General features: G+C 42.4%; 1 protein-coding gene and 2 long non-coding RNA genes across 5 annotated transcripts; 2 read left to right on the top strand and 1 right to left on the bottom strand.

Moving 5' to 3' along the window:
• Positions 1-39,861: 39,861 nt before the first annotated feature.
• Positions 39,862-46,530, bottom strand: LOC135290958 (uncharacterized). The gene is made up of 4 exons (XR_010353789.1): positions 46,386-46,530; positions 44,832-44,856; positions 43,959-44,050; positions 39,862-41,731 (listed from the first exon to the last, which is right to left on the bottom strand). It is a non-coding gene; the product is annotated as an uncharacterized LOC135290958 (long non-coding RNA).
• An 81-nt stretch (positions 46,531-46,611) lies between these two features.
• Positions 46,612-51,077, top strand: LOC135290912 (uncharacterized). Of its 3 annotated transcripts, none has more exons than XR_010353743.1 (6): positions 46,612-46,743; positions 48,245-48,367; positions 48,724-48,792; positions 48,893-49,054; positions 49,195-49,292; positions 50,815-51,077. It is a non-coding gene; the product is annotated as an uncharacterized LOC135290912 (long non-coding RNA). The 3 variants fall into 3 exon arrangements; XR_010353742.1 differs by lacking the exon at positions 50,815-51,077 and adding an exon at positions 49,928-50,806; XR_010353744.1 differs by lacking the exons at positions 48,724-48,792; positions 48,893-49,054; positions 50,815-51,077 and adding an exon at positions 49,928-50,806.
• A 14,228-nt stretch (positions 51,078-65,305) lies between these two features.
• Positions 65,306-70,885, top strand: TMEM271 (transmembrane protein 271). The gene has a single exon (XM_064403144.1). It carries the CDS (start codon positions 65,469-65,471, stop codon positions 66,561-66,563), a length of 1,095 nt encoding a protein of 364 aa, XP_064259214.1. The 5' UTR covers positions 65,306-65,468; the 3' UTR covers positions 66,564-70,885.
• The last annotated feature ends 1,204 nt before the right edge of the window (positions 70,886-72,089 follow it).

Raw genomic sequence — 72,089 nt, 5'->3', positions numbered from 1 at the left:
TTCTGACACTTCATATGATGGGATCCAGCTGACAAGACCCAGACAGGGTCAGATAACTATCCTACCTTGCCCCTGCCTTCTTGGATACTCAAGCCCACATGCAGACTGTGGAACTGTCATGGTGACAAACTCCCACACCATGACAGAAAAGTGTTGCTCCTCTGTCAGTTTGGTTACATCTTGCCAAGGACAGATATTACTGGGCTGCACCTATTATTTTGGTGGTTACCCATTTTTGGCAGGACAAAAACCTGACCTGTTCTGCACCCCTGCACCTCTGCACATCAGTTAGAGGAAAGTGAGGGCAGCTCTCCTTCACTGCAGGTTACCTGCCTCACCCTCCCAGGGCCTGCTAACAATTATTCACTGACCTCTTAAGAAATGTGCAGTGGAAGGATATCTTATTTCTTTCCTTTTCTCTCTCTCAGAAAAGCATGCTCTTTCAAGATTTTCTGATTACAGACTTTCTCACATTTAATTGCTCTTTCTTCCTCCTGTGGACTCTCCAGTTTGTTTCTAATTTCCTAAAGAAGACCTCATCAGTGCTGAGTACAGGACAATAATTGCCTTCTCTGCTGCAGAGAACCGATCTGCTGTTAACTGCTCTAAGTACTGCTGGCATACTAGGAGGAGGAATGCTGTGCTTTGCCACCAGCTTCATTCTCATCAATTGTGAGCCCACAGAGATGGAGTCAGAGGAGAAACGTGACAGACAATAAAAAGGGTAGCTATAGAGAAAGGGTGAAGAGCTCTGGGAGGTGATTAAAAGGGACTGACTGTGTAAAAATGAGAGACAGGCAAGTTCAGCTCCTGAAAAGGTATTCCTGCCAGAGTAGAAGGCAGTGGGAAGCTGGCCTGCTTAGTGTACCAAAGTGGCAGAAAGGAAAAGACAGATAAAACCACACTCCCCTATGTTAAGTAGTTCTCCATTTATCAGGATGTCACACCTGCCTACTTTGGTGCTTGTGGCTGGAAGTTTGGAAGCTTTTGTTTAACATTCTTCTAGCCACTTATTTGGACATCATACTGCTGCCACCCATAATATCCATACAGAATAGGACAAATTCCAGTAGGAGATCTCTGGAATTCCATTTTGTTCATGTTGCATTTGACAATACAAGAACATATCAGAAAGAAAAAAGAAAATGCCTTCCTTCATGAAGTGATACTTACACAGAAACAGAATATAAAGTGGCTGATTCAAATTAGATAGGCAGGAGACAGAGTTATCAGCAAAATAAAGTTAAATCTATGTTAAATATTGTTTGAAGTTAAATCTATGCCAAAAGAGGGTGGAGAGAGGGGTGAAAGTCCCATGAACATTCAGAAAAAGAAAGGAAGAGTCCAACAAGACAAAGAAAGAATCAGCTTGAGGCACAGGTATTCATGAAAGAAAAGTCCCAAGCACTACCAGACAACAGAAATCTCAGCAAAGATGGGAAGTTACAGGCACTGAGCACATGTGGGTACTTGGGCAATTCTGCTGTGTGTCTACTTGAAAGATTAATTTCTGTGATTCTCTGGACATTTAAATGTCAAACCATAAATTCCTCACTCCCAAAAGCAAAAGACCCTTAGTATGGAGAAGCTGTTGCTCATGTAATTAGCCTATGTCAAAAAAACCCCAAAATATTTCTTTTCCTTGGAGATGTAATCTGTAAGCAGAAAGGCTGAGGAGAGTTTAACTGAGTCCTACCTGTGAATCTCTTATACTCTTGGTTTGTGTGGGAGTCTTAAAATCACGTCAGCTCCATTTTTAGGGTTTCTATATCTTGTGCATGTCATGCTGTTGCTCAATAATTGTCAGTGTGCAGTTTTGTCAGGAAATAATACTGTTTATTCTCTGAGAGACTTTGAATGTTGTTCTTCATATTTTATAAGCCACTCTGAATCACTAGTACCTTAGGGACAAAGGCAAAAGGAATAGCATAAGGAAAAATAAAGGCAGTTGCTTGACATTACATTTACTTAGCAAAAGGAATTATTCTTGGAAATTTAAAGCTATACTCTTTATTTTGTGAACCCAGTAAAAACTTTTCTTCAGGGCTGTTGAGAAAGACATAAAATATTTTCAAATGTATAACTAAATTCGCTTCTGTGACAGGGTGTGGTTCAATGCTGAATGGAAACAACAGAGCAAGTGCTGGAGAAGCATTGTAAAGTCTTGAAAATATTTATATGCACTTAATGATACTAGGCCATAAACCTTCAGCTATAAACACTTGTGCAGCATGACAAGTGTAATGTGAGGACAAGGACTGAACAGCTTCTGTGGTATTTCAGATAAGGCTTCCCATAGTCCTGCTTTTCATAATGTTCAGACATGGGCAAGTAGGCAAAAATCTTTCTTTGCACACCAGGTGGGAGTGAAGCCCTCCTAGGAGGCTGATACACCCAAATCTTGAGGTGCATCTTTGAGCGTTAGTGAATGTCACATGCCAAATGTATGACTGAGCAAAGGTAGCATAGCCAAATATCCCTGCTCAACCTTGACGTATGCAGACTGTAGTTTTGCCTCATATGGCATAGCATCTCTTTCAGACCTACTTCTGACTGGGACTTCTTAATGATACCATTTCTTACATGCTTCACTGGACAATGAGCTTCTCTTTAGTTACCACACTTAAGATTAAACATGGTCAGATATTGTATCAAGATCTCCTGTGGAACTCAAGTTGTTTAATATTTCATGCTAACTTCCTGCTGAGTCCCCAAATTCTTTTGGCTCTTAGCATTTCTCGAGAAAGGTCTCCCACCTTTGCTGAGAGACAGTTCAAGAGAGATACCAATTCTTATATGGCTTTGTTCCAACATGGTTAAAAACACATATTCCTCTCTTTCAGCCAAAATTCTGATCTGACATTTAACTATTAGTTCCCTGTTACTTTATTTTCTACACCCAGAGTTTTCCTCTGGTACTTCTGCTTTAATGGCTGTAGACATTAGAGGGAGGGACCACATGGAGGTGGGGAACAAATGAAATGTCTTTGATGCTTTCCAAGTTTATCTCTACAGGGGCTATTGGACAAGATTATCTGAATTAATTCTTAAATTTATGTTCCTTTTGGAAATGATCAGACAGAGAGAAAGACACTTCAGTTAAGTTTTGCTTTCTTTTCTAGGGGAATGAACTATTTTATGATGAAGTACAGTCATATTTTCTGAATGAGGACTGGTTAAAAACAAGCCACCTGAGTTTAGTTTTTCAAAAATTTGGATTTGCAGCTAATCCAAAAACATTCCCTTATCACCACAAAGTAAAGGTCCAATTTCCACATCTCGAGATAGTTTTTGCCTCTCTCTTCCCAACCCCCAATTCCCTCACCATTTTGTCTTTCCTGAAATATTTTCTGTGGTCATGGACAAATGCTGTATTCCAATATTGAATTTTCAACATGGGTTTTCTAGACTTCATTTCTCAATTGCATATATCTCCAAAGGCAACATTACATCCACCTGCTGTGGCAACAACTGTGTTTAAATATTTCAGTAGTTTTATCCATTTTGATCCCCAAACTATTTTCCAGGCTGTAATCCCACACCCTGCAGGTAAGGCCACCATTCCCTATCCACACTTGCACAGTCTTACCCCGAACAGTAACATTTTTCTTTAAATGCCCTGCTGAATAATCCTGATTGCTCCTTTTGTACAGCAGTTTTTTGCAGATGGTTTTGCAGACATTTTGTCTGACATAGTGTCAGCTGTACTTTTCAGGCAGTTGTATTCTCCTTCAGGTATTAGGAAAGATACCAAATAGACTCAATAAAAAATTTTTTAGAACTTGCTGTAAAAACCCATATTTATCATAAATTCCTTTAAAAACTACTTATGTCTGCTAGCCAATTCTTAGTGCCTGCACATTTCAGTGTCAAATAGCATGTGTTTCTATACCAAAAAGGCAGTGATAAAAGATTAATATCATTACAGAAAATCATATACTTCCACAGCTGCCTTCATCAATGAGACCTATTACCTGAAAGAATAAAATAAGTTCTATTTGACAAGATATATTTGGCATAAAGCTATGTTGAGTGGCATTAATTATATTCCTACACTTTTTTTCTCTACCAATTGTACCTATATAAATTTTTCCATAATTTTCATCAGGAGCGATATTAAATCAACTGGTCTACACCTTCTTGTGTCATCTTGTTCACCTACTAATAGTCAACTTCTAGTCTCCAGATATTTAATCAGTTTTCCAATTATTTTAATAATTTTTTATAAATTACCGGTAAAATATTTGCTTTTTCAGTGGCAGAGGGAAAGTTGCATCTTTCTTTTTCTTTTGAGATCATGAAAGCAAATCGCTTATACTACTGATTGAAAGTCTCTGTTGATTTACTTTGTTTTCATCAGTTAGACAGCATTCCATGTTTCTTCTTCCAAGTGCAGGAAAAACTGGAATACTTTTACTACTCCTGCTCATTAACATCTTCACCACCCTTATGTCAGATCTTGTTTGCCTTATATGCTCCAAACTGTCTTAGTCTGTCTGAGCATGAAATTTCTTCTGTCGACCCTGCCCTTCCTTAAAAACTCCTTCCCCACTTAAAACAACCCATAACACAGTTTTGCACATCTTCCTCCCTCTCCCGTAAATTTTGCATTTTCTATTTTGTCTTTATCTGCAGCCTCACTCACTGCCATTAGGAAAGACACTTACACAACACATTCTGGATTCACAGCTTTGAGGGCCAGCAAATAACTTCTTCTGAGATCACAACACACTGACTACGAGCCTTGTCCCCAGTCTTGTGTGAACTCCTGTTCTGGATGCTTCTTAAGTTTGCTTTGCTCTTTCCTGTCTTACTGATTAGCAGGAATATACTTTCTATGCAGAATGATTGCATGTGCTTTTCTCTGTTTTTCTCCCCTCACTCTACAAAAATCTGCACTCTCCCTTGACACATGCACAGCACCCTCTCCTTTACATCTGTTTTGACAGTGCCCTGCTATGTCTTTCTTTCCATTCCCAGACTCAGTGTCAGCCCTACACACAATTCCAGTCTCTTGCTCACACTCTCTGTTATTTCATTCACACTCTCTGCTGCCCCACAGAGATGCTGTGGTACAGGGAGACATTATTTCTACATGCAACAGATCCCAAGCACAGTGTGCCACTCTTCTCTTCTCACAGAAAACAATAAGGCTGGGAACCTACAGTCCTTGCAAATGCTTCACAGCTGATGTGAAAAAGCTATTCCAAAATTGCCTTTGAGGAGGCTCAGTTTCAGGATGGCTCAATTTCATTTTACTGGCATTGATGTTATTGCTATGAGAAATGAATGAAAATTATTTTAGGAGCTTTCCATGTTTTCCCAAAGTTTAAAAATGAGGTGTGGATATTGCTGTTTCAGAAAGAGGAGGTTTGGGAGACACTGTGCAAGAACTTGACAAATGGCACCTAAAGATAGCCTGTGAAGATATAAATAACCCATTTGGAGGTTTTCGCTTTAAAAGATTCCCAACATTGACTTAAAGACACATCTCCCAAGGCTTTGACTGCTGCTGTGGAGACACATTTTGGTGATGAAACTAATATAAAATATGTATGTATAATTTTGAAATCTAGATTCTAAACTCTTCAGTATAGAAAATCCATGTTCTCAGGGGATTGCGCATTGAGCCCTATGACTCACCTGAACTCTTGGATGGCTTTGAGTTCAGCTCTCAGTTTTACAAGGTCTATGGACACCTTTCATGAAAGTTCATGCCCAACTACATAACGAAAGGGCAGGATACCGTCACATCAGGTGATGTGAGAGACCATGTAAATAATTAAAAATAAAAAAATATTTATTTCTTATTTTCTTGGAAATTACACGCTTTTCAAAAGCTTTTGTTCACCTCTAAAATTCACACTTCCAAGATCCTGTTTCTAGCAAGTGGTTTTTACTAATTTTTTATTCCTAGACCTTGTAATCTCTGCATACACTAGCCTGCCTAGTTCTGGTAATAGCCAACAGTGGTTAATCTCAGTGCAGCTCTTACAGACTCTGCATGGTAAAGGGATCTTCCTGGTAGGAAAAGGCAATACTTCTACCTCCAACAGGAAAATATAAACACCAGAGACATTCAGGGTAGTCACTAAAGATCAATACCACATCTCTCTTACAGGTCTGTATCAGAAAACAGCAGGGACCATAGCTTGTAGCAAGAACCCCAGAAACTTTCACCTGAGACTACCAGAGCATGTAGAGCTGGAACATGGATGAGAGTGAAATGGTAACCCTGGCAGAGACTTGCAAATGCACACTGTATTTAATCCTATGATGTTGCAGGTGGAGCTTGTCCTAAAAGATGACATTCATCTCCATACAAACCACCTTCCCAGAGGGTACAGGGAACTTGCAGGTCCCCCTGCTCACCTGATGGTGATGCCTTGAGATGGAGTACTAATACGGCTGATCCAGCCGGGATATGCCCGGTGGGCTGCAATGATCCGGACAGTGCAGTGCTGCTCAGCACAGGTTGTCCGAGTTCCCAAGCAGCTGCTAGCCACAGGCAACCTTAGCAAACTCAAGTGATATCAGCTCTTGATGATTATCAGCTCATTTGTGATTTCAGCTCTTTAGCTTGCTAAGTGCCAGGCAGACACTGGGAGAGAGAGGGGAAGAGCGTGTGAGGTTCCAAAGAATTCTTTATTGGTGTCTTCTAGGAAGGTTCTCAGTCACAGCTCTTCTGCTGAAGTGGGCAGAAGTCAGGGTTTATATACCTTACAGGGGTTTTGGAAATTGTCCACTAAGGGTAAGGGTCAAGGGAAAGTGACCTATAGGCTTACAGAGAGATAAGCAGGGTCCAAAGGTGGAAGAGAGGGGCTTCTAATCGTCATGACTCGGCATTTCCTAGATCAGGCTTCTGGCATCCAAGGAGGCCTTGCCGGCTCTGGGCCTGCTACAGAGCAACAACTGACCTGCTTGGGCTGAGCCAGCTGCAGAAACAGGCACAAATGTGGCTGTGCCAGTGACCCCTTGCCCTAAAGAGACCTCAGCGAATCTAGTTATCCTGTGTGTCTGATGTGCCAGTGCAAGCACTTTTCTTCCAGAGGCCAAGGGTTCTCCCACCCCACACAGGAACAACGAGCATGCCGTCTGACTTTGAAGATCTGCAGTACAACCTTTGAAGTGCGAGGTAGTGCTGCATAGTCCTTGCTTCACCTGGAGGGTTTCAGAAGAGAGCAAGGCATGTGAAGAGCCAGAGTAACAGGTGCTGTTCAACAAAGACCCCTGGCAGATGGTACTTTGGACTGCCTTGCAGCAGCTCAGGGAGGCACATCCTCATCTGAAATGTACGGAAGAAATTCCAAAGACCCTGGTTAAGTGTTTGTAAGAGGAAATACCAATACCAAAAGGCTCTGGGTCTGCTGCAGAACAAACAATGAAATCCACTTCTGCCGCAGGAGAAACCACACCCAGCACCTCAGGCACATCTGCAGAGTTCAGCCTGTGTGGGGACTTCTACAGAATCTCAGACCTCTTTGTCTCTGATTAGAACAACCTCTTCAGCAAGAATCTCTCAGGTCATTTGTCAAATATATTTAATTCTAGTTAGATCCTGTGGCAGAACTGAGTGAAAAAGGCAACCCCATCCCTAGCAGATCTCAGCTTCATTTTAGCTGAGAAGCTGTTACATCTCAGCCTCTCTCACAGGCTAGCTGCTATTTCTAACCTGTCCAGTGCTGCATTATGTCAAAGGTCATTATTTATTCAGAAGAACTAGAGGGTGAGATAGCATCCCAGTTCTGTAACAGGGATCAATAGGTGCTTTTTCTATAATGAGAGCAATTTTTTTTTTCTTTTTGAGGCCTAATTTCTGAGCACTTAGAGAATCATTTCTAATGCCGAACCATTAGGGATTGTTAAAAACATCAAAGCAGCACTAAATGATCTATTAAAAAATACTATTGTTGCAACTGCTATTATGCTAATCTAAGTATGATCTTGTTATTCTACACAGAAACAAATCCCTAAAGCTAAAGAAAGGTAGCAGCATTAGGACTAGCAAAACAGATTTTCATGGAAAATTAGTTACCTGTTAGTATAGACAATTTTAATTTCTTTATCTTAACTTTGCAAGCCAAAGTCTTCTTCCTCTTAATTGTCTGGAAAATAAGAAAATTAAATGTGACATAATCACTTACACAATGCTGCAGATCTCATTTTCCTCTCAAAAAGAGCACCATGAAAATCTGTCACCTTGACTGGCAAGTAAAGTAATAAATCTACTACTATTACTAGTAGAAGTAGTAGTATTCTGCAGCAGCAGCAGCTAAAAAAATTACCTTGTATTGGTGGAAAGAGGCAAGAGAGGGAAAAGTAGAGTTTATTCTGGAAAGAGAAAATAAACCAAACTCCAGAAAAAAGTCCAAAGGGAGAGGGACAAATCTTGCATTTTTTTGGAACTTGCTGCAAAACTGTTTGACAACCCTGGGGAAACTGAATCATCCTTGGATCTCCCTGGATATCATAAGGATTCTTAAAAATAAGTGAACAGGATCAGAGGTCAGACCAGCATCAGAAACACAAAAGTATGTGTATACTTTTACTATCCTTTCTTTACAGAGAATATCAAAGACAGCAATTAAAGAAAAAATTGCATCAGATTAGATTCTGTATCTAACGGAGAGAAGTGATGGCCACAACAAAGGGAGCAAGTATATACTCTTAATTAATTCAATATTTTCTATTTCCTAGGTATTTTCCAGTAGAATATATATTAAAAAGCCCTATAAAACTGCACAATGATAATGATGATTTTCTTAGTGCCATGGGTTTTTCTTAGTGCCCAGAGGAAGCTCAGATGTCCCTTAGACAGACTACTATGTATACTCACAAGACAGAGAGACTGACAATAAGTAATGTGAAGGCAGAAAATCCAGAGAGCAAAATTTCTCTTTTACCAGGCAGAGCTGGCAGCAGAACTCAGGAATAAGGCAGCAAATAGAAGCTGAGGCGGTTGTGTGCTTTTTTTGGGTCTGTGAAAGGATTCTGCATATAACTGAGAGTGAATCAAAGCTGTCCAGTCATTATTGCTCCCTTCAGCACGCAAACTTGCAAGCTAAGGATGGTAAGACTGGTTTTGTCTCCAATACATTACAAAAATAAGAAGAGACTCAAATGTGAACATGCATGAGATAGCACTTTGAAGGAGTGCAAGGAGGAGGAGGAGGAGGAGGAGAGAAATACACACTGATTTGCAATAGAAAGCTGCCTGTGGCATTGCTTGAGCACTGAGAAGATTGTCTCCCTTGGGAACTCCATTGAGAAGAGGCCAGCATGGAGGGGCAGTATTCTACACCATGCAACAGCAACATAAACTAGAACTGCTCTCAGGAGAGAAAGAACAAAGCCAGGGCTGCTCTCAAGAAAACAAATAAACACACAAAATCGCAGATTCTTCCAGAACTGCAAACCTTTCCAGATTAAAAAGGATCAATACCTATCTCAGGGGAATCTGTATGCAGATGCCCAGGAAGCAAGACCACACACCCACAGCAGGGTGCAGAATAGCCAGGCTTTGTGGGCAGTAACTCAGAGCAAGGCTGCTGCTGTGAGATATGTTGTCCTTGTGTAGGCAGACATGCAAGGCTGCTGCCTGGCCTTCCACAACAACTCGTAGGGAGTGGTGGCTGTCCCCAACAGAGGGACACAACCTGAGGTTACCTGCAGCCACAAAGCCAGCCTAAACAGATAGCTCAGATCCTGCATAGTGTTGTAGTCAAGAACAGGTGAAAGTAACCCTATGTCTGAATTCTCCCTGCTGCACCCATAGACCTCTTCGTCTATGTAAAGGACAGCAAGGACAAATAGATCGACTACTTTCCTCTCGGCCCTAGAATGGCAGCCTGGTCCTGGTCTACTCAGTCTGGGATTAAGCCTGCAAAAAGACACTTAAATCAGGAATTCAAAGCTGAGATTGTTATCACTATTACCTGGGATGCAACTTAAGATTCATTAACTAAAGGAAGAGTTACTCTCAGGGTGATGGTCATTACAGCTCAGACTTCAACTTTGCATTATCTGTTTCTCAACACTTAGCAATAACTTTGAATTCGTGTATTTTTTTATTTGCTGCAGAATTTATTTTATTTCTTTACTAATTCTACTATTTTTTAATTTATCTTACAATGGAATGCAATAATTTTCTATAATATTCCTCCCACTACTTAACCTACTTAACAAATTTCAACTCCCTGCAACATAATGCATATAAAATTGATTTTAATTTCAAAAGCAGTGGAAGATTTTTATTGCAGACATTTTAAATACTTTTCACATACTGTAAATCCATAATGCATGGTGCGAGATCAAATACAAAGTTACAATCCACCCAGACTGAGCAGTTTTGCGTTTAAATTCTTAAAATCATTATGCATTATCAACAGAGATAATAATTTTAAAAATATCTATATATACACACAGAGAGGCTTTTATTTCTAATGTAATATTTGATCCAAATTATCCTTTAAAAATAAATTGGCAAGGTGCTTTACATATTCTCAAGCATTAATCAGCCAAACGTTAGTGATTTCTAATGTTAAAGAATACCTACTACACCTGCAATACACAGGTTTAAAAAAATTGCGGGGAAAAAAAAAATTGAAGTGCTTTGCTTACTACAGCTGAGGATAAATGCTGCAGTACTCTGTAGCTGAAATGCCAACACTGGAATTCTAATAGCATGTAGTACTTTGAAAATTATCTACCTTGATAGATGAAATGTGGGCTCACACATTTCTGCAACAAATATATGGACCATACAAAAGGTGGGAAGAAAAACAAATGAAGTATTTAAGAACACAGGCTGACTAGCAGTAAAGTCAGGTAAAATGTTTAAGTTGCTGAAGACCCTGATCCGTATACAGTCTACTTAATATACTATTTATCTATAAAATATGTGTGTTCCTGTATGGAACCAGGCTGGGGTACAAAGGAAGAGTCAGGAAATTAATTTTTCACTATTGTTCTTCATATCTCTCAGCTCATCACTTGCGCATTTTCTATGCACGGTTGCTCTTAGCATAAGTGCTTAGTCCAGCCCTCCTCCTGGTTCTTTTCCAATTTGAATGAAACCAACATTCTAAAAAAGAGCAAGGTGTGCATCCTTGTTCCCATCGTCAAATAAGGAAGGGCATGCAACCTCCAGTCACAAGTGTGGAAAACACCCAACTGATACATTTTTCTAAAAACAACTACCAGCTTTTAGCCTCAGGTAATAATTTAGCCTCACACTCTCAGGTATATATAACCAGCTCAGAAAAATGTCTGGACTGCTGGTGGATTTTTGAACTGACCTGACATTTCATATTGTGGAGACTGCCTCCAAAAACAACAGAGCAGAACCACTCAACATTTTCCTTTTGCTGGACATACTGTTTTTAAATTTAAAGACAGCCTCACAAAAAAAATTCTGCATCTGCACTTGGGAATATTTTCAGAAAATTATGCTTGTTTGACTAGCACAATTCTTCAGACAAATTAGTTAAGTGAATGATTTATGATTTTTTTGCCCACCTTTCTTCTACTTGCACATATGCCTTGTTTACTGCTAAAGGTTCAGATTCCTGCCTTGCCTTCCATGGAAAGGAGCCCCTCAATGGGAAAAGACATTTAACTGTCCCAGGGGAACAAGGTGGGCACAGAGCATATTGTTTGCCACATGGGGAACTCACTTTTGGTAGCCTGACCTGATAGTTTACGTGGACTTCCAAGCCCAGGTGGATGTCCCCTCAGAGTTGCCTTCAAGGGGCCTTATTACTGGGGTCTTCCTCACATTCAGAAATTAATATTAATTAGTGTTCATCCAGGAATATGTATTTTTGTCTTCAGTTTCACAACCTGACTGGGGAAGAAAAGTCAGGGTAACAAAATCTTCTACTCTAAACCTGATCATCCCAGTTCCATCACAGACAATGGGACTTTTCAAATTGCAGCCTCACAGAAAGTGGAAGTTTTCAGCAGTCACTGCAGAGTCATTGGAGAGTCACTGTGTGCACTCTGGGGTCTGGCTAGGCAGGGCCTGCTCTCTCCCCGCTGATAAGGGAGAAAATCCCTGTTCAGAATCATGCCTCTTCTTCTGGTACATGCCATTTGCTGAACAGCAAGCATCAGAAATCTCACAAAAACAGCCAGCAGGTTAAGCCTAGGAGGAAGATAAAGTTTTGGAAGCTGTAGGGTCTGGTGCATCAGGTTCTTTGGATGGACCACCTGAAGATGCACTTGCTCATTGATGACTGAAACTGCAGCCTGAAGTATTGGGAATCCTTGTAACAGCACCCCATAAACCCTAACCAAGAGCAGTAACACGAGGACATTGCCTGCTGTGCAGGACACCAGAGTATTGCATCCCAGACCCTTATCCCTGTAAGATCACTGTCCTCCCTGAGGGTTTGGCAGTGCCCTCAGCGGCACCAGTGCGGGTAAGAGGACACTTCCAGGGCTTTATGTTAAAGCAAAGGGAGGAAACCAGAGAAGTGTGAGTGCCCAGGAGAGAAATCCTCTTTCCCTCCATTTCCAAGCCCACACCTTTGTTTAACAAAGTCTTAGAAATCACAATAGACATAGCCATGATTTTTCAGAATAAGAATATGTAACTAATTAATAACTTTCTTCTCACCCAGTCTCAAATAGGGAACCAAACACCTGAGTAAGTGATTACTGAGTTATTAGAATATTTTTCTATATTTATTAGAATTTTTTTCTATTTTTTATTTATTTTATTAGAATATTTTTCTACTGCTTTCTCATAATTTTTCAACATTTCCATTTTTTGCTCATGGCTTCGTATATTTTATTTGGCATAACATAAAAAATTATTCTCTTTCACCAAAAGCAAACAATAATGTGCTTCTAGCAAAGACAATTCACCAATTCTTTATGCAGCCACATTCAAAAGTTTTAGCAAGATGAAGATAATACGATCTTTTGTATTCTTTTTATAAATCCTTACCTTGATCCTAATTTTTTTTCCCCTCAACAGTCTTGTAATTAGCTATGTGTTTGACTTCCTATGGCAAAATCATAAAGACTACAATTTGAAAAGTAATTACCATAGGCTGATTTTAAGAAACTATGTCTTTATTGGGACCAATTAAGTCCTTTCACTTAATCATTAAGCGAGTGCCTTAGTGAGCTGGAGAAAATATCCCCCAAAAAGATTATAAAACAATTTCTGTGCAAAAGATCGGAGGGATTTCATTTTTAACTGTGTCTAGGTTTTTGTAGAACAAACAAAGAAATTAATCCTATGAAACATCTTATTAGTGCATTGAACTTTTTTCCAACAAATTATGTAGCTTCTGCAAGTTTATTGTGTGCAGTGTTTGATAAAATCTAGGCTTTGGTGAGTAATACAGTCATTGCAGATTTTTTTTCATAATATATTTCAGAAAGCTAGCAGCTGTGTGAAAACAAAGCCCATATAATTAGAAGTGTTCGTATAACAGCAGTTCCTTTCCCGTGTTCCTGAGCCACACACTGGCAGTAAAAGAGAAACTGCATTTCCCCTGAAAGGCTTTACAGTCGCTGATACCCGAGGGGCCCATCCCCAGCGTGCAGCCCCCCCAGGCTCCACAAGGCACTCTGTGGCAGGCAGGAGCTTGTGTCCCAGTGCCACAAGGACCTGGAGCACAGCCCGAGCCAGGCTCACCCTCCGTCTGCAGGGAGGCAGCCGCACCACCCCTCCCTCACCGGTTCCATCCCACATGGGAGAGACGCCAGCCCCTTGCCCCTCCCGCATTCCTCCTCCCATCCACCCACCCTCTGGAATGACTCACATCTGAATAGCTCAGGCGGGATCATTAATACAGTTAGCTGAAAAATGGTTTTGGGTGGGAATCTACAGCTTGCAGTTTAACAGTGTTCACGATGTGCTCTTTTTAAAAAAACATTCCAAATCTTAGAAAACAGCAAATTTCAGTAGAAACCATTCTTGCAAAGGGCTTCATTTTTCACTAGATATTTTTAATCCCAAATACTGGAATATATTTAATTTTTAATTATTTTTTTAACCAAAACTGCTTGCCCAACATTGGAAGAGACTTCTGCTTTATAAGAAATAAGGAAACCATGGCAACCATAGCAGTTGTTTGCATTTGGCTAGGAAACCAATTTTCCATTGAACAAAGCAATCCTGGTAGAGGGCTTTCACCTAATTTTGAAAAGAAAAAGCCTTCCTTCCTAGGGCCACATGAAGCATATTGCACACTTAATCATGTAGGGGTCAGCCAACTAAATGGACAAATCACCTTTGTAAGTAGAGAACAGCAAAACTTACACAAAAATAAGTGCGGGATTTCTTTGCCCTCTGGATATTGGAGGATGAAAGATTAAGGTGCCTACTAAACTACAGCTGTTACTCAGCCTTTTCTCTAACCAGCCTCTTCTCCAACCTTGTCATGTTTTTTACTATGAATGGAAAATAATAAAATAGGGTTTGCTGTATGCAACTGCTGGGTGGTATTTATTTATAGCTCTGCTGTGGATAGTGTGACTGGCTGGGCAATGCAGTATTAATCATCTTTCCAGTGAAAAGCTGGAAAGTGTTCTCAGAATAAGATTAGACATTAAGAACTGTATATTTTTGGGAAAATCGTGTGCTGGCCAGAGTGGAGCTGAGGGAGGACTGTGCCCAGCACGTCCTAGAGAGAGCATGTGCTGCAGAGGATGGCACACTCCTCAGCTAACTATCTCTGCTGGGTGCTGCAGCAGGCACAGCAGCGCAGGAAGAACTCAGCATTGCTTTCTTCCTCTGCCCTGCCTTTCTCTTTTGGAGGGAAGACCTTTACTGGAAACAGCCTTGGACCAAGGGCAAAGCAGCATCCTTCCTCTCCAGGCTACTGAAGGGAACACTGCTCTGTGGGAAGGCCGGATGTGGTGTTGGCTGAAGCACTGGTGTTGCACGGTGACTTGGGGATGGAACAGAGACCTTACAGGTACAAAAAGTATTAATAACCCTGAGAAAATGTCTCTCGAAATACAAAGAGATAAGCAGCACATACAGCTGAAACTGAGAGGAGCTGGACAGAGAAAAGCAGTAGCTCCAACTGCAACCTGAGAATTCCAGTGCTTTGCAAACACAAAGCCCAGAGACAGAACAAAACAGAGCAGTGCAGCAGTGATGACTGAAACCAGCAGCAGAAAGCAGTGACAACCAGAAGGTGATGTACAGATAGAGCAGGGAGAGAAAAAGGTCCTAGCTCCCACCAGGAAACCTGGCCCCTCCTGAAAGCAGGAATGCTGGATGGAGGGAGTAAGTATTCCTGCAGCACTTGCCTGTGCTACAGGATGTCTGTTAACAGTGCAAGAATGCCCTTATTAGCACTACAGGCTGTGAGGTTTGAAGGAAGGTGTTAAAACAATGCCCAGTCACTTCAGGCTCCTGACACACTTGGGTTCCCTCTGAGAGCTGCAATCCAGGTAACTTACTGACAAAAATAGAAGACAAGGATCAAGTCTACCTGGTCAGGCCTCTAATTGTATGAGGGTCCAACTCTCTTTTCTAAACTTGATATTTAATCTTGACCAGCATATTTTAGGGCACACTTGTATCAAGCCTTCAGATACTGCAGATCTTTACTGATTTGCATGTGTACACATGGCAATCCTCCTAGGGGAGATCCCTCCCCAGGAACCACAGCAGCATGTCTACAGAAAATTCAGAGTCAATGTGAAGCCCCAAATCCCCCCGTCAATCCCTCGCTTCATTTACAGGTGTTGGCCTACCTGAGCTCCCTCCCTGTACTTGTCTGCAGTATAAGCATATCCCCAGCACCCATCATTGCCCTTGAAAGCTAGCATCCCCACAGATCATGCCCCCTGTGCACAGCTGGAAAGTCAGGCAAACTCTTCTCTCACCCCAGACACCAAAGCACAACGTCTGCTAGGAGCCTAAAACACGGCTCAATATTTCAAGGCAAATTAAGGGATGTTGTACCTGCAAGGCCATGTAAAGCCTGCCCTCTGAGATTGTGATGTGGGCTGGAGGATCTCAGGTGTCCCCTAGACTGCTTCTGAAGATCTTCCTTTTGGTTAATGAACCCCAGCAAATAAACAGACCCCAAATGATAGGCTTGATTGGCAAGTAAGTGTGAAATGAGCGGAAAGGGAGAGCCAACGGAAGGATACAAGCAATAGGAGTATAATTATGCAGTGATTCATCTTGGGCATGCTTGCAGACTGGGAAGAGGGGGGAAAGAAAATAGGGGGAACCAAGACATTTCTTTATTTTATTTTTTTTGGACAGTAGTGGAAATCCACAGAAGATAATCTGTAGGAGTGATTTAAAAGAGAGATAGGTGGATATACTGCAAGGATCAAGGAAAGTGAACCAACCCTTTGATTCTACATGAGCAATACAGAACTGTGCTTCTACAGTGCACAGTGAACGCTTTACTGAGATCACAGATTCAGGGGCTTAGAAGGCATTTACAATGCTATCCTCTCTCTTTGTAGCTTAACCTTTGTGAAACACAGAAGCTTTCACCAACCTTAAGGAAAAACTGTGGGATGAGAATTTTCATAGGCAGCCCACCAGTAGTCTATAAATATATCTGAGTAGTGGCAGAGGCAGATTTCAAGCACATACAAAAGATTGCTTTTGGGAGATCTTTAAAGCATTGCAGAGCAGGTGTACTGCTTTGAAACCTGGAATTGTCATTTTGAATTAAATGCTCATATCTATTGTATTTATCAAGTCAAATTACTTGCCAGTTGTTACTGGCAGCTGGGGAGAGTGATACAGAGCCTACTCCCTGTGAGCTGTGTGTGATCAGCCCAGTGGGCTGTGAGTGATCAGAGCTCAGGAGCAGTTATTCTACAAGTCCATCACTCAGCCCCAGCAACAGGGCTGCCAACTGGCAAAGCAGCAGGTTTGCTTTTTGTCAAGAGCCAAAGTTCACTTCCGTGGCCATCCTCCTCTCACAACCTCCTGCTTTACCCAGTATGCATCACCCTCAAGAGATTGCAAGGACACACATGCCCTTAGAGCAGTAGTTTTCCTCTTCGTTTCCCTAACACGTACTGGTGGAAGTCACGCCAACTTTGGCAGCTCTGCACAAGCACTCACCAGTATGGCTGGAGGGGCTTACATTCCAGGTGGAGTGGAGGTGTGTACAGGTGGACAAAGAATACTCCCCATTTTGGGTAAATGCAGGTAAAATTGACAGCCAGATCTTACAGCAACCTGTGAGAATCACATGCGTGTTGGCCTGTTGCCTAGTGCATGGCTCTTCTACTTTTAAGCTTTCTAAAAAAAATCACAGTGAATAGACGGTAAATGAATAAAGGTTGATTTTTTATGCGTGAGCCAAATTAATTATAAATGAGCAGCAAAATAAATCCAAAAGGCTATCATCCCATCTACCAATCAATAAGTTGAAAATATAAATAAGCTAGAATGATATAAAGTGTCTGTGGCACACACACAGACCTAGTGAGCTAAAAAAGGAAGGAAAACATTTCCAGTCTTCATCTGGAGAGATGCCACAGATTTCATCAGGCTAAGATGAAGGGGAAGAGTTTTTGTAAGTACATGATTTTTATAGACTGAACCTCCTCTCAGCAATCTACCTAGGGGGGAAGTATTTTCTCATAGCCACTAAGCATAATTGCTAGTCCTGTGCATGCACACACATGCATCAAAACTAATGACCCAAACAATCTTAATGATTTCAGCAAGGGCAGAAGGCTTATCTTCAAAGAGATAGGAAAATGTTTGCTTGGATAAGGGCCTAACTTAACAGAGACAGGCAAACCCAAAGACAAGGCGTTGCATACGTCAGTTTACAGCAAAATCCTAGTGAAAGGTGCTTAAAATGTGTTGTGCAGAAAGAGACAACCAGATAAACATCTTCTGCACAGTGATACAGTGATAGCTGTAGTCTGCAAACAAATTTGGTGTCTCATAATCCTTTCCAAGAAGTATTTGAGAGGTGTGAAAGAAAAGGACCCAAGATAGCAACACTATTCCTGCTCAGTGCCAAACTACCACACTTTTCTCTTGGTAGAAAAGAATGACAGTTCAGGAACAATTTCCAGCTGTTGCAGAAGCAATCCCTGTGGCACCCTGAGTTGACTTTCCTCCCTCTGAAATGACTGGTCAGGTGTTCAGTGTACTCCTACATGCAGGTGAGCACAGCTGCTGGACTCCCCAGAGTCCACATTGCTCAGGCTGGGCTCATTGAGATCCAGTGGCTGGCAGCTCCTCATAGAATCTTCTGAAAAATTTACCACCAGTCTTGTTTCCCATATGGAAACAACCAGCAAAGATTTCATATTGTGCCTGCATTTGCTAATCAGCTGTACATATTAAGCAGACACACAACATCATCCACTGCAATCATTGCAAAACACAAGGCTTGAGGATGTTTTCAATAGTCCCAGAAGGCTCAGTTTCTCTCTGTGCTAAATTTTTGCCTGTCTATTCTATATGCCACCTCCAAGGAGCTCTCTTTATTTATGGATCAGCTTTCTCTTCTGAAAGCCCAGCGGGGCTTTAGCAGACCAAGTGTGAACACACATTTTAGTGTTCTCCATAATCAATGCTGAAAATTCATGAGCTGAAAGCTGTCTGTGGTAAAGCTGAAGTCTGTAGCTCAGATATAGCCTCTGCCACCTTTGTCTTGAAGACAAACTAGCTGCAATCACACACGCACTTAGCCAGGCCCTCAGCATTCATAATTTAATTAACCAGCGCTCACAGACCCTCATCACTAGGCTGTTATGTCCAGCCTCCTAATAGGTTTTCAGAATTTTTCTCCAAGCCCTGAATGCAACAGCTGAACTGGAGTAGGTACAGACAATGCCTACTTTATCCTCGTTCCAAGACAAAGTGCTTCGGGTCAGGCAGTGCAAGAAATACAGTATAATGATTGATAATTCAGCATTGGCAATGGTGCCTTGGCCACTTCTCCAGCTCCATGCTTCCCACATTGTTCTCACCCACTGAGAACAAGTGTGTTCCATTTCAGATTACTTTATATTTTCCCTTTTTCAATGTCACTGTAAATTTTTGCTCCTTCCACAGCTCTACTCCTGCCAAAATTTTGCAATATTTACATGATGCTATTTCCCTGTCCCCATTACTCTTTACATTTGAGATTTAGAGTGAATCAGCTGCATTATCCACATAAAGAGCTGTGCTTCATTTCTAGGTAAGGACACAAGCATCAGCTGTTAAACACATGAGGCAGCATCATATGGGTGTACTCAAACTGCTCATTTAAGAGGCACAGGCTGACCAATGCCATTTCAAATATAATAGCATTTGCAAAGCCACCTTCCTTCCTTCCTTCCTTCCTTCCTTCCTTCCTTCCTTCCTTCCTTCCTTCCTTCCTTCCTTCCTTCCTTCCTTCCTTCCTTCCTTCCTTCCTTCCTTCCTTCCTTCCTTCCTTCCTTCCTTCCTTCCTTCCTTCCTTCCTTCCTTCCTTCCTTCCTTCCTTCCTTCCTTCCTTCCTTCCTTCCTTCCTTCCTTCCTTCCTTCCTTCCTTCCTTCCTTCCTTCCTTCCTTCCTTCCTTCCTTCCTTCCTTCCTTCCTTCCTTCCTTCCGCCACTTCCTTCCTTCCGCCACTTCCTTCCTTCCTTCCGCCACTTCCTTCCTTCCTTCCTTCCTTCCTTCCTTCCTTCCTTCCTTCCTTCCTTCCTTCCTTCCTTCCTTCCTTCCTTCCTTCCTTCCTTCCTTCCTTCCTTCCTTCCTTCCTTCCTTCCTTCCTTCCTTCCTTCCTTCCTTCCTTCCTTCCTTCCTTCCTTCCTTCCTTCCTTCCTTCCTTCCTTCCTTCCTTCCTTCCTTCCTTCCTTCCTTCCTTCCTTCCGCCACTTCCTTCCGCCACTTCCTTCCTTCCTTCCTTCCTTCCTTCCTTCCTTCCTTCCGCCACTTCCTTCCTTCCTTCCGCCACTTCCTTCCTTCCTTCCTTCCTTCCTTCCTTCCTTCCTTCCTTCCTTCCTTCCTTCCTTCCTTCCTTCCTTCCTTCCTTCCTTCCTTCCTTCCTTCCTTCCTTCCTTCCTTCCTTCCTTCCTTCCTTCCTTCCTTCCTTCCTTCCTTCCTTCCTTCCTTCCTTCCTTCCTTCCTTCCTTCCTTCCTTCCTTCCTTCCGCCACTTCCTTCCTTCCGCCACTTCCTTCCTTCCTTCCGCCACTTCCTTCCTTCCGCCACTTCCTTCCTTCCGCCACTTCCTTCCTTCCTTCCGCCACTTCCTTCCGCCACTTCCTTCCGCCACTTCCTTCCGCCACTTCCTTCCTTCCTTCCGCCACTTCCTTCCTTCCTTCCTTCCTTCCTTCCTTCCTTCCTTCCTTCCTTCCTTCCTTCCTTCCTTCCTTCCTTCCTTCCTTCCTTCCTTCCTTCCTTCCTTCCTTCCTTCCTTCCTTCCTTCCTTCCTTCCTTCCTTCCTTCCTTCCTTCCTTCCTTCCTTCCTTCCTTCCTTCCTTCCGCCACTTCCTTCCTTCCTTCCTTCCTTCCTTCCTTCCTTCCTTCCTTCCTTCCTTCCTTCCTTCCTTCCTTCCTTCCTTCCTTCCTTCCTTCCTTCCTTCCTTCCTTCCTTCCTTCCTTCCTTCCTTCCTTCCTTCCTTCCTTCCTTCCTTCCTTCCTTCCTTCCTTCCTTCCTTCCGCCACTTCCTTCCTTCCTTCCGCCACTTCCTTCCTTCCTTCCGCCACTTCCTTCCTTCCTTCCGCCACTTCCTTCCTTCCTTCCTTCCTTCCTTCCTTCCTTCCTTCCTTCCTTCCTTCCTTCCTTCCTTCCTTCCTTCCTTCCTTCCTTCCTTCCTTCCTTCCTTCCTTCCTTCCGCCACTTCCTTCCTTCCGCCACTTCCTTCCTTCCTTCCGCCACTTCCTTCCTTCCTTCCTTCCTTCCTTCCTTCCTTCCTTCCTTCCTTCCTTCCTTCCTTCCTTCCTTCCTTCCTTCCTTCCTTCCTTCCTTCCTTCCTTCCTTCCTTCCTTCCTTCCTTCCTTCCTTCCTTCCTTCCTTCCTTCCTTCCTTCCTTCCTTCCTTCCTTCCTTCCTTCCCCCCTTCCCTCTCTGCTGTCCACACTGTATTTTTAAGTCTTGCTTCATACACCATTGCATTGTTTCTAGGGACCTACTTGTACTTCCCTTCCTACCACAACCCAGACCTCATTTGTTACATTTCTGTCACCTGTGTCAGCCAATTCATACATCCCAGAAACAGGGTTTTCTTCTCAGTGCCACCAAAAAATATGTAAGTAACAGACCAGAGCTTCCCCTGCTGCAGTGCAGCACAGAAGTCCTTTAACTTCACTGGAGCTCTGTGATTCCTTGTCACTCCACAGTGACCACCTGGATCAACTTCCCTGACAGACTGCTACCAGCACACAACCAGCTGATCACACCAATTAACCTGTGTTCATCTTAGTGGGTCAGAAATTCCAAACAGGCACACTTGCTTTGTGATTCTTTGTAGGCTGTAGCCCAGCCACACCAGCCACCTTCTTCAGCACCTCTGTGAAGGACGGACACTGGAGGCGGCTGGGGCCTTGTGGAAAGAAAATATGACCACTACATAACTGTAACATTAAAAAGCAAAAGCAACAGTTGAAGAATACGCTATTGTGTACAACATTTATGTTGGATGTGTGCACACACATAAATGCAATGTGTAATTTCTTACAGAGTCCCTGGAGTTTAAAATGGAAGCTGTTTTGCCCAAGAAAGGCACCCAGCAAGATTAATTTCATAAAAATTTAATTTCCTGTGGTATTGTGGAGCTGAACACAGGGTGAAAGCACACTGCATAGGTTACCTAGGCTACTTTCATTTGGCATAATTAATAGTAACACCTTAGCTGGGGCAAGGCAGAGTAAAGCACCTTTATTAGCCGGAGAAGGTGGTGGAACAGACATGTCTAGATCACAGCTGGCAGCAAATTGTATGGAACAATCAATATAGCATTGCCTTGACTATCCTACTGTACCTATGGGAAAGGGATCAGTGACACAGGGCTGGGGACTTGTCATTTTGGGAGGATGGGGGACAAAAATTGAACAAGTGTTTCAGACCAGGTATAAACAGAAGGGTTTTGCTTCATGGACTGGGTTGCAAAGAAGAGATGCAGTCTCAATCTTCAGAGTTTTTCAAGACCTGACTGGACAAAGGCTGAATTCATTTCACACTGAAGCATCTTTCAGTCCTTTGGATTCCTAAAGATCCAAAGTCATGTATACAAAGAAATCTAGAGCCTGGTTACAGGAAGGTTCAAGACATGGATGCCTGCAGGGCCAGTGGTGTCCTAGCCCCTCTGCTGCTGAGAGTGGACTCCAAAAGCAAGCACCCTGACAAATCTTGTTCACTGTACCTCTTCTCCTATTACAATACTGAGTATCCCACCCTGGATCTTTAGGCTGGGATGGCTTTGCAAATGCCTTTTCTGTGTCCTGAGAGCCTAGGCACTGTTTTCACTATGCTACACCATGAACAAGACTTGCTTGAAATCTTTTCAACACTGCAGACCCCTTCTTGAATTCAGGAAGAAAGTGCTGTGTTTCTTCATGCCCTAATTAAGCCATGGTCATTTGCATTGTCTGGTAATCATCGGAAATTGTAGTTACTGACCTGAAAGCCGAGAACAGTGGGTGATAATGTCAATTTCCAGGCAAGAGACCTCATTGCGTACATGAACAAAAAAGTTGCCCTTGCTTTTACAGCCTGTTCATTCACTGTGGGCAATAGTAGGTGATTTAAAATAATAGCTGTGTTCCAAGCACTCTCAGTATTTGAGAGAGTGAATACACCTGGAACGAGAAAATAACAGTCAAGAGAAAAACAGGAATACAGCAAGCACCTGCAAACACAAAGGAACAGTGGCTGGGTGCAAACCTGATGGCTTCCAACAGTCAAAATGTTTTCTTACAGCATCATAATCATGTAAGCCCATTTAAGCACTCTGCCCTTGCTTCAAAACTTTCAAATTTTTTTCCCTTTTAATATAGCTACTATTTTACAACTGAAGTGGCTTTGCATAGATAATAGAGAGTTCCAAAGAAGCTGCTTTAGTAAAACCTTGCTGCCTCCTAACACTGGGGCATCTCAAAAATCTAGGGATCACTCACATAGATGTAAAACATTAGAATAACATGAAGTACTTTTGTTCCACCTTGGAACCTTTGGGAAGGCTTCAAAAGCTCTCTGCAAGGCTTTTTTCCAGGTAAAAAACACTGCTCTGAAGTTCAGGCGAACTTTTATTCTCAAACCACAGAGCAACCTTGGCTAAATTCCTTGGGATTGTAGTGTCTACCTGCATGCTGCAGGCTGTCTTCCATTACACATCACAAGCTGGGTCTAGGACTCCAATTTCTACCCATAATTATCTTTGGAGAATAGGAATTTCATCTCATTTGGAAAGCAAACCTGTGAAAACTAAGCTTGGTCAGAATGTTAATGCTTCCTACTAATTCCTCATCCTATGGAGTTGAAGTAACTATGGAGGATTTATCCAGGTTCTGTTCAGCTGAGCTATCATCTGAAGCATTCTTAATTAAGTACAAGTTGCAAGGTTAATCCCAGTGGATGTAACTGCAAAACACAGGAAACCTGTACATGAAATTTAACACTCAGGGTCTTTCATAGCAAAATGACATGCAAAACTGAATCATGGTTAGACTTGAATATCCTACCTTCCATTTGACTAGCTCAGCAGAGCACTTTCTGTTTGCTATCTAAGCTCATTTCGTCTGTCGCTGCAGTCAGATCACTCTTCATCTTTCTCCCCAAATTTTTCCCTAATTATAAAGGTTGCCTATATTTTAGAAAATCCTTTGTGCCCTAACACAATCTGTTGCAGAGTTTCCTCATTATCTGGATTAACATGAACCATGTTTAGAACAATGGAAGACAAGTAAAGCCTAAGAAGTACATGAACTGGATCTCTGTAAAATTAGGGTGAATCAAAGACCGTGGCAGTTCTGTACCATTGTCAAGCTGGCTGCAACATTGCAACTCTCTTCAGTGGCAAGATCCCAGAATGAGGTTGGGAGGCACCTCTAGGATACCTCCAAAGACACCTAGACCTAGCTCCCTGCTCAGAGCATGATTGCTTACATCAAGTTACTCAGGATATTGAATAGTCAGATTGTGAATGTGTTGGAGGATGGAGACTGCATGGTCTTTCTGTCCAATTTCTATCAGTGTTCACCCACTGTCACAGTGAAACAAACAAAAACAAACCCACAATCCAAAGTGTCCTTTGCTCCCATTGTCACTTGTCTTTTCATTGGGCGCCTCTGAAAAGATTTTGGCTCCATCATCTTTGTTCCTCCCCAACAGATACTCATACACAAAGGTGAGATTCACCCAATTCACCCAATTCTTCTGTTCTGAAGAATAAGAAATCACAGCTGTCTCAGCCTCTCCTCCTGTGTCACATGATCCAACTTCTCTATCTTTTTTGTGCGCCTTTGCTGGAGTATTTTCCAATATGTTCATGCCTCTCTTACACTGAAGAGGCCAGAGCTGGAGTTAGAACTATAGATACATCTCAGCAGTGCTGAGCTGAATGGAAGGACCTCATCCCTTGATCTGTTTACAGCACCATTCCTAATTCAGCCAAAGATGCTGTTGACCTACTTTGCCACAAGAGCACATTGCTCACGGATGACAGGGGACTAGAGCTCCATTTGCCACTTCTTCCAACTTTGTGCCAGTGTTGACTCCAGTGATTTGAATGAAACTACAGCAGCCTAATGAATTCTGGAGTAAATTTACTTCAGTTAAGTTTAGCTTTACAATGCAGATGGTCCCTATACTTAAAACTTTATGTAGACTGTTGGAAAAGGAGCACTTGAGATGAGAATGTATCCTGACTTCACTAGTGGATTTCTACACTTGTGGCCAAGAAGCCATAAACCAGGACAGTTCAATCAGTGCCTGTGCATGCTTGCAAGCATCACGGACCTGGCCTTCAGCACCACACCAAGGAGCAGAACTCGCTTCTTAACTCTTTCTCAGCTTCCTGGATTGTGGCAGAGTATCGTAGCAAAGTGATCAGTGCTTAATACTTTCATTAAGGAAGTCTGTCAGATCAGGCTTCTTTCATAGAAAAAAGCTTCAACAACTTTTACTAGTCATTAGCTCCTGGGAGGATATCCCTATTCCATTGTACGATATTTTTCCATTGAGCTAAACCAATCCACCTAATCTAAATCAGTTTAAATTCACTGTTTGAAAAACAGGGCACTTACACTGAACAGATAAATCCTTCTTTAGTGGTATACACGGTCCTTTGTAGGAAGGAAATAGTGGTCTCTCATTGTGTGTTGTTTGAGTGTTGCCTTACATTTCTGTGCTGAGGTAGAGTATGAGGCTTCTGAAGTGTAAGAGTAGCAGCAGTGATCGCTCTCAGAGTCACCAGGATAAGTGCTGGTGCAGGAGAAGATCCCTTCTTTTGACAGCTTCCCACTGCAGCAGTAGATGCACCTGCTTTTCTCTCTTCAAACAAGTGTAAATCAGAGCTGTGCCAGATGTTTTTGTTGAATAGGCTGCAAGAGCTATACAGAGTCAGCACTCCCAGTACACCACACCAAAATTTCTCTGAAAGTTTTAGCTGGATGCTCAGCAATAAAATACATGTAGCCACTTAACAGGAAGAAGAATAGGTCATTAGGGATTTGGCTTGCCTTCTGTTCCTTTTGTTGAACATGCTTTTCCACTTTCTTCCACAAAAAGCTACAAAGAATTTCTCCAAGATTGCCCCCCTATGACACGCCTATGACTTATGTAGTAACGAGACAATCACTTTAACTCACTTCTGATCTAAGGCTACCTTCAGTACCTCTCTTGCACACAGCTGCTATCAAGAATTAGACCTATCCACTCACAGGGCTATGGCATTATCTGTAGACCCTCCTTAGCAAGCAGGTGAGCAGCCACATTCAGCATGCAGGAGTCAGGAGTCATTGCATGCTCAGTAGTGCAAAAGCACATCATTCCTGAATTTATTGGATGGGAAGCAATGTTTTTGGCACTGTCTCACGTAACATTGCTACTGTCTCACATAGGTAAACTCAGGAAATGTGGGTTAAATGAACAGACAGTGAGCTGGACCAAGAACTGGCTGAAATAGCAAAGCTATGATGACATTCTACAAAAAGCTCAGATGCTTGTGACCAGCACAGCAGAATCCAATTGAAGGCTTATAGTTATAGTGGTGGCACTCCCCAGGGATCAATACTGGGTCCAGTCTTACTCAGCTTGTTTATCAACAACTTGGATGAAGGGATAGAAAATGACCCTAAGCCAGTTTGCAGATGGTACAAAAGTGGGGGGAGTGGCTGACACACCTGAAGGCTTTGCTGCCACTCAGAGGGACCTTCATGGGCTGGAGAGTTGGGCAGAGGGAAAGCTAATGGGGTTCAACAAGGGCAAGTTCGGGGTCCTGTACCTGGGCAGGAACAACCCCAGGCAGCAGCACAGGCTGGGGGTGACCTGCTGGGGAGCAGCTCTGTGCAGAAGGAGCTGGGGGTCTTGGTGGACAGCAGGTCCCTGGTGAGCCAGCGGTGCCCTTGCAGCCAGGAGGGCCAGTGGGATCCTGGGGACATCAGGAAGAGTGAGGCCAGCAGGTCGAGGGAGGTGATTGTCCCCCTCTACTCCACTTCAGTGAGGCACATCTGGAGTGTTGTTTCCAGTTCCAGGCTCCTCAGTGCAAGAAAGACAAGGAGCTACTGGAGAGGGTCTGGTTCAGACCACAGAGAAGACTGGAGAAGACTAAGAGAGGATCACATGATACACACAAGGCATGTGCCCAGAGGATGGTGCCAGACTCTTTTCTATAGTGCCCATTCCACCTCAACATGAGGTAGAACTTCTTTACATTGAGGGTGTCATGACACTGGAACAGGTTGCCCTGGGAGGTCATGAGGTGTCCCTCTGTGAAGACTTTCAAAACCCACCTGGACATGTTACTGTGTACCTGCTCAGGGTGACCCTGCCTTGGCAGGGGGGCTGGACTGGATGATCTTCTGAGATCTCTCCTGGTCCTAAGGACTCTGTCATCCTGTGATTGTGTGAAGGTCCTGCCATTCTCTGTCTTGCACAACACACTGAGAGTCAGCCATTGCCTTGAAGCTCCAGCCAAAATAAGCAGAAGAAAGGACATATCTTTGTCTTCTATAACTACACAAAAGAAGCCAAACTCCATCCAAAGCCATACAGGCAATCTACAACAAAGCCAGGAATAAGAGCCAGACATTTTCAGTTCAATTGTAGTTCTTCAGTCACTGGAGCTTTACTGATTTAATTTATGTGAGACCATTCAGAAGAGCAGGGCACTGTCTGCCTCTGCATTCCAGCCACAGTGGGTGGCCCATGGTAGTGCAGCAGTCTGCCTTGTAATAGCACAGAGAGGACCTAATCTGTACTCCTTGGAGTCTTATGAACAGAAAAATGGGACATTAATTCAAGGTTCTGTTGTGTGTGTTTTTCTACATCCAATACATATATCCAACTGAGTATGATCAGCAACTTGTGTGGTTTAAATTGGTATATTGCAAGAATTCAGACAGTATTCCTTTTGAGACAGCAAGGAGAAAACCTCCTGCAGACTGGTCTCATACCCATGAAAAAGCAGTTTCTGCATGACTACTCAGTAGCTTCAAGTATCCTACCTGATCTATTGCTCAGTCTGATACTGCCAACACCTAAATGGACACTGATCTATTCTGTTGGCTCTTAAAATTGTATCCTTCAGAACTGGCTTCTGCAAAGGCTGTGACATCCAGCAAGAAAGCAAAGGAAGAGCAAATACTACATCGCTAGATGAAAATGTCTGGTTAGAAATAAAATGCCCTGAAAAAGCTAACAAGTAATAATATTTCACACTTCCTACTACCTCATCAGGAACACTTCTCACATACTGTTATCATTAAATGTCAATAAATCAAGATGTTTGTAAATCAATTGTCTGCAAACCTGTACCAACTATAGAAAGTAAATGCCTTAAATTTGCAAGCATGTATGTCTTCCAGACAAATTCTATTTTCTATTATGGAGTTACACATTCTCACTTTGGTAAGCTTTTTCTTTAAGAGCCTTGATTTACTGCCTTTAATAACATTTGTATCACTGAAAGTCTTCTGCTTCTTAATAAGAATATTTATTTTGAGGAAATGCAAATTCAGTAAAAAATTATTTTAGCTGGTGGAGGAAAAGCTGTTACGTTTCAACAATGATGACATTCTGCAAAATGCAGTTCTGCTATCTTACTGACAAGATATTCAACCTGTCCCTTAACCCTGGCCATGGGAAAATGTCGATGTTGCCAATTGTCACTGCAGAAGGTGTTTTGGGGAGAGATGGATTTTTTTAGTACGTCATGATTTGCCAAGGCTAAAGTCAGAGCAATCATCTATTATTTTTTCTTTTTTTTCCACTAACAAAAAAACCACAAACAGGCCAAAAATAAATTTAAAACAACAAAAACCCTTTACATTTCCTGAATAAAAGATTCTTCCCCCATTCCCTTATAATGAAATTGTTGTCAAAGTGACTCTTAAAAGACTGACATGTCCTGAGAGACTAGCAAATGTAATGAACTTTTTGTGTTTTTAAACCCAAATGCATTTCTAATGACATCTTAAAATCTAGCATGGCCACATTATCCTGGTATGCTGATGTCCTTCTTCTGCAGAAAATATTTCTGCACTCAACCAACTTCAACAACACTGGACAGCAATCAAAAATTGTAAATATCAAGAAATTTTAGAAATATAAGAAAATATAAGATACAGATCCTAGCAGTACTTCACCAAAGATGAAAATAAAATAAAAGCTTGATCCTTGTTAAGATCAATCCAGACAAAAGACTATAATCCACCAGCCACCACAGTGTACTCACTTCTCTCAATTTCCTTTCGCAATGCAGATTCTATGGCAGCAAACAAGGCAGAATGGGAAGATCACCTTTTCATCAGGGCCTACCAAAATCATCCTTCCACCTGTGACTTTCCCCCTCTGAAATAAGGAGTGAGACTGAGATGATACTCAGTATGATTTAGAATTTTTTAAAAGGCCAACTGATCACCCACCTGTGGTGAACCCCATTAAGCACTTGTTATTGACTTGAACACTTGTACTTATTTTTCTCTTAAAAAAAAGAAGTCCTATTAGATGACTTCACAAATGTGTTGTAAACATGGTCTAACAGTCCATCTAAAGAGGATGAGTCGATCTAAATCAACCCTACAATCATCCCAATATAAAGTAGCAGGGATCCAGGAAGTCAGAGACACACCTGTGAAGGAGAGAGGACATTTCACTTAGATATTCTGGACCACAGCTTTATGACTTATTCGACAAATGAGGTCTCTAGGGAACTGGAAGAAAAATAGAAGTACTTTCTGCAGTGCAAATGCATTGTCCATTACAGTGAATATACACTACACAATATGTCCATTTCTTCAAGGCTTTGTGGATACATCTTGTCCTCCAGGCTTCTAAGACTGAGGTGACCCTAATGCTCATTAGATGCTATCTGGGACTCCGAAGATTAAAATTTTGCAGCAGAGAGTGTATGTGAGGCAGAATGTTTGGAGGTTCACAAGAACAATACTGTACGGAATGAATGCAGTGGCAGTTATTCATATTAACATGAGGACAACAGCCTGATATACTATTTATGGACAAAATGGCCAGGACAACATAACTTTCTCCTAATACTCCCTCCCAAGCTTGTCCTGATCTGTCATATACCAGTGGCTGTGAACTTAAGGCAGCCAGTGGAACCCTCAGTGCGCAGACATACAAACACAGGAGACAATGCCGAAGTAGTTAAGCACTAGCAAAAAGCAAATACCTGAAAAAAATTTTTAAACAAAAGCAAAAACAAAACAAACAAACAGAAATAAAATCAAACAACAAACAAACAAACAAACAAACCAGAGCCACTGTGTGGCTGCAGCTGGGAAGTCCCTCTGCAGACCCTCTAACCCAAACCTCCCTTTCCAAGCAGAGATCATGAGAGCAGGTTTTCTCGAGACTGCATACAGTTGGACTCCCTCTAGATAGTTTGCAGATTGGTGATGATGCCCTTCATCCCTCAGCCAAGGCATTCACAGAGATTCAGAAAAGCATTAAACCCAGCATCCATCCTGGGATGTTGTAAATGGTTATGGACTTTGTGCCACCAACCACAAAATGGTTTGGGCTGGAAAGGACACTTAAAGGTCTTCTAGTTCAAGCCCCCTGCAATGGGAAAAGGACACCTTCCAATAAATCATGTTGCCCAGAGTCCTCTACAGTGTGATATTGAATATTTCCAGGGATGGGGCATCTACAGCCTCTCTGGGCAACTTGTGCTACCATTTTATCCACCCCAGCACAAAAAAAATTTTCTTTATTCCTAGTCTGAATCTATCATTGTTGAGTGGAGAACCATCAACCCATGTCCTATCAGTATAGCCCCGACTAAAAAGTCTGGCCCCCTCGTTCTTATAAGCCCATTTAAGTACTGAACACTATAATAAAGCTATGCTGGGGCCTTCACTTTCCCCAAGACAGCCCTAACTCTCCCAGTCTTTCCTGTAGGATCTGCTTCATCCCTGTGCTACTGCTCCTCCTCTGAACCTACTCCAACAGCTCCATGTCCTCCCTGTGCTGGGACCCCAGAGCTGGGTGCAGGGTTCCAGGTGGGCTCTCAGCAGAGCAGAGCAGAGGGGCAGAATCCCCTCCCCCCCCTGCTGCCCAAGCTGCTTTGGATGCAGCCCAGGACACGTTTGGCTTTCTGGGCTGGGAGTGCCCATGGCTGGGTCATGTCCAGCTTTCTATCCAGCAGTACTTACGAGTCCTTTTCCCTTACAATATTTGAACCTGGGAGTCAGTTGCAGCAAAGGGGAAAGGAAAGGGGGTTTCTGTTTGTTGGTTTGGTTTTTTGTTTTGAAGTTTTGTTTGGTTTGTGGTTTTCATTTTGATTTTCTTCCTGTAGGCAGATACAAGCCAATGGCTTTTTTATTGCTTGTGCAAGTAACTGGCACAGTTGTGCTTATGTAGCAACTGCAAACAGCTTCACCTACTGCACTGACTACAGATTTTCCCTCCAAAATTTCAACACATTCCTTGTGTTGTTCTATCTACCCTGGCTGATGGTGCTCCCTTCCACAGTGTATTTACATGTCTTCTTTCCCCATGTTTCTGAGGAAGAGATCTGCCAGCTTCCTGATTAAATTCCAGGAGACTCTAAAACCATGGAGATCATTCTTACTTCATGGGCCACATTAGCCCAAACAGCACTGTTTCATTTTGGCTGGCAGTGACCACCTGTGGGGGTGGCATACTGGTCTGCTAAGGTGATGTGGCAGGTTACAGTGGCTCAGGAGCCCTTTAAGTGCAAGAAAATGCCCAAGTGGTAGGTGCTGGTGAGTGGTGGAAGGGGAGCTGGATTTGGCTTTTGCAATCCAGCCTCATGACTTTTGGGGATCTGGCTCTGAAGCTCTTTGGCTACAGATGTAAGGATACACAGCAGGCAATAAATCCAGGCAGAAAGCAGATTCAGTGACACTGTCTCACTCAGGGAGGTTGTATCTTCTAACCATCAGTTATCATGGAGAAAAAACAGTTTAAAGGAACAAAGCACCTGCACACAAAAAGGTTCCTCATTAAAAAGTCCAGCACTGTGCACAGGCCAAGAAAGTGCAGGATGAGTTTTTGAGTATTTCAGGCTATTTCAATGGAAATTTTATTCCTTCTGAACCTAATGAAGTTTTATTACCTCCTGACATTGCTGTGCTGACTGACTTGAGTTGTGAAAAGTCCCTCCACAGGCATGCAAACTGTCACGAACCGATTATCTTGGCTCATGAGAGCTTTCAGATGATCTGACTGAAAGTCCCACCACACCAGTGCATCCAGAAAGAGCATGCAGTCATGAGGAGAGCTGTGCCAAAGTGTCCTCTGAGGCTACATCCTTCCCTGTGGTGGGACAGGCCCTTATGTCCAACGGTTAAGCTCAGCTGAAGCTCCTTCTCTGGGCTTAAAACAGCTTCTCTTTTGGATGGCTGTTCTTTTACTGCAGTCAAATGGCACACTGCAGACACAACAGCCCAAAGTTTAGTTACGGTACTTTAGACCTAGACTGACAGTGACTAATCAAAGAGCTAAGAAGTGACTAATCAAACTTCTTCATGGAAAGGGCTGTCAAGCATTGGACCAGACTGCCCAGGGAAGTGGTTGAGTCACCATCCCTGGAGGTATTTAAAAGATGTCTAGACACTTAAGGACATGGTTTAGCGGACTAGGCAGTGTTAGATTGACAGTTGGACTTCATGATCTTAAAGGTCTTTTCCAAACTAAATGACTCTATGATTATGTGACCTTGCAATAGTCTGTCAACTTTTGAAACTGACTGCTGGAAAAACAAGCAATAGAGCAATGAAGAGATTCTTCTTCATCAGAAAGCATCTCTTTTTCCCAAACAAACTGTGATGATGAAGTAAAGACAAAGTGTGCTTCAAAATAGAAAGATAAAAGTGTTCAGTCAGTATTTTTACTGGAAAAGCATATAAAAACTTACAGAAAGAAAAAGAAAGTGGAAGAGTCTTTCAGGTACCAATTTTTGTACCACACCAGTAACTCCTAATACAAGCTGAGAAAATTCTTTTTTAGGACAAACTTCTTGCAAGGTAGTCCACCCCAATGAATCCTGAAGATGATGGTTATTTAAGTCACAGAAACAGCTCTTAAAAAGAAGAAAATTCCATTATCATCTAGTTCCAAAAAAATGCAGTTGAAAAAGAAGGGGAAAAAAGGAAGAACGTCTGCAACCTTTGAAGTCTGGATTCATAGCATGAGGCAGTTCCCTAAAATGCAAGCTTATAGCTTGAGGATCAGAAACACACACACAAAAAAATCAGTGATAAATCCTCTTTAGCCATGAAAATATAATTTTAAAAATCTTTAACCATATGTCATTTTGTGTATAAAATCTCAAAATATGAGCTAGTGTGTCCAAAAGAAGTGCCTAGGAACTAGCACGTACAAAAATTGCTAGTCTTGGTAAGATGGCCAAGTAACTAATGAAGGGTATTTTGAATTAACCCAAAATTTCTAGTGTATAAGAGAATAACGTTAAATGTAGGGCCCAAATCCAGTCATTTCAGAAATGCAGATGGATGCTGAAATGACAAGACAGATTTCATGGAGAAACCATTAAGATTCTGAGTTGTGAAGATTCACGCTGATGCACTGAATGTTAAATAATCTAGTTAAAAGTATTCTTGCTCAACTTGCACAGTTTGGAGATACAATTCCTACTAGAATTTTCTGAAGAAAATAGAAAATAGAAAAATATTTGAAGGAGTCATGGGGTATTGTATTAACCCAAACCTCTGAGGACTACTTCTTAGATCTACAATCAGCAGAGCTACAGGTGTTTCCAAAAGTGCATGATTATCCTGCATCTGGTTTCTAGTAGCTTAACTTTTCTGAAAGTAACTTTCTAAGGCTAATAAGGGGGTATTTTATGGGAATAGTTCAGAAAGGTTTTTTGAAGTGAAATTTCACACTGTGTACCAATCAGTGCACACAGCAAATTTTTTTCTTTTTCATTACTTTTGTTCAGGTTCAAAGTTCCAATAGCTTTCTGGAAGTAAAGATTAAAACTAACCTTTGTGCTTCCTCCTACTACTACTACTCTGCCTAAAGTAGTTCGGTATTTCATAAAAAGTGCTACATTCAACCTTTCTCCATTGCTTCAGCTCTCAAACGCCACTTGTTAGTCAGATTACTTCACCTTTACAGAATAGAAAAATCAATAGAAAAGACATTTTCTTTTTTCCTACACTACTTGTAAAAAAAATATTTTTCATATGTTTTTAACATGCATGGGGGGAATTGTAGTTCTATGCCTATAATATGCAGATGCCAATCAGGAGTAATCAAAACTTCTGCTTCTATAGGCTCCCCTTGAATGAATGGGAATCTTTCCACCAAACACAGTGGAAGTGGGATGAGCTCGTAGGCCATTGAATTATAAACATGGGATGTGCTAAATGTATTACAGAAATGAACTCTGAAAAAAATCACTTCAAAATTTCTTATCCCTTCTGTTCTAAGCTGTATTTTATATCAAACCAATTTTTGATAAATATAAATTGAAAAGGTCTATTAGTAGATTGCATTTATAGTAGCAACATTTGGTATGGAAAAACAGTTCTTTTATGACAATATCAGGCTGCATAAGAACATGAGCTTTCAAATCTGGTAAAAGATGTAGAGCTTCAAGAAAATATGTCTTCAGAGGAGTATTCTATGGTCTTTTTCCATCAGGAACATATTAAAACAAAAATCCATTGAAGGAAAACAAGGGACAACCTATTAGAATGCAACTCCAGAGCTATCTGATTCAGCCTTTATATGGTATCCAGGAGTAAAAATTGCTGACATTTTGCTTATGTTCACTCCCTCCATTACATGGCAGAAGACATTTATGGCAGAAGACATTTCTGCCATTACATGGCAGAAGACATTCCATCTCAGAGAAAAAAAAAACTCTTCTTGACTGCAGCAACTATATAGTAGTTTCTCATTCTCAACTCAACAGTGTAATTTTTTCTCATAGGAAACAGAAACAAAAAAACAGAGAAAAATCTATCAATTCATCTACAGGCATGAAAAATGTAAACATATCCTCAAGACAAATAAAAGTGGGACAATACATCAGGTCTTAATATTTTATTTATTTATGAATAATTCCAATTATTTCTTTTAGTCTATAGATAAAAACAAGGGCTAGAATATTTGTCTTCTCTAGGAGAACACAAAATAATATTGTAGAGAGATGACAGAAGAACAATGCATAAATCACTCATGTAAAACATCATGTACAAATATTCATTGCTATTAAGGTGACATTGAAATTCCTGCCCTATCTCAGGCTAAATAATATATCAGAAACAGCACCAAACAATTATGCAGACATCTGATTGGAACTCCGTCATGAAAGACCAAATTTTTTCCATGACAAGTTCAAAACAAATAGGCAAGATAAATCTTAAAATCTTTTTTACTATCTTTTGTCAAGATTTAAATGGCACCACAAGGAGGAAAGGAGAGGAGAATGAGCTCTTATTCATGCACAGTGACTAGTGGCACTTATGGACTGGTCAGCTAAGGATATTAAGCAGTCCAGAAAAGTATTTCAAATCTTCCATTTAAGAAACTCAGCATGCCTCATTTGTCAAGGCATCATGCTATCACAGAAAAAATGCAACACTGCCCATTAAGATCACACCTTGGGCATCTTCATTGTCCAAACATTTCCAAAAATATGTGCACTTTTCTCAAATGGAATAATTTAGCTTGGTTGTGTTTAACAAATTTGTATATTTTATTAAGCCCCTTAAAATTTCCCTCATCGACAGTTTGGATAACAGTAATGACCTTCTCCTGAGGTTCATTTCAGGTGTCGTAGATAGAGCCCATTTCACACAGATAGCCTGTGTAACAGTCTTTTGGCCAGTAAAGGTGTGTAAAAGAGAGGTTTTAAAATTTGAAAACTTTGATTACAGTGTTCTGCACTAACAGTATTGATTAAGACACCTAACTGGCATCTGAACTTCATTTGTTTTCTGAAGGTACTTACATGCTTTACAAGTTTCTCTGTAAGGTTTGAACAAGTACTTACTAGAACAGCAGAATCCTATTTCTTCTTTCTTTTCTCAGAAAAAGAAATTTTATACCATCTTCTCCACACTGACACTAGCAGCAATATAATCTTTAATCCTTTCTGGGAGCACTGAGAAGGTAGGATTGTAAAATACCCCTACACTGCCATATTTTGAGTCCATGCTGGAGTTAGGTAATTCAAGGACCACAAAGGCAGAAAGGTTAGTCAGAACCCTCTGTAAGACGTAAGAGGGAGAGGTGAGGTCTGGAGTGCAGGTAAAACCTGACTGCTGGCTTTTCTTTTCCTGAAAGAACTGTTCTCCTCTTCAGTATTTTTCATAGACCATTCTTCCAAGTACTAGACTTAACTAGCTCACATGAGTTCCAAACACAGATCCATTTACAGAACTCTTCTCCGGTGAACTCTTTCATGTGAACTCCATCTTCCTGTCTACACGCTCTTGATCAACTTCAAGGAACATATTTAATTATTTCTTAAACTTCTCTTGTAAACTGCTAATTTTTTGTTAATACCATAAAATTTCTTAATATATGAGGTCTTGTATTTTATCTGCTTATCCCTCCAGCAAAAGCTTCACTTTGCACTGGACAATGCAGTTACAGAGGCCCCACTCAGTTGGTTACTATTTACCTAACCAACCAAATCCTTTAGCTTTAATTATCCTATTATCTGTCCCAGGTGATTCTCATGCTCTTCCAGGAGATCTTATGAGCCACTATGACTGCTGCTCCCCAAAGCACCCATGTCCTCTGAGGTATCATTTAATTTGTTTCTGTCAACCCACTATGATCTCAAACTGAGATTTCTTCAACTACAGCTGTTTCAACAAACCTTCCACCTTCCTCATGACACTAAACCTCCAGAGGAACTTTATTCAAGGTTGATCCTCCTCGTCATTTTCCATGATGAGGACACCAGTGTTGTGCATAAGGCAGATGATGTTGTGTACATTGACTTTCTAGTGCATTTGACACAGTCTCACAGAGCCCTGACCAGCAAACGGGTGGGACATAGACTGGGTAAGAGGACCATGCAGTGGGTAGGAATTGCTGGTGACTGGTAGCCAGCAACATTCCTCTGGGATCAAAACTGGCACAAAGACAATTTCATGTCTTTATCCATGACCAAGATGGTGCCTTCTGTCATCAGATTTTTGAATAACACCAAACTGGTTGAGTGGAACAATTCACTGGAGAGAAAGGTTATGCCTCAGAGGAACCTGAAGAAATGACCTACAGGAACCTTATGAAGTCCAACAGGAGAAAGTTCAGTCTTACTTCTTGATGGAATACAGGCCAGGGCTGACTGTCAGAGAAGCAATTGTTCAGAGAAAGATCTTACTGTCCTTGTGAGCAGCAAGTCAAACATGAACCAGCAGTGTGACCTTGCAGCAGAGGGCCAGCTGCATTCAGACCTGGTTTGGTACTTTTGTAACTGTCAGGGCCAGCAGAGTTCCTTGGCACTTGAAATTCTACATTTAGTGTTGTGTTTATTTATGGTCACTGCAAAAAGGACATTGACAGACTGGACTGAATCCACTGGAGGCCACAGAGATGGCTAGGATTTGGAGTACATGAAGTACAAGAAAAGGTTCTAAAAACAGAAACAGTCTATCTTGGAATGGAGAAGGGAAAGGAGATACATTTCGTTCACTACAACTGCCTGATCAGAGGTTATATAGGGGATAAAACCAGAGTCTTCTCAACTATGTACAGCAAAAGGACAAAAAGCAATGGACACAAGTAAGAAGACAGGAATTTCTGATTAGGTAGCAGGAAATATTTTTTGCCATGAAAGTAGTTAAATACTGACACAAATTGCCCAAGAATATTGTCAGATTTTCATCCTTAGAGGAGGTCAAGATTAAATTGGACATGGCCCTGAGCAATCTGATCCAATTAAACTTGCTGGATTTAGGCAGTTTTTGGGCAGAACAGTCCATCTCTCCAAATACACCTTAAATTCATTTTACAGCTTGTACAATAGTCCCACTTACAGAGAATACAAAACAAAGCAAAACAAATCCCTCACGCCCGTCAGGACTTCATATTATAAGTGTTCTTTCAGACTGTTAGGGAAACTCACACCGAAGCACCAAAACATTTCTTGATAAATATTTAGGGAGGTATTACAATCCACGTGCAGTTTCCAAGGCATTCCAAATGGCAAAATAAAGTATGTCCTAGAGATCATGGCTCTTGTGTACAAAGTAGATACATACAAACCCTAGAGCACCATACATGTCCAACCACCCAGACTGGGACTCATCCGTCTGCACTTGCTGTTATGCATTCCTGGGAAACTTCTTCCAGATGAAGGAATAGGCTTTGTTGAAAAAGAATTTAGAAGTTGTGAATTTAAGAAGTCACAGAACCTTTCCTAAAAATCACAATATCTGTAAATATTATCTTAATCCAAGAATCATCTGAATGTAGGCCTTGTTCACTAAAATGACATAACAAATACGAGTTTTTCTTCATCCTGAATTGTCATTTAAGATTTATATGATTCTGTCTGCTTGTGTGACCTTCTTAATAAACAGGGAGGTCCTCCTCCTCCACTCATAAATCTATCAGATGTTTTAACTATTCACTAACTCTAATATGTGAATGATAAAATAATAATGCTTTAAATAATGATAACCAAGCATGAATAATAAAAACTTTTTCTGAATATTTTGGATAGCAATCCCTTCCCTAAGTAATTTTTTTTTCATTTTGTGATTTTCAACAGCTAAACTTATGAATAAAACAATCTTTTATTTAGGTGTCAGAGAATACAGAGGTAGAAGCAGTGATGAAGGTGAAAGAGACTGAATTAATCCATCATATCCACTTTTCCCAGATTTGCTCCAATCTATTGTGGAACTGTAGAAGATCAATACAGAATAAGCTAAAAAATATATATGCAGAATAATTACACCAGATACAGTTGCTATTAGTAAAAAGCTACAATCTAGATCAATAGAAATTACACTGTTAAAGTCACTGTTAAATTCCCGTATTTCGAGTACAATTCAGCCTACAGTTATAGCTGTCACTTCAGCAAAGTTACAGTGATGTGTCCTCAGATGGGCTGAAATCTTTCAGCTGTCTTTTATTTCCACTTCATGACTCAAGGATAAACAATGATGATTTGTTTAATGTTATGACTTCCATTCACGTAAAAAATAATTTGATGCTTATTGGTTTTCGTTTTTGTGATTTTATTCCAGAAATTTAGGGGTGAGGTTCAGATACACCTATTTCAGTATGTATAATGACATTTCAAAAATCTCTTTGAAATACCTGATAGCTTTCTTCTTCCTCTTTGGAAAGCTCAGATTCAAACTTTCCCCACATATTGTTCTTACAACAGGTTCAGGCTTCAAAAGAATGGATCAAACAGGAAAGTTAAAAGAAAATTTACAATGTATTTGTTATTTTCCCTCTTCTTAGAAATTCTTGATAGACTTGTTATTTCTGCCCTTGTTTCTTATGTTCTCAAATAGAATAATTTATTAACAGATTTGTCATCATTGTAAAATAAGCATACGCAGCCTGAAAAGAAGAAGTTATAACTTCTGTTGAGAAAAATTACCTGCTGAAAACCTTTCTGATTTTCACATTTATGGGAAACAACGTCCAAATAATTTCCTAAGTTTTTTCAGAACCTTTATAAGGAAGATGAATCTGGGAGAAAATAATGCTATTAGGGCTAATTCAATAGTGGTATAGCGGAACCATCAATATGAGAATGATGACACTATGCGTGAAAATTATTCTTGCAATACAGGGAAGAATTTATTAATGGAAAGAAAATGGAAAATTTTCAGTTGGCTCAAGCAGCATTAGCTATTCTTGCAGTATTGTGTGAGAAGTCAGTAGGAAAAGTGTTTAGCCTTCTCTGGAAACAGTTTTAGACCTTTTCCAGTTCAATGGCCTTAATCTGATCTCTGGTGATATAATGACTCTCTGAGAAAAACTCTTTGAGTGCCACATGGCACATGGTCCTTGCTGGTTCGTCCATGGAAAATCCTTGCTGAATCCTGTTTCACAGACACAATCTCCTTGTACTGTTCTGCTCTGAAGGTCTAGGATTGGGGTGTTTTGGTTTGATTTTGTCTTTCCACTGTTAAGATTTTTAACTCAGTTTTTCAGCAGAGACATTCCAGCAGAAAATTTTATTTCAGGATGACATTTCACTGTTACCTGTGCCACATGCTTCACGCTATTCAGCACATCCACGAACATCAACATTATGGGTCCTTCCAGGGTGCAAGGACACACTCCTCCACATCAGGTGTGCTCTGCGATGGGAAACTGAATGATGCTTCATTGCCCCACTGCCAAGAAACAGCAGAGGAAGCAGTGCTCCTTGCAGGCATGGTGGGAATAACAGACAGCAGCACACATTTTAGCAAATAAACATTGGAAGAGATGCTGATAAATGCCTGGAGATGAGCAGTGCTCCGGTCTTGTTCCCAGCCTGTGTGTGTGTCAGGGATGACCTCAAAGCGTGACACCAGATTGATTAGAAGGAAAGAAGGTCTTCTATGCAAACCAGGCAAATCCATGGAAGGAAATCCAGCTTCTAACTAACTTAAGGAATACCTCACACTCTGGAAGGCCCTGCATTGGGAGCTGGAAACTGTGCTAGGAAAGTTCACAGTATATTTGTCTTTCTCCTAGGTATTCACCAGTGGCCAACTGATGCTTTGAAAGCACTTTCAGAACTTTTCAGTGTAGTGCTCCTCCAAATCGGTTTTAGATTTCTGATTTCCACCCTAAGATGAGTGTGGGACAGAGAATAGAAGCTGGATGCACTGGAGCAAGGAATAAAAATTTTGTTTCCTTCTCAACACACAGTCCCTGAACACCAGCACATGGCACATGAGCACATTAGATGTTTTATTTTCACTGAATGAACTGCAAATATAAGGCACCCTTTTACCTGGGTCCTTCCCAGAACAATCAATACTTACCTTGCACCAGATCATCACAAAAGCTAGCCTGAGAGGCCCACAAGGGCCTGAAGCAATAAGGAGTGCAAAGCACAAGACTTTCCTCTCAGGCTGCCAATGAGGCTCCAAAAAGACAAATACCACCTCACTTGACTGTATCTGGGATGCTAAAGTAGCCAGACCAGAACATTTTCTCAGCCAGTTAGAAGGGAAAAACAATGCAATTACTCATTTGTACATTCCGTGCAAACATTATTTCTAACTGAAGAATAAAGATATGTACCATAACGAAGTACCCCACCATGAGCTGTGACCACAAGCATAGGAAGGCAGCAAGTGTGATGTGACATTTTTCCAGTAGCTTCCTAAGCCAGAGACGGTCAGCCTCTGTTCCACAGCCTGCAGCAGAACTTTCTCCCATGACTTTATCCATCTGATTTATACAACTCTATAGAACTTGGGTGGGAGGTGCTTGGAGAGATGGTCCTAAGGCACTATTAGTGTTATTTCCTGCCCTCTAGCCCATGGATGAGAAGTGAATTTTGTATTCTTTTTTCTGCATGCCATTTCATAGACCTTTATGTATTTTCCAGGTTTTCAACTCTGAAGAAGCCAAGTTAGTAGATGCAATTTCTTGCTTCATCTATCCCACCTCTTCTATACCTTTAAGCTTTTTACGGTACCCCTTGTAAGATACTATTAACAATCCATGTTGTGAGATTTTACAAAAATAATTACTGTATTTTTCACCTGGCACAGAGTAATTCTGAACAAAAGTATAAATTCAGAGAAGGGTGATAGGAGAGCAACCCTGGAAAAAGAGACCTGTAGGTGCTGACTGACAGCAGGTTCAGTGTGAGTCAGCAGTGGGCCCTGGCAGGCAAGAGGGAAAATATCCTGAGGTGCAGTATCAGCAGCTGGTCAAAAAAGGTGATTATCCTGCTGTATTCAGCATGGGTACAGCCTCACTTCCAATGCTGTATGAAGGTCTGGGCCCCAGAGTTTAAGATGGACACAAGGGTCTTTGAATGCATCCAGAGGAAGGCAATAGAAGTAGTGAAAAGGATGGGAGGATTGTCCTGTGAGGACCAGGTAAGGGCTCTGGCTTGCCTAATTTGGAGAGCAGGAAGCTGGGGCGGGGCGGGGGGGTCCTCATTGCTCCTTACAGCTTCCTGAGGAGGAAAAGAAGAGGAAAGTGTTGATGTCTTCTCTTTGACATCCAGCGACAGGTCATATGGAAATGGTTTAAATTTGCATCATGGGATGTTCAGACACAACCTTAGGAAATGCTTCTTTACCAAGAAGCACTTTACCAAGTGGTCAACACACAGGCTTCCTGGAGAGGACAGTGTTACATGTCTGTCAGTGTTTAAGAGGTATTTTGAAAAATGCTTTTAATAACATGCTTTAACTTCCAGTCAGCCTGGATTGATCAGGCAGGGGGAGTAGTTAAGCACTCTAGGTCCTTCCACTGAATTATTCTATTATATTACTGGTTAGAAATGTGCATGGTAGGGACAATCTACATGGAATTGTGCAGTGAAAGAATGGTGTGCTTACTTTAGTCTTCTACTCCCTTCTTAGTGCTATGTTCTGTGCCCTTGTTTGCTTATTACCACTGTGTATTGAGCTGACATTTACGTAGCCCTTCTGTAACACCGGGATCTCACATCTCGTTAAAAACAGTCCATCCAGAGTCCTTTATATATAAAGCTAGGATTGCTCTTCCCATGTGTTTTTCTTTACATCTGCCTACACAGAATTTCAGCTGCCTGTTTATGCTCCATTCAGTCTCATGAGATTGTTCTTTGATACAGTCCCAACCTTTAAAACTCTGAATAAGGTTGCATTATCAGCAAACTTTTCTCCTCACTAATCATTTCCTTTGTCCAAAGAGTTATACCTGAGATTTACCCTGTCTGATTCCACCGGTGACTAAACTGAAATCCTCAAATTTACCTTTTTTTCTTCTCCTCCACTCTCTAGTTTAGTTGCTTAGATCCATAGAACACATTGGGAAAAATTATCACTTCTGCTATAAAATTTACAACTACCTTACTCACTTATGTATTTGGTTTTGCTGTTCCCTACTAATTACATGAAAGAAAAGAAAGGCTCAAATCCAGTCACTAGGTAGGATGGTAGTTGGATTAGTAGCAACTCAAGTTAAAAACATGGCAAATTTCACAACTACAGCTCTGGCAGTTGAAGTAAATGCCACTTTATGTTGTCCTCTAGAAAACATTCACTATTACTAAAGGATTCTTAATGCCTGAGCTGGCAGAATTGCTGCAGTCATTTAAATGAACAACATGAGTTTTTCTGTATAAAAACAACCTAGCCTTTTTTTCGGAGTTTTTTTTTTCAAAATTAAATGCCAGAGTTGCATACAAAATACCTAAATAAAAATCATCAGATTTCATCTCATGTGCCTCCCACTACAAAACAGAAAACTCATCTACATAAAATTGCAGAGGCCTGCTCAAGAAAGCAGAGTAATCATGTAAGTACTTTTTAAAGTGGAGTTTGACAAATGGTTCAGCCACTCATAAGATTGGCTGTCCATGACACTTAGGAACACTTCCATCTCTAATATCTTGTGTGCACATATTCACACAGAGTTGCAGTTGTCTGGCATGAAAACTTACACTCCTGCCTAGGACTAAGACTTCTAGAAAAGACACACTCAGAAGAAAAAATAGGAGGAAAAAAAAAAAAAAGCTGAACCCCAACCCCTGAAAAAACAGGCACAGAAGAAATAAAATAAAATCTTGTGCATGAAAGATTACATGGTACCTAGCTATATACTTTGCTTTGCCCATTATACTGGCTAATTTAGTAAAATTTAATATTCACACACAAAATCTTGCCTAGAGCCCTTGGACCATCACAGCTACAACAAGATGAGGAAGACATAATCTGACCACCAGTGTTTTTAGTCCATTGACATGGAACACCACAAGGCAGCCTCCTACTTTCCTCAGAAGCAGGATCTCACAAGTCTGTAGCAAGTTCAAAGAACAATGATTGTACTGTTAGAAACTGACTGAGACTATCTGAAACTTTTTGTTATACAAACCAAGATCAGCTTGCTTACTGTATTGGGAAATACCATCCCCAAAGAGGAAAGGAAAACGTCCCTCTAGGAAATCTGTGTCACTTGCTGTGTTGAATTCACTATAACAAGGCTTTTTTGAGCATTAGTTTACTATTCAGTCAGTATAGATGTGTACCAATTCCCAGATTACTGGCACCAAGAATCTAGCACAACAACCAGTTCTATTAAGAAGACTTCTGAAATCGAAGGAGGCGACCTTTTCTTCTTATGGAACACCAGAATACAGCCTCCATCAGCAGCACCACTCGTCACCATTCTGCACCTGACCTCTTCCTGCTCACCTCCCCAGACAGCCCTCATCAGCACGTTGTCATTCCCTATAGTCTTCCGACACCAGTGGCCTGGTTTGCTTCCATCTCCAGTCTGTGTTCCCCTGCATAGAGCATCATTTCAGTCAAGTTGCCTGGACACAGAACAGTTATTCCCAAGCCCTCTAATCAGCACCAAAACACCACCTTCATCTCTGCATCCCTTAACTTCATTGCAAATCTAGACTCAGCATATTTTTTCCCACATCTGAAAAACCCTGAGGTCTACAGGCTCAAAAACTATTATTCAGCACTAGTGAAAGTGACTGATAGGACACACGCTAGAACGCACAGCACAAGGGCCTCACCTAGGAGAAATCTAATTGATTTTACAGTGACTTAGTAATTCAAGGAGTGACACAGATTTATTCTCCTCCTGTCACTTATGTCCCATGGGTCTTTGGACATATAAGCACTCTAGCTGTCACACTGGTGAAATGGATGATATTTACAAGCCCAAGCACTCAGGTTGCTCTAGCATAAAAAGACGAGTTTCTGGTGGTGTTCCATAATGACAGCAGCATTCAGAAACCGTGAAACTGAAGAGTGTGATATTACAGATCTGACTGAGATGGAGTTAATTTTCCTCGTGGCGGCCCTCACAGAGCTATGCTTTTTGCTAGTAGTTAGGAAGGTATTGGTAACACCCGTGCTTTGCCTGCTGCTGAGCAGTGGTACAGCACCACCCCCAAAGGCCAGTGGGCTTGGGTGACCCAAACCAACCAAAGGCATATTCCATACCATATGACATTTGCTCAAACAACCAAAGCAAAGAGGAAGGTGGACAGGGGCATTTATTGTTAAGTTTGTCTTCTGGCACCACCAGAATGTGTACTGAAGTCTTACCTTTGACAAAGTGGCTGGACATCTCCTGTTGATGGTACAAAGAGAATAAATCTTCTATTTTCCCTTGCTTCCACATGCAGACTTTGGCTTTGCTTCACTAAATTATGTTTCTATTGACCCATAAGATTTTCTGTTTTACTTTCTTTCTCCCCATACCTTGCTGAGGACAAGAGTGATAAAGTGGCTTGTGTCCAGCCTAGGTCAGCCTACCACGTACAGAAATTACTGCAATCCACTGAGAAGCAGATCCCAGACAGGGCCAAACCAATGTTTCTCATCCCTTTCTTCCAGTAAAACACCTGGAGAAAGCACTAATTCCCCATAACTACATTACAGGGAATTAGACTTGGCGGGGCAATGAGGACAAGGAAAACTAACATAAATGCTGCCGTAAGTCTCTGTAAAAGTTATCAAAGAAGAGAAAACAGGTGTCTGGAGAGCCAGGCACCTATGTGGTCCTTGTTACCTGGGAAATTCGCTCATACTCCTCTTGGAATGTGACAAAAATTGGTCCCTGTTTTGTAGGCCTCAAAGAAAAGAGGGAATGCAAAAAAGTTGCTGGAGTGGGCCACTGGTCTATCTGTGCCTGCTTCACTACACTCATCAGGACCAATGCACTATTCAGGCAAATTTAGCCAAAGCCTTCCCCACAGGAACCATATTCCTCAATGAAATTATGAGAACTCTCTCATAAACCTCTCCTGAGGTGCTGGAAATAACTGCCTGTATTCCCAACTCTGGAAATGCTCTTCATACATTTAAGATTGATCTTAAGACTGCTGCTGGTTTTACCCTCACATCCCTTCTTTTCACACACTGAAAGGCACACCCATGTTTTGCTCATCCCTGCCAGCTGCTTTATGACAAGGTCAAAGAAATTTTTCCCAGTTTTTACCAACACAGGTACCCATAACAATGAGTGACAGTTTTTTGCTGAGATCGTGGGAAATTTCCATGATCCTGGTTTAAAAATGAACTTAATAACTTTAAAAAAAAAATCAAGTGGAACATAACTGGAAAGTTCCAGGCAAGGAATACAGGGGTTCATGATGTTATGCCTTTACAAGGGCTTCACAAATAAGCAGGTGAGATTATCTATTCTCCTGCAGCCACTGTCTTTGCTTAGAGGGTCAAGCATTATCACAGCATGAAATTCCACCTAAAGCCCCACTGTCCAAAAGCACACATAGCTTTTAAATGCTCAGACTTCTCTGTTTAAAATATGTTTTCCCCTAAACTTTCATGATGTTTTTTCCCTAAGGGGACAAAAAACCAGTATGACTGATCTTCCAGAGTAGCATAAATACACAGCCAAGTGTTACTGGCTTAGGATTGTATTGCAAAGGTTATAAACAGTGCCCTTCTAGTCAAATTGAAGTCACCAGGTTGGCACCCCACTGCATTCCCAAAAGCTCATGTCCCCATTCATGTCCTGCAAGAGCAAGTCAGAGTGAAGCTGCTGAGTAACTAATCTGCCCTACTCACACACTTCATGGTCTTAATGGAGTAGGTGAAGAAAAACAGACTGACAAGTGTGGACACAAAAATACACACCAGGGAAGCAATGGCATAAACCAAAGTGGCAGCAAAAAGACATCACAAATAGGCAAACCAGAAAAGCTGCCGTCCTGATTTCTTTCAATGGCTCTGAAAGCTGTGCTTTGTAAACCCCTATGAAACCAAATCCTGCAGTCCCCACTCAGCTTTTGTGGAAGCAAGCTTCCCATTGACGTCAAAGAACACATTACCTCATAAAGGACTGCAGGGCTACTTGCAGAGACATCCCTCATTATTCACTGTGACTGCACATTTTGTGTAGAAGTAATGCAGCTTCATTCTCCCCTCATGGTCTGCTGTGGAAATGAAGAACAGTCTCCTGTGATGCAAGACCATCTGCAAAATCAGTCCAGAGGTCAGACTGCTGCACACTGCTATGCTACATTATACAGACACTTACAAAAACACACTGGTTATCCTGGGATGTAGGGAGAATACATTGGATTTCCAGCTACCGTGACAATTCTTCTTCTATATGCAACAAGGATTCCTGCAGATTAGTAAACTGTCCTAAACGGGGGGCACGCTCACATTTCCAGTCCAGTCAGCATGCAATGACTAGAGTGGCTCCAGGTTGCAGCTTTCTGTCCTTTTCCCTTTGCCAGTTGATGAGGCAGGCTCAATGTTTTGTGGACATGCTCTACAGTTGCCAAAGTTCACAGGAAACATTAAGACAGAAGCACCCACAGGGTGTCTGCAGGAGGTGTGCCTTCCATGCAGTATCCTTCTGCTGGTGTGAGAACAGCTGCCAAAGAAGGGAGGCAGAAATGAAGGGGGAAATAACCTTGGATCAGATGAGAACATGATGCTCAGTGCAAAATAATAACGGCATGCCAGATTCAGTGAATTATTTGTCAGCAGAGTCAACTTGTCAACTACAAGAAGCCACATGGGAAAGATATTTCATGTACCAGATCAAGTGCTTGATCATATAAATGCAGACTACATGAACAGTATCCAGTTGGACATGCCAGCAGGGCTAACACGATATTCAAGAATAAACTGGAATGCATGGCAAGTGTAAAGATATAAGATATAAGATATAAGATATAAGAAAAAACAGGTATAAGCAAAAACAGACAAGTTTTTCCATAGTGTTTGGTCAGATGTTTATACATTATTCTGTCTCCTAACAAACAAATGGATTTAAAATAGCCAATAAGTTATTACTGCAAAAAAGCAAGAATATCAGGATCTAGCTTGGAATTGCCCTCATTATAGATAAGAAACAGATTTTACATCATCATGGGTTAATATTTCAACATTCTTGTCACAGACCATTCAATTACTGTTGAATGTCAACATTCAGCAGTAATTACTAAAATAAATAAGTGAGGATTGATTGGATCTTCCATTTAGATTTACCATTTATAACTTGCTCCTACTGTTGACTTTCCCTGTCTGGTGAGAATTCATACTCGTACAGCTGGAATCAGCCAGTAGATCCAGAGCTGTCATACTTGGTTTGGCGATTCAGGTCAGCTTGCCTTCTGCACCATTACTTAATTGTACACAAACAAATGTGTACAAACTGGCCATTGGGTTCAGTGCTGAAACCCAAGATGCTAGCCCACCATCATGCCACTAAATGCATAGGCATTTCTGGGGAAAGTACAGTCCATGTGAGTCGTCTGTTCTGCAGAGGACTTCCTTTCTGCACTTAATATTGTTTGACATCTGCTCTGTACCATGTCAACACGCAAATCCATATAGAGTGACAAGGTGTAGCTACTGCTTTCAGATGGTTGGACTAAGGTACACATCAACATATTTCTGTTAATTATTATCCAGTCATAAAAATAAATGCAAGTCTGACTTTTCCTTCCCCATTTTAAAAGACCCTTCTATAACTTCAGGAATTGCATCTTCTGGAAAAGCAGAGACTGAATCTGGAGCTCTGCTGGAATCCACATGAGGAAAGCATCCCTTCACACAACAGCGTATTTCAGCCCTTTTCTTCAGACTCTCTAATTTGAAAGGTAGGAGCACTGGCTATTGTACAACTACCCCTGGTTGCCAGCTACTTTCTTGGTTATTTTGTTGATCTCAGATATCTCATGCCCACTGGCAGTCTTTCCTTCTGCTTCAAGGGAGCTAAAACTTGGCAAGTTACAAGTTTCACTGGTGTATTTCAATGACTTTCCTTGTTGGTCCTAAAAATTCATTGTCTTTGAAAAGCCTTTGCCAATGAATAAAAATAATTGGTCTAACTCTTTTATCTTTGCAGCAGCATTTTTTAAGTAAGAGTAAACACAGTTGTCTTGTCTTTTCTCTGACTGAGCCATCTGACTGTCGAGTCCTTGTCTTATTTCACAAACTCCTCTCATTTCCACAGCACCCTTCTGTGCTCCCCTCTGCAGTGAACAGGGATCTGAGAACTGCACTAAGGGTTGTCCTGCAGAAGGTTTGCTTGTTTCACACTTTGCTTTCCCTTCAGTGCACCCTGATTTTCCTTTCACTTTCTGCCCAATAACATCATGGTTGTTCCTCTATTTCTCTTCTAGAGGTGCACCCACTGGCACAGATCCTTACTACTGCTTATATTTCCCATTTCCTGGGCCTGATCTGAAGGATGCTGCTATTTGCCTTTCCCTCCTTCAGTACCCCATATGGTTTTCCACAAAGCACAAGGAATCATCAAATGTAGGAGAGAACAGGAAGTGGAGGTGGACTTCCACATTTTTCTAATAGTCACCAAATGGAAAAAAAAATAAACACTATCTGCAGCTGAGAGTTCAGGATAGCCATCAAATTGCTCCTCCATTACTGACCCTGCTGCACCATGTCCACTGCTCTCTCTCACCAGCACCAGGTTCTGAGTTTCCTGACCTTTATGAGACTGGAAAAGCAGAATAAGCTACAGATTATGCTGAATATAACTGAGTGGAGGAGCACAGAGTCCAGGTACCTTATCTTTCCACATGTAGAAATTCAGTCTTCCAGCACCTTTTGTTCACTATTAAATACTAAATTAGGGGTTTCTCACTCTCAACGGCAGCATTTCTTACCTAAACTGCCTGCTTTTTCCTACTTCATCTCCCCTCTTCATCCTTAACTCCCCTTAGAGTTTTTTCCTCTTTTTGTTATATCCCTTATTTCAGGGTTATGCTTCTTATTTCAGCTCCTAATCCCATGTGTATGTCTCCCTGAAGACAAAAATATGCAAAAAAAGGTAGATCACTCATTCAGATGCCTTTCTCTGGCCACTGCCCAGCACTGTAGCTGTGAGCTGATGTGCTGGACTCTCCCCAAACTGTGACACAAGTGATACGGTCCAGGCAAAAATATCCTGGCAGTATTCCTGGATATTTGTAGTGGCCTCCAATTGGGCAGAATACTCTCTGCAAATTAAATACATTCATCAGTCAGAGGGTGTAACAGTGACTGGCATGATGGTGCCCATGTGAATGAGTAAAATAAAAAAATAAAAAATGTGAGCTTCACAGGGTGACTATGAAGTATATCCTTTTACTGACAGGGAAATAAAACTGAAAATGTTTTTGCCTGTTCTAATCCTTAGAGTTCTTTTCCCTTCCCAGCTTTTGAGGAGAGGCAGTTCTGGAGACGAGATGTCACCACTCTGTACAACATCAGTACTGCAGCAGGAAGTCTCTTGCAACACAGAGAGAGCAAGTGTTAGGTTTTGACATTTGTGTGACTATAAGATTTCACCTTACAGAAATAGTGATGCATCTGTAGAGCTTGTCGATGGTAAATGCTTACAAATGGGCAGAGTATGAAACAAACAACAGAGAAAAGACACTATCTCTTTTATAAATTCCATCTCCATTGCTGGAGTTCACTGGAGAGGAACAAGCACATAGAACATGAGCTATTTAATAAACCACCATGGAGATCTCCCCACCAGGGAACAGAGCAAGGAAAGATACACACACAAAACAGATATTAGCCCTGTTCTTTGCTCACGGCAAATATCTGATGCTGCCATAATGGACACACTAACAGGACAGAAACAGACATCCTGCTGTGGAAAACAGCACAAGTCTCAAAACCATCAGCAACCCAAAAGCGCCCCCATGACCTTTTTGAGAGATTAAAAAGAAAAATACATACATAAGCAGCCTCTATTTTCCCTGTGGATGTCATAGGCTTCCCTCTAGGAAACGATGTGCGTTCTTCACCCACTCACAGATGCTTCACCTCTAGCTGTCTCTGAACTGCTCCCCTGCATTAGTGGAATGGAACAAGGCACCAACTGATGGGAGACTACTACCCAAGCTCATTGCTAGTTTTGCTGACTCAATTGTTTTGTCGCCTTCGTCAATGCTGCAGGCCACTGGTAGTTACTGTTTTTGTGCGCCGCTAATGCCATGACTTGTTTCCTTTGTCCCCCTTCCTCTTTCCCTGAAGTTACCCGGATGGACACACACCACTTCTACATGCTTTGTAGCACTGATCCAAGCAGAATGCAAGTATTTTCCAGGTGCAGAATACCAACAGAGAAAGCTCTTGGCTTCTCCACAGTCTCGATGGAACTGGGAGCACAGAGACTTCATTCTAGCAGCTCTGTCCGTTGTGATCCACAAGCACTTCAATATTAGGAAATCCAGACTTGGATGTACTGACACCAGAGCTCTGCTCAGCCCACCTGGACATGTGGGAGCAATGATCACTGCAAGTTCCCTCCTTTTCTAGCTACTGAAGTTCTGGGGACTTTCCAACAGCATAAAGGTGCATATCCAATAAATTCGGCAACAGATTCCATGCATAAAGCCTCAGATTAGCTTCCCTGCTGAACATGAACCTCTCTAAAGCACTTAGGTAGTCCCACCTTGAGCCTCTTTAGTTCTGCTTTCACCTAGCATCATTCCTGAACACAGTCTGGTTCAGGTTCTCCTCATATGAATGGTCTCTGTTAAATCCTTTTACCTTTTGCCTAAACAAGGAGCATGCAAGCACATTCATACTTCATGCACTAACACTAAATGCCACCAAAGCAAATTAAAACAATAAATATGGTATGATAAAAAGACTAATTTCAATATTTCAATTAGAGTGCATGATGTTAATCTTGAGTCTTCCTTTTTGAAATGTTTTTGCTGTCCACTACTTCAAGTGCACATTGTCCTTAACAGGAGAAATTATTTGACTTTGCAGACTGCATTTCTAATGAGAAAATTATTTGGGTTTATTGCAACTTGATGTATATACATAATCACTGCAGAATAAAACTCTTGAAAAAACATCTTATTTTCAAAGCGTCCTGGGACACAGCAAGGAGCAACAAACAAATTAATTCACAAAAAAATTTCACATTGGGAAAATATTTTTGCATCAATTCCACTTTAACAAAATACTAATAGCAATACTAATGCTACTAATAATAATAAAAAAATTGAAAAACATAAATCCAAACCATGAAGGCATTCCCATTTTAATTCCAAGGGAGATAAAGCACAGAAAAAATACAAGCATAGGGAAAACTCTTTTCCAACGTAGAAGGAAGGTTCCTGTAATAAGAATTTTGGAAGAAGAAGGAGAAAGGGAAAGGGAAAGGGAAAGGGAAAGGGAAAGGGAAAGGGAAAGGGAAAGGGAAAGGGAAAGGGAAAGGGAAAGTTTCATGTATACAGCAGACCTATTGAAATAAGTATGTCCAGAGGCCTGACAGATGGATTCAGGGAGACTGAATCAAGTTTAGAAGTTTTCACTTAAAAAACCACAGAGGTGGTTCTGAGCAACTGATCAAATACACCAGGAACCAAAGTACAGTGAAATGGACCACGGAATGAAGTGGAAAACGAAGAAGAAAAGGCAAAGATATGTATAGTTTTAGCTCTGTACAGTGGCAAAGACTGAATACACTCACATAATGAAGATTTTAACAGCTGAAATTTACAAGGATCCATCCTAGTATATTTCAATATACTCTAAATCTGAACTTTAGTTCATACATTAGATATTTTTAGTATTTTCTGTAACTTTTAGAAAGTGGGAGTTACACCATGAACAAATTAGTGGCTTGGCCCCTGAGATCTGGATGCACAAGCAATATGGCTGTGTTGACAGGGCATTCTGCACGATTGCAGTGCCTAAAAGCTTCACAGGGATTTTGAAACTCTCTCACTGGAAGTAGCAAAGTGCTGGATTTGGCAAACAGAGTGTGCATGAAGTTTAGCAAGTCTAAAAATGTATGGCAATGCACTTGACCGAAAATAGCTCAAACTTTTACGTAAGCTGATGTTCTGCAAGTGAACTTTTATGTGCCATCAAGGGAAAGCCCTCTGAGTCACCACACGTAAGTCAACACTGTCAGATGCCCTGAAGCAGGTGAAGCAGCTACAGTGTGCACACGCGCTGCAAAGCCCACCATCAAAATTATCTTAGGCAACTGTGCATTTTCCTCTTAGTATAACAACAGGAATCTGGGGCCAGTGCTTAGAGGCAATTGTCCATAGAGCTTTTGCCTTCATAGACCAAATGGAACTTTTCAAGGAGAACCTGGAACAGCAGTTAGGGGCTGTTTGTCCCAGCCTAGCTTTTCAGCTCTTCACATGGAGCGACAACACACTGAACATTGCAAAAAGCTCTGCAGCTTTTTGCTCAGCCATCACTCTGCTCCAAATTTTGTTGCTTTCAGGTTGTCTTAAAAAAACATGGCTGGGAGTGGGGACAGAAGGGGTTGCAATTTTTTCCCATCTTTTCTGAAAGCCAATATAAGATGTGGAAAGGGGTGAGGCTGTCAAAACGCAGTATACCTTGTGGGATCCCTGTTCTAACATCTAACTGCTCAGGTATAGACTTCTTGCTGCCCTTCTGTGCCCCGTTCCCCAAGGTTGAGTTGTATAGCACATGAAGTGAATGGGTAGGGAGGATTCATGTTTTTAAAATTCACATTTAAGTGTTGCACCAGAGGCAAAATCTTGTCCCCTCCCTCACCATTTCCAGAGGGTGCTATGATAAGTACTTTTTGAAGGTTCTTAGGTGATGGGCCATCCCAGAGGCCTGAGGACGCCCATGGTCAGAAGAATTCATCTTTCATCCACATTAGGCCCATAGCAGAGCAGAGACTTTTCATTTGCTGCAATATCAAATAGAACCAAAAAGTACAGCAGTGTGTCAGCCTCTCAGAAAAGCAGGATAAAGAGGCACCTCAGCAGGAACAGCTCTACCTGAATGACCTGTAGCAGATAGTTGCCAGTCTGTTATTGGACAATTTTAATGACATCATTTCTGTATGTTGTCAAGCCACATGTTCCCCAGGAAAGTATCCAGACAGACTGAAAGTTTTACCTGAAACCAGTGACCACCAACATTGCCAGTAGATGTCACAACAAGTTACTAATTTCTTCAATATGGTCATTTTTGCAACTTACAATACAAATCCCAGTGCCTCTTTGAGCCATTTCTCTGGAAGGAGATTTCAACAGACCAGTATCAAAACATCTTCTGGCAGTCAGACTACCTTTCAGACTCCAAGCCATGCCACAGAAAAGGTCAGTATGGAAACTGACCCTCCATTCCACCATAGCATGGACCATTTCAGGCCAGGCAAAGGCTGGCCAAATGCTGTGATAAAATCATTTCACCCCCCAAATTATCAATTATCAAGCTGTTTATCAATAACTCTAAACTGAATGCCTTTAAAATCTGTGAAAACAAAACAATCTTCTAGCTGCCCTCACACACATATCCACACCCACACAGAGGCTAATTTCTGTTTGTAGTTCAGTGTCTTTGATTAAAAGTTGCAGGAGGTAACACTGGTACTAACATTGCCAAATGACAGGATTTTCTGGCTTTCTGTGTTGGCACTGCACTTGCAGACATCAAGGTTTCACACAGCCCTGACTTTAGAAAGGATACAGCTTCAAGAAGAATAGGCCAGAACCAAGGTTGTTTGAAAACCCCACGCCACAAAATCAATATTTAACACATTGGATTTCCTAGTGACTCTTCAGAGACAAGTGTCTGACATTTGAGTTGTCCTGGGTCAATATTAATTGCACATATCTTCTCATCTGCATTTGCTGTCATGTTTCCACAATTAAATTATAAAAACTAAATGAAATCTCTGAGTTTCATAGCTAAATCTGCATGCTAAATTAATTAGCACTGTAATGGAAACCACAAAAAAACCCTCAGGCCTGTCTGATCCAAGGTCCATTAAAATAAGTGACAGCTTGATTATAACCTGAGGCAAATTAATAGCCACGCAGCTTTAAAAAATGGGGTAATGATGAACTGTTTCATAGATGTCAAGAAACAGTTTTGCATGGATGCCAGCAGAGAGACCTCTTTCTGCTAGTGTCAGCATTTCTGGCATCTACTGTGTGTGTATTCCCCGTTTTCCATCAACAGGACACAGGGCAGACCTTGCAGCATACATTAGCAGTCTCACCGCTTCCAGCTGCTCTTTAGGAGGCAAAATGCTAAGAAATGTGTCAGCCAGCATAAGGCACCAAGAGCCATCGTCGTATGATGGGCTGAGCTACAAAGGAAGATGCCAGTTTTTCTTCATGGAAGGTGCAGGATGCTGGACACCAAAGAGTGCCATAAGATGCCACAGTATGCTCCTCATACATAAAGAGCATCTTGCTCTTACTGCCAGACTGCATTTGTCTTTCAATCAGTCAACTGCTCTTTACAACTTCTTAATGCATGACACTTCAGAGCACTTTACAGCAAGAGCAACAACAGCAACAAAATTATTATTAAAAGGAAAAATAGGAAGAAACAGACTTCAAAAATAATAAAAGCCAAAAATTTTGGCTCAGTGGTTAAATCAGGAAAGTAAAGGCTTATTCACCATGTGTAGCACTTGGGCCTTTGTTAAATGTAGCACATACTCATCTAACCAGCTTTGGCAAGGTAAGGAGTTGTAAAACAGGCACTGAGACGCTGTCATGACCAACAGCTCCCAGAAGCATCATGTGAAAAGCACCAATGATGCACTATGAGGATCCTGCACTCAGAATCCTACAAGCTGCAAGTTAATTATGCAGACAGCTGAACAACAAATTATCAGATTCAAAAGCATAGTACTGAAAGGGAAAAGTGAACACCTGGAATACGGATGAGTTTGTATAACCTGAACCTGCAAATGTGGATTTCTTAGTCAGCTTTAAAATACAGCAGAAGTGTTGCAAAGCTTAATATGGTTAATTGAAGTTAATTATACCTAATTAGGTATGTAACATATTGCAGAGAGTTATCTCAAAACAAGTATGTTTAGTAACTACAAACAACACACATAATAGGGAACACTACGATGAGGTATTAAAGAAAAAACATAATAGATAAGCTCAAAAGCAAAAGAGAATGACAACTGTTGAAGAGTTGCAACTGCTCACACCATCCATCTGACAGTACCTGTCAGGGCTGCCCTGGACTCCCTTGTCTCTCTACAGTCGCTTGCTGAAAGAAACCCATCACCTTCCTGCTTCCAGCCCTACCCCATGGAGAGCACGCAGGCCTGACCACCCAGCGGCACAGACCCTCATCGCAGACGGGCACTCTGGCACCTGCAGTCCCCACAGGCTAACACAAAATGTCACTGCCAGATGGATCACAGGGACAAAGAGACCAAGAAACACTATTCTGTCTCTGGCAGCAGGTTGCTCCTGCTCTAGGTTACCAAAGGAGACGCAACTGATGGTCTCACAAATGTCTCACAAAAACACTGCCTGTTGTCCTGCATCAGAAAAACTACATATTTGAGCACAGCCCCCTTGACTGGGACTGCCAAGGAAGCAGGCTCAGAGTTGTTCAGATGAGCTTCAGAGAAGGGAAAAAGTAGCAATCAAACCCGCCACCAAACGAATTGTTTTACAAAACGTTAATGGTGGGATACCGCACAGGCTTCTGATTTAGCAAGATCCTTATGATGTGAAAGGCAAATCAGACCACACCCTCACTAAAGGTTGGGAGGTTGTTGAGTCCTTGCAGGTTTTCATCCCACCTTGCTTGGCCTTGAGAACTTGCTCAAGACAGATTAGTTCCACATAACCCCAGGAAGATGGTAAGGGAGAGAAGATATTTCAAACCCCCTTACAGAGGCTTGTGGCAATTTGTACCAACATCTCCTATATTTAAGTGTTCACTCACTGTGACTCCTATAGGAAATGGGTTTTATGCACCTAAAACCATTCTTTCTTCTCCAAAGCAAAGCTGGACTACATGATGGATTCATATAAATCAGTTTTCCCTAGCTGTCAGCTCCTAGGCTTCAGCTGGACTTTTCCTAGGCAAGGAAAAAGAATTGCCTGTGCAGTACTTCAGCTTTGAAACCTGCAACTTTGTCCAAGATTTTTTGCCATCAGAGAAGATCACTGCCTTTCAAATGATGGAAAGGATAACTCACGTACAACACAGATCTACAATGAAGACAATAGGATCAGATGTAGAGAAAGAACTGTAATTCTCTGACATAGCAAATGAATAAAAAATTATCTTGACAACTGAGTAAGGAATTTAAAGAGTCAATAGGCAGGAATTAAAGGATCCAGCAACAGAAATTATGTTCTAAGTGCAGTGATAGGTCCTTCATGCTTTTGAAAATGAATGCAAGAAACAAAAGTCTGAAATCATGGCAGTGATGGTAAGACCTTAAAAATTTGTAGACATTGACAGCAGATGAGAAGATTAGGCATGAAAAACATCCTTTACAGCATTCCTGAGTATGAAAAAGAATCCCTGACAAAATGCCCCTCAAAGTCAAATAGGAATATGCAGCCATGACCGAGGAAAAGAAAGAAAAGGAGAAGATGGCTGAAGACATATAGGACAGCATAGGTCTTTAGCTCTGGTCAATGCACAGAGCAGAAAACATACAGCAAAGACAGACTTCCTCTAGAGGAATGAGGTACTTCCATTAGAGGTTAGGTACTGCTGGCACCCAGATAATAGAGAATTAAGCAGAAGGAACTGTGATGGTAAAGAAGAAATGAGCAGAAACCCTAACATGAGAAAGAAGGGCAAAGAGAGGCTCTATGAGGGAACAAACAATATAGAATAGACAGAAAAATATAACAGAGAGAACTGGAAACCAACCTCCAAATGAGAGAGGGGCAGATTTACATAACAAAGGACTCTGGGGGAAAAAAAATCTGTCATCCGAGGGAAAAAAATAAGGTTCTTTGAATAGCGAGAGGCACAATGAAGTTTTCAACAGAGAGAGAGTTTGAAATATCAGAAAGGAAAAAAAAAATTGAATTACCTTAATGTAATAAAAGAAATTCGGGGGAAAACAGTTAAATAGGAGGAAAGGTCATCAGTGCCCCCAGCTGGCAGCCCCACAGCTGGGTGGAGGACAAAGAATGAGGTGCACTGAGTACAAGTATAGCCTTCTGTGGGAAAGATCTGGGTAAAAAGAAATCAAAATTGTAGGATAATTGGGAAAGGACATGCCACTAGAGATGAGGAAGCTGTAATGCCATCATTCAAGGCCTTGGTAAGACCATGAAAGATGCAGCATACTGTCTTGGGTATGTGCTGAGGGATGAAGTCAAACTACAGAGTATAAAGAGTTTTTTTAATACAAAGGGAAAAGGAAAAAAAAAAAGAACAAGAAAAAATAATAAGAAAAAAATATCTGGCCTGTTTAGCAAAATGAAATCTCAGAGGGAATATGTTTGCTGTCTATAAATACATCCAGAGAGTAAACATCAGAGAAGGAGAAGAGCCATTTAAGTTAAAGGACAATGTTGGCACAGAACAAATGTGTGCAAGCTGACCATAAAATACACTTAGCACGGAGACAGGCGGTTTCTAATCACCAGAGCTGTCAGGCTCAGCACAGTCTTCCAACAGGCAGGCACAGAATTCTAGAGAAAAGTGAGAGTTGTTCATGGGTGCCATGACAGGGACATGATGTGTGCAAGACCAGCAGCCTTACAAGTTGTCTTATGAAATCCCTTGTGTCCCAGTATTTGCTAACAATTTCCACCCTTTTTTAACTTTAAAATATTTCCAGTAGTGCTGCAGACTCAATACAGTGAGTTTATGTCCTCTGACAAAAGTTTCCCCTTACTAGCCCTTTCAAAGCAGTCCACCAATGTCCCAGGGAATCAAGAAAAGTCCAGTGATACCATGTTTCCCTGGAGAGGCAAATCCTCCCCCAGCAGCTGCTGCTATGGGCAAGAAGGACAGTGTGTCTGCTGCTCACCGACCGCGGCTCCTTCAGTAGTGCCAGCTTCACTGCCCACTGCCCACCAACCCACACCTACGAGTGTTCTCCATGGGCATGGACAAGGATGCACTTTGATGGGGAGCATTTGCAATTACAAGCTAGGAAAAGACTAGACAAGCAGCTGAGATAGGGTCTGAGACCTCTGGGAGAAACCAGCTGTGACAGGCAGCTAGGACAGCAGTTTTGCTACCAAGCTACAGCAGAAACCACAGGTCAACCACAAAAGCAAAAATCTGTAGGCATTATTCAGGCAACAGCCACGCTGAGCCCTGAGACAGCAGCGAGGTACTTCCTAGGCTATAGATCAGTGTAGATCTACACGAAGGCAGACTCGCCATGCTCTTTGCATTCAAGAAGAATGCTCTTTGCATTCCCATACAGCCAGATTATTCTGTGTAAGCCTTGTCTCAACATCCAGCCAAAGAAGTCATGATGCAAGTGAGCCACACCTTCCTAGCATGACTTTTGCTTACAGGGAAGTCCCAGGTAGGAGAATTATTTCCCTATCATTCTGATTGAAGAAGATCCTAATGTACACTTTCCCAGAATCACAACTCTTGCTGGAGTTGTCTCCCCGTCCACCCCTGCCTTGAAATTTCTTTCTGTAGAAAATTCAAGGTTATTTAGGCTAAAAGGGAAGCACCCCAATAGGAAACAAAGTTTAGTAAAGCACGCAATAGAAGGTGAATTCTAGTCCCTCCTTCAGGAGCAAATTATGCCCCTGATATTAATCAGTCACTGAATGAAATGCAATTTAGGCACACAGAAATTCAGAAGTACAGCATCTTTTGAGGACAGTCTCCTCTAAGACAAAGTAGTACAAGCAGAGGGTTCTCAAGTCCAGTACCTAAATTTTGGACCTGGGCAGGTGAGACTTTCTTGAATAGGTGAGCAGCATCTGATCCATCTCAACTTACCTCGTGCACACACCCTCCCCTCAGATGCAAACAGGTTCCTTGTCTCAAAAGATGAGAGAGTATAGTGTCAAATTAGAGGACACTGAGATAAGTAACCCTTTTCTCCCAAATTAGGAAACTAGCTCCCTTCCCCCTAAACCTGGAATAAACCCTGCTGTGCTGATTTTGGTTTGGATAGAGTTAATTTTCATCATAGTGTCAAATATGGGACTGTGTTTCAGATTTGTCCTGAACACAGGGTTGATAATACAGAGATGTGTTTGTTATTGCTGAGCAAGGCTTACACAGAACCAAAACCTTTTCTGCTTTTCATACTGCCAGGCTGGAGAAGATGGGGGTGCCTGGGAGGTTGTGAGGAGACACAGTCTGGGCTGATCACTCAAACTGACCAAAGGGATATTTCAGACCATTTCACATTATGCTCAGCATTTAAAGTGGGGGGAAAGAAGGAGGGGGGAAGAAGGAGGAAGAGTGGGACACATTTGGAGTGATGGTGCTTGTCTTCTCAAGTCACTGTCAAGTGTGATGGGGCCCTGTTTTCCTGAAGATGCCTGAACACCTACCTTCCCATGGGAATTGGTGAATTAATTCCCTAGTTTTCTTTCCTTGTGGGTGCAGCTATTCCTTTCCCCATCAAATGATCTTTATATCAACCCACAAGTTTTCTACCTTTTACCCTTCCAGTTCTCTTCCCATTCCCAACGGTGGCGGAGTGAGACAGTTGACTGCATGGTGCTTGGTTGCTGGCTGGGCTTGAGCCACAAAACCATATGGACCTTTCAAACTTCTTAATGTCTTTATTAGCACACTCGTTTTTCAGCAGAAGACAAAGCACAGGTGCATGATTGCTGCTCAGGTCCTATGCTGAAGGCCTAACTAGAAGCTAAGAGATATGTCTGTCTTAAGCCTTTGTACAGCACTGATCTCAAAGATATGGGAATATATCAAATATGCAGACTGAACTGAAATGAAATACTAAAGAGAAACACACTTCAAAATAATCTGAGAGCCCAAAGTGAAGGACTTTGAGACACTTTTTGCCTGGCAAAGTGTTCAGCAATCTTTTGTGATCAACTTAACAGCTTCCTAGAACCTTCACAACAAAATACCACCTAGGTCCCACCATTAGAACAGTAGCTAGGAAACCATTAATTTTCCAAAAATTTGCCATAATTTAACAATTTTGTGACATAAGTAAAGAAGTCCTGTTTAAATAATGTATCAAATAGTATCAAATAGTCCCAGAGACACACCTGCTTTGAGCAGGTCTCATTAGACACCTCTACTGGTCCCTTCCAACCTAAATTACACCATGATCTTAGAGTACAAACCAGCTTGTTGTTCTTATAACGCTAACTTCTCAAACATTTCTTCCCTAATTCCAAAACTCCTAGCACTAACAGCTTCCAGGAAAGCCTTACATGTTCAGCTTCTAGCATAGGCTTTTCTTTCTCTATTTTAAATCCTTATATTATCTTCCCAAACTCTCTGAAATATCACCCATTGAAGCAGCATTTACAGATGTTTTTTCATCAGGGCCCAATGACCAGTTAGGTCCAGACTTTTAGCCTTATGTAGGTCCTTTTCTAGCATGTGTTCTCCACAAATTCCCTACAGAGATGAGTCTTTCCCATCAAATACTGTGAAAATTAGAAAACAGCAGGCCTCTAGTGCACAGAAATATGCTTGTGGACCTTGTAAATGGGAAAGAGGAAGAGCTGGAAAGAAGAAGAACCAGAAAGAAATACGATGGGTTTCACCTTCAGAGTTTCAAATTTCTAATTTCTAATGTATTCTTAGTAACTGTGTGTACAGCAATTTTTGCAAGGAGATTTTACAGTCCATAATGTCCCCTATGGAAACAGGGAAAAAAAATAAAAGGAAGAAGTAGTAGGAAACAGAATAAGTCATGGTAGGTTACACAGTCATCATGACTGAATAGTTAAAGCTATGACAACCGTTTATCAAACTGGCACAGAAATAACAACACATATATCTTATCATAAACACAGTGTGGGAGAAGAGGCAGACAATAAAAAAATGCAATGCACTTTGGTGGCATAAGCTGAAGATCTCCATCTATTTTACAAGCACACATTTTAGCTTCAAGCCCAGAGTGCAATTAATTAATAGCTCTGTTGTCCTTTGTGCCACCGAGTCACCACAAAAAGTTAAGAGGCTGATCTGTACTGTACTGAAAACATCCAGCTCCACGCACAGTAAGCAAAGCAAGCCTGCCCAGTTGGTCATGGCAGTGCCCACTCCCAGCAAGGTACCCAACCCAACAAGCAGAGCTCCCTCAGCTCCCCTGTGAGCCAAAATAAACTTTGAACCAAAGATCTCCTACCATTCTTTGGAGACAGGAACTGGCCATAAATGACTACCACTGCAATGCACAGAAAGCCCAACCATGCCTGTGAAAGAGGCTGTTGAGAATATATGTTCCAGGCTGGTGCTATTCTACAAAACCTTATACACTTGCTCCAAAGCCCACCAGAATACCTCTTGAAAACAACTTATAAACTTTGGAAAATTAAAACATGACTAGTAAAGTTTACTGATAAAATAGCTGCCAGGGACTCAAAAGTACCTGCAATGACTAATGACTGATTAGTGATTGATGTCTGTCAAGGCCGAGTGGCTTGCAGATCTCCCATTTTTGTTGCACAAAGATACTCTTTTTTTTTTCAGCAGACAGACCTGATTGAGGAATTAGACACACAGATCAGCTGTGAATGTGCAAAAGGGCATCCTAACTGTACTGGAAAGGGCCACTAGCTAGGACTGAGGTGATCAGCATTATCCACTGAAGAACTCTTCAGTGACTTTTATTTGCAACAGTGGGTCAGCCCTTCTTTTTACAGTAATGATAATTCAGCCATCAAAAAAATCATTCAGTATAGGTATATAGCTGTTTTATAGAGTCTTATGTCTATTATTATTAATGTACCAACATCATTACAATGTTTTTAGACCTGTTATCCAGAGAAGATGATCTTCAATGCACAGGATATGCTAATGACCATACTCTGTGTGCATGTGTATCTGTATGTGTGTGTTTAAAAAGCATCCTGTTACTGAAAATGTGTAACAGTGCAAAGCTGTAAACAAAAAACTGGGCTAATTCAGAGTGGCAGCGAAACACAGGAAGTTTATGAATAAATAACATGTGGTGAAACAAGTTGGCAGTGAAACTTCTGGCTTTGCATTTTGAACATGGTGCTTAGAAGACAAAGAAGCATTTTGAGGAGAAGCAAGTAAGATCTGGAAAAGGTTAACAGCAGCAAGCTGCTCCACAGGAGGAATAAAAAGGTACAGCAGAATTATTAATTACATTGTTAACTTTGTGTGTTAGCCTGGCCTGTCACAACTCACAGCTTTGTGGGATGCAAAGATCAGTCTCCTACCACAAACACAGGGAGGAAAAGGTCCTTTCTTTAGAAGATGACATTCAAAATGAGAAAGACTAAACACCAGAAACAGCTGTAGAAACACCTAAAGAACCATGCTGGAGAAGCCTTGCTGACTACTTCTCGCAGTTGCCAAAACGTGAAGGAAAGGAACACAAAGAAACACTTTGTACAAAAAAGAAACAACTTGCCACCAATAGAAAGTTTGCTTTTTCTACTCTAACCGTTGCAAGTTAAAGGCTGATTAATAAATTGATGCATAAAGGCTTAGAACTTTTCTTACTTTTGCATTTATTTAGTGTTAAATTAATCTTCTCGCCATTCACAATAAATTTTTCATTTTTTTAACGCCTTAACAATCAAGTTATACAAATCACACATTTCCCCCACATGTAAGTTTATGTTGTGTGTCAGGGAGTAAGGTACTTTGCCCATTCTACAGATAATTAGTTCATTAAGTGTTTACTCCCCACTAACTACATCTCCTCATCCTCCACACAGAGTGTGTCTACCAGGGTTCTCTGGATTTGAGTTTACATGTGCTTTCTCTGGTTGTAATGTTTACATATGTTTTCTGAAGCAGTATTTTGATGCTCAATAGAGATCTCAAGAGGTGCATACTATAATTTATAAAATCCTGTGTGTCCTCTATGCATTCACATTTAGAGTGATGAGGTGAGTTCTTTTCCAGACACCTGAAGATCTTCCCCAGCCATCCAGGCACTCACCACAAGCAGAGCCAAAGTCACAGATCCTACAGCAGAATCTTCACATGACCACAGATCAGCAGGCCAACACACTCAGTCCTCAGTGTAAGGGAAAACCTGGGAAGGGTTGAGGATGACTGGGGTTCACATACCCAGCCACTCCCTTCTCAAGGGACACAAGAAGGCTGATCAGGACTTTTGTGTTTTCTCACGTACTCATGGCTCCAAAAGCGTTCCTTTTGTGAACAGGACAGAGAAAGCAAAATTCCCTTGCCTGTGTGGTCCTACGGAGCAGGATGGCACATCCCTTAGATACTTTTGGATACGGAGCCAATGATACTTCTGGATACTGCAACCTTTAGAGAGCTGTGCAGCAAGCAGGACAGCCTCCCACCAAGTGTCCCTGGCAGGAGCACTGCCCCATGCAGGGCCCAGAAGCCTCTCTCTCGGGGAGAAGCAGCTGACGCAAAGGAGACTTGTGCCCGTCTGCCCGGGATTACAGCTGGGTGCTGTTGCTCCTCAGGGAGGTGCCAAGAGGGCCCACCGCGACGGGACGGAGGGAGCAAGGTCGCATCTCTGCAGAAAGCTAAAAAGCTGCTAATGCCACACACGCCCCTCCTGCCACCAACAGGTGCATTTGCGCTGCTGGAAGAGAAAACGATTTGGAAAACTGCTTTTTCTCTCTCGCTTGCTCCCCTGAATGCTAATCAGCGGCGCCGGCTAAAAATACCCAGCAAGGCTGGCGTGCGCACGGCAGATAGGGAAAATGGGGGAGCTGAAAGGCTACAGCTTCCCGGAAGAAAAAGGGACTGGCGAAGAAGAGCCTTCTTCAAGACCCCCTTGCCGGACTTGCCCGCTCCGAGGCTGAAGTTCAAGCCTCTTCTTCCCAAGGCCACTGCAGGTTCTCCCCAAGGAGTCGCCGGGCCACCATCTACCGGGGCAACTGGCGGCACCACCCCCAGGCAGGCTTCCGCCCCCGGTGCTGCAGCCGCTCCCGGACGGGGCGTCCCGAGGGTGCTGCCGTGGCCATTCGTCCCTCGAGCCCCGCCGCCCAAGGGGTGCAATCCCACGGGGTGCAATCCCACGGGGTGCACTCCCACAGGGCTTCACCGGCGGTGCACGAAACAAAGAGGGCTGCTGGGGGCCGCCGCCCCCGCCGGCACGGCGAACCCGCGCCGGGCAGCGCGGCGTGGGGGGCTCGGTCCACTCGCTCGCTGCATCGCAGCCGCCGACAGACCGCAACGCGGTCACAGCGATGCACGGCGGCTCGCCGGCATCCTGGAGACCGCAAGAGCTAAGAAATAAATAAATAAAATTAAGAGAAGGCAGGAACACAAGAGGAGACGGGCAGAAGCCCTCGGCAACGGAACCCGCGGGGGTGTTCAAGCCCCCGCCGCCCCCTGCCCGAGCTGCGCGTCCCGAGCCGCGCTCCGCGGTGCGGGGCCGGCCGGAGGGCGAGGGGCGGCCCCCCCGCGCCACGCGGGTGGGAGGGCGGGTGGGCAGCTCCGCCGCCCCCGGCCTCACCGGGGGTCGCACTCTCCCCCCGCCACCCGCGACGGCCCGGTGGGCCGCCCCCTCCGTCCCCCCGCCCGCCGCGGCTTCCATCCATAATTAATCGCCTCCCCGCAGCCGCCGCGATAAGAGAGGGCGGGCGGGGACGAGGAGGCGGCGGCGACCGGGAGGCGGTGGGGGGAGCGTTGCGCGCTCGCCGCGCCCGGCTCACTGCGGCCGGCAGCTGCCTGCCGTGCGGAGCGGAGCGGAGCGCAGCCGCCCCGTCGGGGAGCGCCGCGCTCGCATGGCCGCGCCGCGCCGCGCCGCCGCCGCCGCGGGGCCGGGGGGGGCCGCGGGAGGAGGATGAGGCGGACGGCGGGGCGGCGGCGGCGGCGGCGGCGCGGAGGATGAAGTGGAGCGTGCGGGGAGCCTGCGCCGCGCTCTCCAGCTGCCTCCTGCTCGCCTGCGCCCTCAGCGCCGCCGCCGTGGGCCTCAAGTGCTTCTCGCTGGGCTCCGAGCTCAAGGGCGAGCCCTTCCGCCTGGGCACCGCCGCCGGCGCCTTCTACTCGGGGCTGCTGCTGGCCGCCGGCCTCTCGCTGCTCGCCGCTGCGCTGCTCTGCTGTCGCCCGCCCGACGAGGCGCCCGTGGCGCCGGCTCCGGCACCGGCCCCAGCGCCGGCACCGGCTTCTGCTTTGGCCCCGGCCGGGGACCCGGACCCGGTGAGCGGAGGCCCCGGCGGGGCGGAGGCGGCGGCCGCGCCGTCGGGGCCGGTGGAGAAGGCGTCGCCCGGGGGGCGGCAGAACTTCCTGCTTCTGGGGGTGCTGGTGTTCATGCTGGGCGTGCTGAGCGCCTTCGCCGGCGCCGTCATCGACGGCGACACCGTGTCGCTGGTGGAGAGGAAGTACTCGCACTATTGCCTGCTGCAGCCCGGCGGCGCGGCCCGCCCGCGGAGCGGACCCGCGGCCCCCGACGGCACCGCCGCGGCGCTCCGCTGCCAGAAGCTGCGGGACTACCAGCAAGGCTTGGTACTCTCCACCGTTTTCAACGCGCTGGAGTGTCTCCTGGGCCTGCTTAACCTGCTTCTTGTCAAGAACTACAAGGCCGCGCAGCAGCGCGGACGGAGGCGGCGGCGGCGGCGAGCGGCCCCGGCGGCGGCGGCGGCGGCGGGCGGGCGGCGGCGGCGGCGGAGGGGCGGCGGCGGTGGGCGGCGGGCGCCGCGCCACAGCCAGGGCTCCCTCTTCTCCGGCGGCGAGCCCGAGCTCAGCCCCGGGGATTGCCCCTTCCAGGCCGTCTCCTACATCAACGTGGGCGTCTTCCACGTCTTCGACGAGGCCGGCGTGGAGGTGCACTGTGGCGGACATCCCTCCGTCGAGCTGCCCGGCTACTCGCCCATGGACCCCGAGCTCAACGCCTCCTATCCCTACTGCTACCCTCTGCCCAGCGAGCAGCCCCCCGCCTACGAGGAGATCTACCCCGGGGAGCCCTGCGCTCACGGCACTTAGCGCCGACCGCCGCCGGGACGCCCGGCTCCCCGCCCGGCCCCCGGACCGCCGTGGCAGCCGGGAGCGGGCCCGCCCGCGCCTCGCAGCCGCGGGGCTCGGGGACAGCTCTCGCACCACCGACGGGATGGTCCCGCCGTCGCGGGCGCAGCGGGACACAGGCGGCGTGCCGCCGTGCCTCTGGCTCTGCGGAAGCTTCTCCTCCCTCCCTCCCTGCTCTCTTCTTCCTTCCCCCCCTTCCCTCCCCTACACCGACCCTTCGTCCGCCGGCGGCTGAATTTTCCGAGGGCTGCGCAAGAAACGCCTAAGGGTTGGTTCCTCCCGTCGCTTCTCCTCTGTAGCCAAGTTTAGTTCCCTTCAAGTGATTCATCAGTCTCCAGCTTTAGCAGTCCAGAGTTACCCATTTATGATAACCAGCCAGTGTAAGGAAAAGGTGTCATGAAGCTTCTTTACCTCTCAAAAGAGCTAAATTTCTAAACAACGCAGAGACATTTGTGTCACGTTTACTAGAGGTGTATTGGGGATCTTTAACGTTTACACTACTCCTTGGGAGAATTGAGTTCTGTTTTAAGATTTAGTGAGTTAAAACATTCGTTGGTCTTGTAAGATGCACATTGAGAAAAACCTGCACTTTGAAAAAGAAACAGGAAAAAATCAACAACGTTTTTGTACACTAACGTGCCTGCTTTTGTTGATAACTTCTTACTGTAAAAGCTTTCAGAAGTCTATAGTGAAAATGTTTGGTAAATTCACTGCAGTTTAAAATTGATGATTAGTTCCTTTACTAAAATAACTGAGATGTTGCTAGGATATGGCAGTTAAAAAGGAAGTCCAAATGTAGTACACATTCCTTTTTGTAAACAGGTTCTGTGTTTTTAATGCAAGGCAGGATTTCTTTTTGTTTTGCACAGGTGAAGGATATAATTCTATTTTGTACAACTACATGGTTTACCTTGTAAAGAGTTCCATTTTACCTGTTACAATTCATCAATCTGGTAAGCTTGAATATTAAAAGTTTTATTTGAAAAATATATATATTGTAAACAGCCTTAACTGGTGCAGTAGTCACAGTTTTAAAGGATAAAAATATATATAAACCATCCTGGAAGACATCTTCCAAATGTGTTTTCAAAACAGTATTTATACTCCTATTTTAAAGCAAGGATTTTGTTTGTTTGTTTGTTTTGTTTGTTTATTTAAAGAAAGGCCAGTCTAATTTCTGAAAAGGGGGAGGGGGAAAGTGATGGGATCAGATGCTGTTAACTCTTCATGAACTTCGAGGTATTAAAAAGGGTTTCTGCAAAGAGAAGAAGTGCTAAATCCTCCTTTTTGGATTCTGCTGTGGAATGCCAGTACCAGATAGTATAAAAAAGTGCTAATTAAAGAGAATCTGATGCAGCATATTTTATTACATGATTTGAGAACAGACAACGGTTTGATTTCATGTTGCACGAAGAACTAAATAGCAACTCTCCTAGTTGCATTTGGTTCAATAACCCCTCCTCCAGTCAAGAAGTATTACAATTGAAATGAGGCATTAGAAAACAACCTTTTTATTAATCCTGTGTTTGGAGCCTGCTGCATAATGCCAGTGTATCAGCTACCCAGGGGCTGGGGGGGGGTGGGGGGAAGGAGAAAGGGAAGGGGAGACAGAGTGGAGAGGGAGTTGAGTATGCAAAGTTACAGTCTATTTCTGTGGTTCATGGAAAATTATTTTGAACTTTTTAGCTGCAGAGAGGCTGACGTAATTTGCAGCCTTAGAACTGGAGCGAGAGATTTGATTCTAAAATATTCAGAAAACCTCTGCACTGTTGTTTTCTAAAATGTTTTGACTTGCACACTTTGTATAATCTAAAATGCAGAATGCCTGAAAAGTCTTCAAGTTGCAAACTGATGTCTGTGAAGCTCACATTTAAATCTCTAGTCTAGAGAAGAGAGTGAAAAGCAGCAGTTGCCAATTTGTCAAGTAGTTCTAAATAGCAGAAATTTAAAATAGAGCTCCTTTTGGCCAGCAGATTTCCTGGTGTGGAATGCCAGTCTAAAACATATGCCCTAGCTAGGTCCTATTTTAGTACTGAAGATTGGTTTTGTGCTGCCTCTCTGCAGATGCACCTCCTTAACCCCTTATGGGGAAGTGAGAAGTCCAGTAATCTTTGCCTGTAATATTGATTTAGGCACAAGACCAATTCCATAGCATACTTCATTGCTCATACAAACAAGATTTTGCAAAATGAGTAACTAAAGCAGGGAAACTAGATTCTTATGTAGGTCTCCAATTGAATGAGTTTATGAGACAGCATAGTACCTGATACTGAGTTAAATGGGAACTGCTAGATTGCAGAGTGATTTTGAAAAACAGACAAACCAGCTAGGTGCCTAAATACAGATGCAGATGCGTAATAATAGTTGTTGGTTTTTTAAAAATTGGCTACATACTCTGTAGTTCATGGAAGTTGTATCCTAGTCTTACTTAAGGAATTGATTTTTGTCATAAAAAGACGGCATTTTACTTAAGATAGTTATTTTAGGAATTATTAACTAGACAATTCTGAAACTCCAGATGTTCCAAAGATCAGTGCTCAGGGAAATAAATGGAAAGTCAAGAAAGCTACCTATTATGCTCAATTGTTTAAATGTAAACAATTTTAAACTATGGATTTTTAAGATTGTTAAAGTCATAACTTTTTTTTGTATGTATGTGTGTGTACATGCCTGTGTAAGTGTGTTTGTGTTTTATTTAAGTCTTTTCAGGATGCCAATTAATTAGAATATTTATTTGCAGCTCAGTTTTTGTTCCCAATTTTCTACTTTTCTTCATTTGGGCTTTTATCCCTGGAATAGTTTAATTTAGTGGTGGACAGATTGCCAGAATAATGTCCAAGTCAGACTCCCACAGAAGCCAGTAGGCGTTGTTTCATTGACTTCAGTGGATCTGGGCACAAATGATATGTAACACCTACTCTAAATAATCTTCAAAGTAGTCTCGATCTTCTGGCATGACAGGATGCAGCAGTGGCATATTATTTCTCAGTTATTTGTGATTTCTATGGATAGCAGTATTAAGGGAGGTCACCTATGGTGTTATACACATGTTTTTAAAAGCAGGAAAAGAAATTGGCAGGCAAATTGACCAAACAAGCCATGTTTTATTAAAGATGGTATATCAGTGTTTCAGGTGTCTGGTGACTAACTTTTCTGACAAAACACGAAACACCACACAAATTTATTTCTCAGTGAGAAGAAACTTATAAATACAGGATATGAGATGAAGCTTCACAGGCATGATTGCAGTATTGTGAAGCTGTTTTTAGTAAACCTGAGTCATCATTCTATCTTCTGAGCAATAATGTTAGAGTGTATAAACTATACTGTGCCGAAATTGAAAATAGGCTGGTGTGGGAAGCACTGGAGCTTAGGTTAATTACCTGAGAGAACTCATACTGTCCCTTTATTTCCCATTCTCCATCACAGGATTGTCAAGGTGAATGCAAACCTGATCAATTCCTGTCACTGAAGGGTGATAAATGCAAGGCTTCTGCCATAAGTGGCAAAACCACGGAGAAGGGAAAAGAAACATGTATGTGCTATCAAATCTCCATTTTGCCTACCTGAAGTAATGACAAGACTTCTTTTTGCCTTGTGTCATGTTGTTTTATTTGCTTCCAGCTTTACTCACATCTGTTCAAAGGGAGGGAAGAATAGGCTCACTAGTACTGTTTTGGTCACAGTGAAGTACTGATTTAGTAGCAAATTGCTCTCAGCATTCGTGTTTCTTCTGCAGGTAACAGTAGCTAATCAAGGTCTGAAACGGTGGAAAATCAAGTCTGCTGTCTTTGATGAGAGAGGATTTGCCTTTATGTGGAAAAAATTTATTCCCACCAGCCTATTAGCAATTCACATGAATTATTTTCACACTCCAACATCCTTGCTTAAATCTTACTTATACTTTGCATTGTAATTGACAGACAGAATATACATTAATCTAAAAACAGGAAAAAAATTATGTTAGAGGGAAATTGTATTAAAGTAGTACAGATTTTACTCAAAGTTTGATTTCACTGTAGGACTTCTTTGGTTCACCAAAAAGTGCTATGGCGGCTGGTATAACTTAGATATATTTCAGACATACTGTTTAATAATCAGAAAAGGTTTCTGAATGTTCACATGAGAATGGCAATCTGTTTCTGCTTTTGGATATAGTACATATGAAAACCTTTTCTTCATTTGCCATTTAACCCAAGATTGATCCTCAAGAAAATGTCAGTAATTGATCTTGTAACTTTAGGATCAATAAAATAAGTTTTAAAGCACAGCATATCCTATAAGAAAAGCCTAATGCTCTTCATTTCATATTCTTTATTGTCTTAGGTGGATGTCTAATAATAAGAACAACTGAAACTAGTATTTAGTTACCACTTTCATTACAAAAACTTGGTTTTCAGATATTTACAACTGTTATAAGTGAAACCATGGTATAAAATTCTAGGTTTTACCATGAAGTTGAGTCTGTTTCCATAAGTCAGGTATTTCTCAGTTACAAGATGTTCAAATATTTTGGATAAATTCTGCTGGTAAAAATCTGATCATTTTGTATGATGGCACTCTATACATGTGCTAGAGTTACCTCTCCTTAATACAGGCACATATTTCCAATTAAAATGCATAAGGGTAAGACTCAAATTTGTCATGATCACTGTCCAGTTTTTAAATTTCTTAATTATCTCTCAGTAGTTAATGGCATGGGACTAGGGCTGGTGTATGTTCCAGAATCAGCAGCAGCTCATCTTATAACAACTCAGCAGATAACAGATGGACTTGAGGAAATCCACAGGCTAAGGGAGTTCTGGGGGAAACTCTTCAATTACCTGTTGCAATAATTCAGCATACAGTGTTTCCTGCTCCAAAGGAGTCACTGCCCAAACAAACTAACTAGAAGAAATCTGAGCTTTAAGTTGAGAACACATTGTGTTCTTACACTACCAGTTCTGAAATTCTTTCCTTGCATAGCTTTTGAAGAGTGAAATCCTCAAACTGATCTTCTAAAAATATGATTCAAGTAACTGTCTCGCTTTCTATTGGCCAGGTGTGCTATGTACTTTCCAGCCAATGTTCAGGCACCATGGGGAGGTTCAGTTGTCAGCCTAGATAGTCTGTAATTGAAGACCAATTCATCTAAGAAGCCATAAGACTCTCTGAGGTGTATTTCCTTTACAGGAGAAAGTCCTGCTGTCCTGTTTCAATCCTTTTTCAGAAACAAATGCCTTAAACTTCAGTGAATTTACCTTGAGGCAGGAGTGGAGATGACATTACAGTTTGCCACTACTTTGGTTGTGGAATTTTAGATGTCTGGAAGACCTCCTTAAGCTTTGTGGAAAGAAACACTTCTAGTGTAAAACACATCCTGACTCATCACCAGAACACAGAAAAGTCAAGTGTAGATGTATTCCCATAGCAATACAACTTAGCAGAAGTTCCCAGGGTTTCACCTGTGGATTACTTCTGGCACAGGTATGTCTGATGGGGAAATTC

This window comes from Passer domesticus, chromosome Z (assembly GCF_036417665.1).
Source record: "Passer domesticus isolate bPasDom1 chromosome Z, bPasDom1.hap1, whole genome shotgun sequence".
NCBI classification, from domain to species: domain Eukaryota; kingdom Metazoa; phylum Chordata; class Aves; order Passeriformes; family Passeridae; genus Passer; species Passer domesticus.
Note: the sequence above shows the minus strand (reverse complement) of the source record. Positions and strands in the feature narration are given on the sequence as shown.

Coding starts and splice junctions, on each gene's coding strand:
- TMEM271 (XM_064403144.1), top strand. CDS start 65,469: ATGAAGTGGAGCGTGCGGGGAGCCTGCGCCGCGCTCTCCAGCTGCCTC.